Genomic DNA, 72,089 nt, shown 5'->3' with positions numbered 1-72,089 from the left:
TTGCTGAGATATTTCCATGCAAAGGTTCAAAAACAGGAAAATTGATGTTTTCTAAATCTCACCCAAACAACCCACCATTTTCTAATGTCGATATCTCAGCAACTGATGGTCCGATTTTCAATGTAAAAATTTGAAACATTCGTGAAATTTTCCGATCTTTTCGAAAAAAAAATGTTTTCAATATTTTTAAACCAAGACTAACATTTCAAAAGGGCCAAACATTCAATATTACGCTCTTTTAAAATGTTAGTCTTGCACCGGAAAAAAAATCATGGTAATATTACATCTGGGAAGGTGTACATCTTTTATGTCAGAAAAAAGGTGTAATTTTACCACTTTTCTGGTGTAATGTCACTTTTTCAGTCTAAATTGAGGTAACATTACATCATAAAAGAGGTAATATTCAACCTTCCAAAATTACAGCTTCCAAATTTACATTATTTTTTACTGTGTGGTTTAAAAATTATGAAATTTTTTGAATTTAGCCCATACCTAAAATTCCTTCAAAAGATACAGATTTTTGAATTTTCACATATCATTTTTTGATGGACAGCTGCCAAATTTGTATGGAAAGTTATATGGACAAACTAATGATGCAAATTGGCTTCTTTGGGCACACCGAAGGCACCAAAAAAGTTTCAGTCGGATTAAAAAATACAAAAAAAATCGAATGACCGAAATCTGAGAGAACTGATTAGAACTTAAAAACTATAATTTAATGCATCGTAGAAAAAGTATAACAAATATTTTTGTTATTTTTTAAGGTTTACAAATGACTCATAAAAGGTTTTAACGTTAAATTCATTAAAGGAAATTTTCGCCCCATTCCAGGATGCTTTCTTTACTGTTTCAACAGTCAAAATTCTGATAGAATTCAAAAATATCAAACGACAGTTACAGTAAATCGATGTCATTCAAGGATTTAAAAAAAATCTATTGTCCAGGGTGTAAATTGGTCATTTTTGTAAAGGTAAAAAAAATTCTCATTGAATTTCATGTTTTTGATAACTTTAACATCAAGTACATTCAAAATCTATGTGAATTCTGTTGGTTGATATTTTTTCGAAACACTCATTTTGCACCGATAATTTCTGTCATATCAGGAAGGATCAAGAAGGTGAAACCAGAGACTTGGGTGATACAGACATAACTTTTTTACCTCTAGATATTAATCATCCATTATTTTATCAGGAGGTTTAAAAAATCATCATAAAACGTTCCAGCAGGTCAGCAGCTTCGCTTGGTTAAACACCTCGAGAGTAGGTGTCCAAAGCTGACCCCGCTCAGGGCAAGCATCGTCACCTTTTTGTCCGCGCAAATATTGTTCAACAAAGAAAAGAGAGTAGTTACGAAGTGAAAAAAAATCCACTGAGACGGTTAGTCAAGTGTCAACCCGATGGCAGTTCTGGCCCGATGACCTCTGGACCTTATTACACAATGGGATGAATGGACAGTTTTTTTTCTGGGTGTTGTTTTTTTTTTTTTGTTACTGACTTAGATCCTTTTTGTTCTCGTTTCACCCTCGGGTGAAGGTGCCAGTGTCAATTTATTCTAAATTTCTTTCGTGACGCTCAAGAACAAACCGTTTGTGCTTTGAAGTGTGCGAACAAAAAAAACTTGTTTTGATGAAGATAACTTTCATCAAGCTTAATTGTTTTCTACATTTGAGCCACATTTGTTCACCTTCGGTGACTTTGTTGCAGATAAAATTTAATTTTCGCCTGCAAATCGAAATCGAAGCTAAACATTGAGGTCTTGCGTTCGCATTTGGTTCATATTAATAATTACCATTAAAATGCACTTCGAATCTGCATTACCTCATTCCGCGCGCACGCACACAAACAAATACGGCAGGTAATCGAACGACGGAAGTGCACACGAAAGTACACACACACACATACGCGTGCAGGGAGTGCGCCATTATTATTATCATAAACCGGATAACATCTCGTTGGCATATTCGGAACGCACAAATCGGGGTGCGGCTCTAGGAGGACACCGTAAAAAAAGTTTATTCAGATGATATTAAGTTTATTATAAGTACTAATTTAACACTAATCTTACTGTTCTCTTTTAAGTAATCAACCATTTCATTTAGACTATTTTTTTGGAGTCTTTGGACTCAAATTTCGTGTCATTGAATAAGAAAATGAAAAAAACAAAAATAAGTTCCTATGGAGAATTTCAGTTACTTAAAACTTCAAATAATCGAGGCTTCGAACAATTAAGTCATGACTGTAAATATACACAAAATAATTACTTATTTTCTGATGAAAATTTTAACATAATGATTTTTTAACTGTGCACTGCTGAAATCACGTGTTTTGCGGACACCCCACGTTTCATAAAACAAGGCCAGTCAGGAGCTTACCGAAGAGGAAATATTATCCGCGAAAATTCATTTTGACTTCCTACATGTCCTACATTGCTCATGAATGTATGCAGTGTGTGTATGTTTTTGTTTGTGTGAGTGTGAATGTGGTTAAAATCATCATTTTTCTCGGGAAAGTAGATTTGAAGACTGGGAAGTAAGTTTGTATGCATAAGTAATCTATTCAAAAGAATTTAATTATTTAGTAAATATCTTTCAAATCTAGAGATCTACAAAAACAGTTAGGTATTTCAACAATATTACTAAAAGACAAACCATTAATGTTCTAAACACCCAAAGATCTGTTCCTGGAAAACCCAACTAGCAACAAGCCACCCATTCTCTCTCGAAAAAAAAAAAACAAGCACACAAAAGAAGCACTCGGAAAACTTTCCACGGTGAACACACAAGCTTTCCCCGACTCCATTTGTGGTGGTGGTGGCAGTGCTGCTGGCTGGTGGCGTTGTCTCTTCGGGGAAAACTTGCCAACTTGCGTGCTGCAGAGATAATTAACCAAACTTTTTTAATTAATTATTTCAGAATAAATTAACAAAATCAATCTGAGCGCAAAAGTTCAAGTGTTACCAGCTAACCAGCAAGCCCTTCAGCATCGAGAGAACACAACAGCTGCTTTGGGTGGCGAAGGGGCGTTGGAGTTCCCCGGAAATCACTGCCCGCTCGGGGACGACAGTCACGTGGGAGGCTCCGCGGGGACGTGAACCGGCCCGGATTAAGGTTATGTGGCAGTTAAAGGCTCGCCGGCGATTGTCTAATTTGTCGTGATGGTTTCGGCTGGCTTTAGTTGGTTGGTGGGCAGGAACAGGCCGACCCAAAGGCGGAAATCCTTTTGCAGAATTTACAAACAACGGAATCGGAGGAAACTTAGAAGATTCCATGGTGGCAACTATTTGGAAAAAAGTAAAAAGTCAGACATTGTTCAAAAAGAATTTTTCACATTTGAACACTCCAATACTAAAACAACGTCGAGTAGTCACCATGCTGCACCAGTTGTGGGCGTCCCGCTTAAATTAATTAGGCTTGGCCTCAAAGTGCGAGGAATCTTGTCCATAGCTGTTAAATTTGCCTAATTTAATCAAAGTGGCCCTCGAGATCACCCGGGCAGTGCCAAGGGTTCCCGGTTTTGCGGCTTGGGGTTTGGTCAACACACACACACAATCAGCCGGACTGAGAATTCGATATCCGGTCCGGTTTAGTCAAAGTGGGGTTTTTGATTACTAATGGTTTGGAATGTCGGTTAATTATGCGCCAATTAGTGCGTTTCATCCTGCCCTTTGGTCAGCAGTGGTGACCGGGGGCGTTTTGCACTGATGGTTCCGTGATGGGCACGATTGCAGCCGCGGATCGGAACGCCACGTTTGAATTAACTTCGGGAGTTGAATTTCCGCGACAGCCACGTGGATGGTTTCCAGTGGATTGAATTAAATTACCTCTTGATTGATGGAATTAGTGCTCAGTTAGCCATTTTGGTGTCAGCTGTCGTTACAAATATTTCTTTGAAATATATAAATATCATGTTAGGTTTACAATGGAAATGCATTTGCAAAGGGCTTTTGTTCAAACTAAATTAAAACTTTATTGAGAGATCCTCTATGTTTATGTAAAAATATATTCAGAGCATTTCACACTCGATCATCTGAAGGTCGAAAAAACTTTACTTCGGATAGTCGAATCACGAAAAAAAAGTTTGATTTCTAAACTACTCTAAAACGATTTGGAAATTTAAAATCCAAGCTGGCGGCCAAAACGGCGATGCCAAAATATTAAGAAAATACATTTGATAATTTTTAAGGCATCCAACCATTCAAATTGTAGGGACATTGGGACGCAAAACTCGAACTTGACGTTAAAAGTATGATAATCGAAAATAGGACATATTTTGTTCTTGAGTCGATTATCCGAAGTTCTATACTAACCTGCGGATAATTGAATCATTGGATAATTGAGACAATTTGGATTTGAAAAAAAATCGAGTAATTAGTTTAATTTTCTGTGTAACATTTTGCATTTTGTTTAAAATGTCGTTTTTGGAGACAGCTGCATAAAATTGCCCTGGATTAAACTGTCATACATTTTATGCAACTTGAAAGCAATTTTTATAGAAAAAAAACACCTATAAAAAAAATGGTATTGGAAAATAGGAGAAACGATAAACAAGCACAAAAGAATAAACAAAAGAAATGCGAACAAACATATTCGAATAAAGCAGAAAATAGAAAAATACCTTGAAGAATAAACAATTTTATTGAAAATTAGTTTTTTGTTTTTTTTTTGTTTGTATGTAACTTTGTAAAATATTTAATTTCAATTTTTGTAACTGTCAATACAAAAATGCTATTAAAATTTTCTTAAATCTGTATCTTGAAAATGTTTTTTTTCTGATCAATTTGGTATCTTCTGCAAAGCTGAGAAAAAAATTACACTGCTTAAAAAATTTATTCGACTTTTCATACAAAAACAAAACTAGATAAAATCGTTGTTGAAAATTCTTGCTGTTGCAAATATTTTTCAAAGTTTATGCCCCCTTCAAAATTGGTCTAAAAAATCAGGGGGCAAAAAAAATGTCCCAAAAACTTCAAAATTTCCATCAAAATAGAAGTCTAATCAACTGAAAACAATCTAAAATATGCATTTTTCTGCAGTGATAATCATATTTCGCATGATTGGGTTTGTTTAAAAATGTTTTGAATTTTTAGGAAACTCCAATGTACAGCACCGCAAAAATTTTATTATTTGCAAAAAAATAAATTTTCGTCAATCCTTAGATATTTTGAAAACTAATGATGGTAAAACAACTGGACAGGTGTATAAAGCATTTTAAAATACTTTTTTCATTAAAATGTTGAAACCATGGCTCGTAATTTCAATTATTATACTTTTTTTAGGATTATCCAAAATGTAATTTTGCTTTGATAATCGAGTCTGGACTGTATGTTTAAATAAAATGGAAAATGGATTTTCCGAAAAATTGTTAAATGTTTTGAAACTTTGTTGTCTTTAGAAGAATTGTTGCAAATGAGTGAGAGTGGGGTTGTTTTATTAAATCTTTCTTTCCAGGAATATTTGTCTCTTCTAGAAGTTTTGTTGAGCATGCCAACTAGGGTGCCCAGAATATGGAACTTTTTTTCAAAACCTCGCTCCACAAGCTGAATATTGTTCATTGACCTATTTTTGGACTCTGGGCCAAATATGAGCAAAATCGGTCATCATTTACCCATTGATACTCGGAGGTGAAGTTTGTATGGGAAAAATCGAAAAAATGTATGGAAACCCCAAGTTTCTTACGGTTTGGTTTGCACGGTGCGCTACTTCCATCCAAATATTCCCAAAAGTGAGATACTCATTGAAAATTTAATGCTCTATAACTTTGTAGAACATACCAAAGCTGTAAAACTCGATCCTGAAAAGTTATTAGCGATTTAAAAAAGTCATTTTTGTAAGAAAAACTTTTTTTTCAACAACTTTAGGCTCGGGTATCAACGGGTTAATCTCAACCAATTTCGCTCAACATTTACACAGATGCTTAAAATAAACCAGAAAACCGTTTTCCGCCTGTGGAGCAGGGGGTCATTTTTTCTGGGCACCCTAATGCCAACCCATTTTTCGGAAAATCGATTCGCCTTAATTTTGTGATCTGGATCATTTATAGGAACAATTTTGAAACTTTTCAAAACAATTTTTTTCTGGGATGGTTAAGCTTGGTCTCGCTCCTAACTCCATCTAATTTGTTGATGTTTACTTATTTTGTAACTATTGAGATCACTCGATTTCAGTTGAAAACGCTTTTTATGAGCTGTAATTGAACGTTAAAGTGCTGATATGACAACATTAGAGGCACGATGTAGTTAGAGACTGTTCCTCTTTTTAAGAAAAAAACGAATTTCAGTGGCTAAAACTTGAAAACGGTGCACGATGTCATAATATCTGTACAGTTGTTTTTAATTGAAGAACAGGTTTAAAAAAAATTGGTCGTTGCATATAACGTCGATAAGATAAGAATTCATTCTATATAGACAGATGGATTTAAGATACTTTTGCCAGCACACAAATAATTTTTATTTCAATCAAATTATTTGATCCAATACTGAGTTGTATTTTTAAATTGATCCCCTGAATCAAGATAGAAAGTCCAGTGAACGATCGATCCACCAAGATAGGTCCGAAAAAGTTATGAACCCATTCATTCGGGTTTCAGCTTTCACTCCCAAGCAGAGCTCGTTAAAGCACCCGGTGAAATGTTGTCACCAGAAAAGATGACCCTGTCCACCAACCCACAATGTCCCTTCCAGGCAATGCAAAAAAGAAAAGGTGAAAAAACCCACCCACCCAGAAAACTATTCCACTTAATTGCATTTTCTGTTACTTCCAGCCAAAGTTTGTAAACTTTCGCCATTTTCCCTTCTTTTTTTGCAACTGCAACTGATGACAGGCCACTAGCGAACGAACGAACGTTGTGGTAGGTGGCTTTCCACCACTTTTCCACTCCCCCAAAAAAGCTCGCATTCGCGGGCTCACTTGCAGGGAGCGTAGTTTTTAAGTACACGTGGGCCATCTCTCACAAACGAACACACACTCGCAGGAGCCGCGGACCGGACCGGAAGTGAAGAAGAAAGGGGGGGATTGCCTGGTGGTTAAGGTTTTTCCCGCCGAATTTATGCTACCTATTAAGATATGCAAATGCGCGCTCGGGTGACTATATCGTCAAGTTTTTGCTCCTTAAACACCCCCCCTTTGAGCACACACACACACACACTCACTAACTGTGGCCCAAAAGGGACCAACCCGGAGGGACGTCCTGGCCGGACAGGGGGCAAAATGTGAAATGTTTATGGGTGAAAAGTTTCGCGAGAGTCCGTCGCGCACTGCATTTGACTAGAAAGTTTAACGCTCCGCACCCTGTTTTGCGAGCGCTGATTTCCGGAAATTGGTCATTTGAGAAAATTGTTCGTCATGATTTACTGCACCGGAAGGGCCCTCTAATGAAAAGTACAACGAGAGTGGATAGTTAGGAGAGCACCAGGTGAAGGTCATTAGATGTTGCTTCTCAGCGGAAAACTGTTAAGGAATGGCTAAATTAGAGGTAATTTGTGCTACCTAATTTGCCACGCATAAACGTGCTAACAATATCCGTTTTGAATACATAATGTCGATCGTTAAGGCAAGAAATCGTAAGAAAAGAATTAAAAAAATGCACTGAAGTTATCAATAAAAAGGCGAAACAAGAACAACTTGCCAATTGTTTGAAATCAAGGAAAAAAGCTTAATTTCATCGACATAAATATTAGGGTGGCTTTACGATTGCGAAAAATCATCTAAAATTGTCGAATTCAATCAGTACAGCTATTTTATGGTCGTAATTAAGCGTCAACACAAACCCCTTAAATCAGGCGTACCGGGTTTTCAACAAAGCATTTTAATTTTGAATGGGAAAACCGACATTGTTATTATTATGAGTTTTTGTAATATTCATTTTTTCCCCTGTTAAAAGCCTTGTACAATAGTGTTTTAATTGAAAAAACTTGTTAAAACTTTTCGTGGAAAGTATGGTACTATTTTCGTCCTGGCAAAATACAGCATTCCAAAAACTGGTAAAAACGTGATTTTTACATTTTAGACCAGTTTTAAACACCATATATTTTTTGCTAGGAGCAAAAACGACCATACTATCTCGGGCAAAGAATTTGCAAATATCCTCAATTTAAATGCTATTGTATTAGTTTTCCAAAAGGGATTAAAATGATTAAAATTTAGGGGGTCTGATTTTGACCCGATAATGGCTGTTTTGCATTCGATATTGGGTTAATAGGGTGGCTCTACATGGTCGTTTTTTCAGAACAAAAACCTGTTTTTCATAATTTGATTTTTTAATTTTTATTTTCCACTACATTTGTCAAACTAACACAAAACGTTAGAATTGAGAAAATTCTTCAACGATTTCCCAAAGAAAGTTTAATGCTATCTTTCTCCTATCAAAAAATACAGCGTGCTCAAAACTAGTCTAAAGCGTGATTTTCGAGCAAAAACCAATTTTAGACCAGACCAGTTTAGACCAGTACCTTTTTACAGGACCAACACCACTATAAAACATATTTGTTGGTAAATTTTAAGAGATTTCTTTCAATTTTATGGTTATTGTGTTGGTTTGAAAATTTAGCTCAAAATAATAACTACCAAAAATCAATCTTCAAAAAATGTGTTTTCCATATAAATGTACATACCAAATTAAAATGAAACAAAGTTTTAATTGAGCAATGTTTTGGTTGTTTAGATGTCTTGCAAACTGAACTTTATTGTTCATAGTAATAAGAATTGCAAAATCTTAAAAAATGTATAAATTCATGTATTCAAAAATGGGGATTTTCATGAATATTTAAAAAAAATTATAAAAAATTGAGATTTTCATAAATATTTATAAAAAAGTATTTTTTATATTTTATTAAAAACTTTAAAAAGTCAGACAAAATAAAATACTTATAGAAATAAAAAAAAACGATTTGCTTACGCTTATTGGAAAGAAAAAATTGAGGAATATAGCGCTTATTTTTTCAGTTTTTTGAATTTTACAAAAAATAATATTAATAATATTTCTTAAAATCGAAATAATGCAAAAAAAAATTAAATGAGCTCAACTTGTTTTGAAATGAACTTTTGACTTTTGAACGAATGCAAAAACTCACGATTTTTTTTATAATGTTATTAGATCATTGCTAATATGTTTTCATAATTGTGTGAAAAACTCATTTGCAGCGCCGTACCTAGGGGTTGGCGCGGTTGGCGACCGCAAAGGGCGCCAGCCCTTGGGGGCGCTGAAGTCGATGATTGTACAAAATTTGTATGTCAAATATAACATCCTCATTAGATGTTTGAAACAGAAAGGGCGCCGAATTATAAAATAGAATTCCAATTAACTAGATAATTTGGTTTAAAATATAAAAAAAATATTCAGGGGCGCCAAAGCCAATTGTATTAATATTTCTACTGAAGTGTTTTTGAAAATTCATACTTTATGCTGAATTTATTTTTTCATCAAAGAAGGGGCGCTCAAGTGGCAGAAAGTTAAAAGAGTTCTAGAAGATCGAGCTTCTCAAAATAAATACAGGTTAAAATTTGGACCGTTGTATAACTAAGTAAAAGTCATACCTTCCAGACTAAAATGTCCAACTATATGTTATTTTCACGTTAATTTGTCTGTGAATCACTATCAGCCAAATTGTGAAAAAATTATGGTCATATTTTGAGCTTCTTTGAAATAGGAATTATTTTAACATGAAAACATATGCCTTCTTTTGAAATTTTAACATTCTCGAGTTAAAAAAATAGCATTTGAAATATTTTCAGCTCGATTTCCCCTTTTATAATCAACTTCGTGCATTGAAATTTGCATACTCTTTTTCAAAATACTAGAGTTTTGAAATTGGAAAACTGCTGTAAATTTTCACCAATAAGACCAACATTATTTGTTCAAGAAAAAAAAATTTACAGAGCACATCACTTTTTCACTTTTAGCTTAACTAGTGTTGTTTACTTTTCGGCTAAAAAGCTTTGGCAATAAAAAAACTAAAAAAAAAATCAGCTAAAAACCAAAAATCTTTTTTTTTATCAGGGTTTGAAATTTGTATAGTTTTGCGCAAAAAATTTTTGTCTGGAATATAAAATTTAATTTTACGAATTAAAAATAAACAAATAAATACTGATGAAAATGAAAATCAATGCAAAACATAATTTAAAAAAAATTAAATTATGAAATATATTCTCAAATATCGTATGGGCAAATCACTCAAAATGAATAAAAATTTCTTATCTTTATATTTTTTAAAACATTTTTTTCCAACAAAAAAAAAATCGTCAATACTTAGAAATTTTCGACACTTATGATTCTTTTTTCGTTGTAATTAACAAAATGAAACTCAAAGCCAAATCAGCTAATTATTTTACGAATCCGGGAAAGTTCTTTGCTTATACAATCAAATTAATACTAGATCAGATCAATTATGCAGGCTCAAAAGTATAAAATTAGCTAACAAGTTATAGCAAAATTTATTATGATTGAACATTTAATTCTAAGCATTTATCTGAAAAATAAACTTAAAAAAAAACAAAAACCTGCTATCATTATCGATTTTAGGCTGGTAAAAATATTTTTAAAAGTTTTTGTCACCCCCCCCCCCCCCCTTCAAAGTTGGCCCGAAAAATCAGGGGGCAAAAATTTTTTTTTACAATAAACTTCAAAATTTCACTGAAAATTCAAGTGCAACCAGCTGAAATCAAATTAAAATACATTCTCCTGCGTTTAAAATCATTTTTAGCATGTTTGGGTTTATTAAAAAATCTTCAGATTTGTTGAAAATTTTCGATGCAAAATCTTTTTTTTGATACATTTTTTGTTTTTGTCAGATCTTAGATTTTTTGAAAACTAATGATTGCAAAACAACTGAACTAGTGTAAAATGCATTCTAAAAGACCCTTTTGCCTTCCTCACTGAGGTAAGGCTATAATCCTGCTCGAAAAATGAACTTTTGAAAAACGTTTCGTAGACCTATATTCATGTATACCTATCGACTCAGAATCGAAAACTGAACAAATGTCTGTGTGTGTGTGTGTGTATGTGTGTGCGTATTCCCCTTGGTACTCAAAATTCTTGCCAAGTTTTCTCGGCACTGGCTGATCCGATTTGAGTCAAACAAGTTGCATTCGATTCGTTTTGGTGCCCCATACTGCACTATTGAATTGTTTGAAGATCCGATAAGTAGTTCAAAAGTTACATATAAAAAAGTGTCAGAGTTGCGAATCGGGTGCTGGAATTTTGATGCCGGATCTCACTTATCTATATGAAAACTATGTCCGGATTCATCACCCGAACCATCGTTTGTTAGGTTATCGAAAGACCTTTCCAATGAGTCCAAAACATTGAAGATCTGGCAGCCCTGTCTCGAGATATGACCACTTAAGTGATATTTATGTACATTTTTGAAGCCGGATCTCACTTAAATGTATGTAAACTATGTTCGGATCCATTATCCGACCCATCGTTGGATAGGTTATCAAAAGACCTTTCAAATGAGTACAAAACATTGAAGATCTGGCAACCCTTTCTCAAATTATGACCACTTAAGTGATAATTATGATCTTTTTTGAAGCCGGATCTCACTTAAATGTATGTAAACTATGTCCGGATCCATTATCCTACCCATCGTAGTTTAGGTAATCGAAAGACCTTTTCAATGAGTCCAAAACATTGAAGATCTGGCAATCCTATCTCAAAATATGACCACTTAATTGATATTTATATACTTTTCTTATGCCGGATCTCAATTAAATGTATGTAAACTATGTCCGCATCCACCATCCGACCCATCGTTAGTTATGTAATCAAAAGACCTTTCCAACGAGTCAAAAACATTGAAGATTTGGCAACCCTGTCTCGAGATATGATTACTTAAGTGATATTTATGTACTTTTTTGATGCCGGATCTCACTTAAATGTATGTAAACGATGTCCGGATTCATCATCCGACCCATCGTTGGTTAGGTAATCGAAAGACCATTCTAATGAATCCAAAACATTGAAGATCTGGCAACCCTGTCTCGAGATATGACAATTTAAGTGATATTTATGTACTTTTTATAACCCACCGGCAGTCGCGTAAGTGTACTTTATACACGGTTTGTAAGGGCACTTGTAAGAAAGGTGAAAACACGCGACTTCCCGAAGGTTGCCTAAGCTATGCCCGGATCCATCATCCGACCCATCTTTGGTTAGGTAATGAGTCTTTCCAATGAGTCCATAACATGGAAGGTCTGGCAACCCTGTCTTAAATTAGGACTGCTTAAGTGATATTTGTGTTTTTTTTAAAGAAATAGATGGAATTTGAGTCCAATCACCAAATGTTGGTAAAAAGTGAGGAAGGCTCCAACCACATAGGTTGATTAAGTTAGTTTTTTCATTTAAATGTGAAGACTATGGCTTGTTATTAAAATTTTTATATTTTTTTATTTTTTTGCCCCCCCCCCCCTTGACCACGGCCAGGGCCGAGGGACAAAAACTTTTTTAAATATTTGCATCGGCCTTATGAGATATGAGAAAATATTCAGTCAACTTAACTCCTATTATAAATTTTCAATTCAACCTATCTCATAATATTTGAAAAATAAAACATAAAATAACTGTGTATCTGAATTAAACCATATTAAGGTCTCCAATTGCAATTATAAAATCAAAACTCATATTGAAGCAATCATTGAAATTAATATCAATTTATCGAAATGCTTTTAAATTTGGGAGGGGCGCCAAATTGATGCTTCGCCAAGGGCGCCGTGGACCCAAGGTACGGCTCTGCTCATTTGTTTTTTTAACATGCATTAAATATTTGAAAGAAATTTTAGTTCAAAAATGTGAAAACTTGGTGTGGTCAGTCACAAGTTACAGCCATTTTCAGGTTATGCAAATGCAATTTTAAAACTCAAATGTGTTTTTTTTTTCTATAACAACTACAGCTTTTGCGCGTTAAGACAATCAGAAAACGAACTAATGATGCAAAAGGCCTCTTTTGTAATAAAGTTGAGGATCACAAAGGTTACGCCAAACAAATCTAGATTACTTTTTCAAAACAACCAATGCGCCATGGGTTTCCTATGTAAATAGGACCTTTTGAAAAAGTAAGTGAGAAACAATACAAAAAATGCAAATTCTAGAATTAATTTCACTAGACTAACCTAGTAAGAGGTTGTTCGTAGTCTACTATAATTTGAGTCTAACTTTATATCATGAGTAAGTCACGTATGCAAACTCTTTCAAATTTAAAAAAATAAATAAAATACAAGTAATTTGTTTTTAATTTTTTCGCAAAATTCTCGCTTCACCAACTGTTTAAATAGTCAACCAACTCAAAGAACGAAAAATGTTTCCATGACCCACTTTACTCAAACAGTGACGAAAACTACTCTCATTTCATCAAGTTGGGTCGCAGAGTGCACACACTTTGCTGCAGGAGTTTCAATTATAAATTGCATTTTAAATTTCTTCTTCCAGAAAGCAACTCTGAGAACCCGCCACCGTTCCCACCCGAGCAGTTTGTCTCTGGGAAACACAAATACCTCAAAACTAAAGACAATCCGTCAACGGGTTGGGGGAGGAAAAAGCACATTTCTCGAGTGAAAATTTATTCAGCAAGTTTGCGGTTGTTTGCACCGCAGACTTTGGAACATCTTGCTGCAGAATCGAGGCCAGAAACGATACTTTGTGGTCACTTGTTTGCTCGTTCACGACAAAGAATCACTGCAGCACCTTTAGGGGGGCCAAAGGGAAAAAATCATTAGAAGAATATGAATTCAATTAACTTCTTGTTATAAATTAGCTATTTCCCCCATGGGACCACTTGCCAGCCTGCCGGCGTTCGAGATTTTTCCGGTGGATTTTCGCAGCACCTTTATTGCTGTTCATAAATTATATTCCGTGCGAGGGGGCTTCGGCTAATAGGCAAGCGCAAACACCGGTGACCGCAAATATACTGCGAGAGGGACCTGAAGAACCTGTTCCGGAAGGGGAATATCCCAAAGGAGGGGACAGACGGGAGGAAAAAAGGGACCCGACCATATGAGTATGTCGTCGCTACTTCATCGGCTGAGGGCGCACCCAATAGAATAAAACATTCAAGGAACAATGGAACCGTAAAAGTGTGGTAATTTGATATTCTTCTTAAAAATTATAAAATAAAAGAAAAATTACCTGATAAAACACAAAATACATTTTAAGAGTCAATATAAAAGTCATTCAAAAAGTCGAATACACTCCTTGGCACAACTTTCACCATAAACTACAGAAAGCGTCCGCAAGTTTCGCAATTTATTAATGAGGCACGTGTTGGCAATATCACAACCAGACGGACCACCGAGCAATCGGTCCCGACCCATAACTCATCCCGCGGAATTACAGATTCCAGGCTCGAAACCACTCCGGCGTCGACGACGACGACCTGGGTCCGGGAAAAATGGAAAATAATAATCTCCGCGAGCGTGGCAACCAACCATCCATTCTTGTGAAATTTAATCTTCTTCTGGGCCACAATATCCCGTCTCCGGGCCTGTAGGCACACGGAGGCTGGCCAAGCTGGAAAATCCGTTCCGCAAAAGCTTCTTTTGGGCTTTCTTTTTTTTCGCATTCTGCACACAGGATAATCACGATGTTTTGTTATCTCGGTCCAATTTGTATCAGATTTCAATAATCTTGAAAACAGAAATCGCTAAGCTTTTGACCTTTTGATGGTAGCCAAGCTAGCAAAAAGAGAAATTGATTTTATGTGACTCTGGACCGAACAGATTAACTATATACTGTGGAACTGATGGGAGGAAGGAAAAATGTTCCAGTTGCAATGGATTCCGAAGATTTTTCCGCATGCCTTAAATTATAAAGGGCAGATTCCTGAAGCTAAAAATTACTTTCCATTCCAATCAGATTGATTCTTGACTTTTTTCGATGTCTTTTGAACTGAACGTGAATAACTGTTGGGTAAATTCTACGAAATGTTGAATTATTACACTCATTTAAAAGGCATGTAGTCATGTATTGATACAAATAAGAATGATGTTCAAAATAAAGAAAATCATTTAAAAGTCATCAAATTTCTAATTTGATTCTAATTAATCTGTAAAGTTCTGTACTATTGCATTGGGATTAAAATTAGATGATACCCGAGCAGACGGAAATAACTTGAGAATAACATTTTTTGATATTTGAAATGCTAGCCCCATAACATTTTATATTATTTATAACAAAATTTGTTATTCGTCGTTATGATTTTTTTGTTATTGGATTGATATTGTAATAACAGACTCATAACACTTTTGGTTATTCTTCGAACAATTTTTTGTTATAATTTTTTGTTATTTTAACAACTAATCCGATCATCTCAATAACAGTTGGAATTATTATTCCATAACAAAAAATGTTATTCCAAAGTTGTTTTGGCTTTCAACCAAAATCTGACCAATAACAAATTTTGTTATGATAACATAAACTGTTATCAAACTCTTATGCAAAAATTTATTTTTCAGGAAGATTCCATAACATTTTCTGTTATTTTAACAGTATTTGTTATTGAAATGGCATGCATTTTGCTATTACCGTCTGCACGGGTAAAAACATGAAAAACTCTAGATTAACAATTCAACTTTAAAACTAAAACAGTGTCAAAAAGTAATACTTTTTGAAACTAGTACTGAAAACTTTTAGTTTTCATTTTCATCACTATGTAATAAAAGCAAGAGAAAGTATTTTTATAATGAAATTGTAAAAAGTTTTTTCTATAACACAATGACAATTTTACAATTTTCTTTAAGAGATAGAACTCCTGGCCACCGTCAGTGCCGCAACATCCGCCACTTTCACACAGTGCCATGTTATCCCTGACTAAGCACCATAAAATGTGACAGCCCTAATGCGATGTGATGGAAGTAGAAACATTTAATGAAAATTCTTTTAAATTCCTTCGGTTTGGCGCACAGGAGAGAATCCCTAGCTCTACTTTATCATCGTTGAGAAAATATCCACTTCTTTGTTTTAACCTTTCCTTTTTTGAAATCAACACTTCATGGGAAAAACAAACCGAAAAAAGGTACGGTCAACTTCGCAACTAACAACCATCGCACGATGTATCTTAACAGTTGGTGTCCGTCATCTGCGTGCGTTATCCGGGCAACGATTCCGACCGAGGCCAGCATCTTCGGGGAAAGGAGGTGTGATGAGAAGCAAAAATCCTGCCCCGAGGAGGGAGAGGTAAACTGGTCCCCGGTCAGTTCCCCTAATGAATGGCAAACTTCTTGAGTTGACCCTTAATTAAATGGAATTTGCTGCATAAATATTCCCCCGTAGTATCGGTCGTCATCGCCGGCTGGCGTCGTCGGTTAGTATCGTCTTTGCTCTGTGCGGAGTAGGGTAAGCAACCTCGGCCGAAACAGGACACCGGACTCTGGGCGCCGTTTGTCCGGTGAGTGATAGTGGTCAAATAGCGCACTCTGTATGGTGCGTTCATCAAACAAAACAAAGTGTTTGTGGCGCCTGCAATGATCTTTTGTGGCATCTCCAGGAATTGGGTTATTTATGGCATGCAGCATTTGTTTCGATAAGAAGGATCAAGTTTACTTCCTGGACTTGGTAAGATGCCTGTTTACTTTAGAGTTGCATGAACAAAAACGATTCCAACCTTGACCAACATAAAGTATTTTCAATTATTTAATGAACAAAGTTTGAACATATCATTACTAATAAATTTACAAAAAAAAAATCTAAGGTGTTTTACCCATCCTTATATGGTAACAAATTTGTAGATTTTTTTTAGACGTCCTTTATGGTATGGCTAACGAGATAAGACCTTTTTTGGCCCAAAATGCACGTGCGATAAGATAGCAATAACCTAATACATAACAGAATATAAAAAAAAATCTTTCATGAATTTCGTGAAATATTTCGTTCAATTCAAGCATAACAATTCATTGCAAGTTATTTTATCCAATATCCAAGATCACATATTTTATCCTAACTTTCATTCAACACCGTGATGCTTACGAACGTCACGTATGTTTCCACGCGTGATGTCAGTTTTTTGTTCAAAAGAAATCATTCATGATTGAAACTTTTCAGAGCGCAACGAGGAAATATTTCAAAACTTTTCAACTTTATCCGTTTGAAACACTTTTGTCAGAGTAATATCAGGGTCGTTATGATAATCTCATCAATTTCAATAAGTTTTTATAAAGTTTCATAATGCCGCAGTGCTGATAATGGTTTGTGTCTAGACTAAAACCGACTTATCCGTATTTAAGGGTGAGTAATGAATTTAAGGTTGGAGAAATTCAACAAACCATTCTTGTTTTCCTTTCTTCATTTTTTGGTGAGTGGTTGATGAAATGTTTCATCAGTCAACTTTGAGAAAAAAAAAAAACAAATGCAATAAAAAAATCTGAAAAATTGATGAATTCGGTAAAATACTAAATGTTTGACTATACATTTTTGGTGAGTGGTTGATGAAATGTTTCATCAGTCAACTTTGAGAAAAAAAAAACAAATGCAATAAAAAAATCTGAAAAATTGATGAATTCGGTAAAATACTAAATGTATAGTCAAATTCAAGACAAAGTTAATCCTCAAAGTTAAAGAAATTTTTCAAAACATATACAGATCACTTAAATAAAGTCAATCCAACAATCCCACAATCTTTTTAAAATCAATTTATTGTTTTTGTTCGATCATAAAATAAATTGAATTACCGTCATCTGGGGCGAAACGGGACACATGGTGCTAATTGGGACAGCTGTTTTAGTCTTGTTACTGTACAATATTTGGATATTTTTAATAGTTTCGGATAGATCAAACACAGAACATCTGAAATAGTGCATCGTTTTTCTAAATTTTAAGCTTTTAAGTACTCTAAACTGCTGTCCCTATTCAGACTGTAGTCCCGATTCGCCCCAGATGACGATACCAAGTAATACGAATTTTTAAATTAGGTTAAATAAGTAAAGAATTAAAAGAGCAACCTTGCTTGGTCCAAGGCATATAGATTTGATAAGGTAAGGCGAATTTCCAGCTGTCAAAAAATATTTAGCCCGCAAAACTGGATTTTATCTGCATATTTTTAGAAAATTGAAAATTTGACCATCTTCTGAGCAAATTTCACCGGATTTTATTCTGAAGGGTTGTTTGCAACCTTAATATTGTTTCCAATTAAAAAAAAATCAGTTTTGGAGTTCGTTCATAAAATGATAGCTTTTTGTTTACTTCAAATTTACACCGAATTTTCGGTGTTTATTTGAAGAATCTTGAAATTATTTATGAGGAATTATGATTTTTCTTCAAATAATGAGTGGTCACGTGGAGGGAATCCACATCAAATAAAAAGTATAGAAAGAACATAATAATATCGAAATGATGAATTCTTCAAAACTGGTTAACAAAAAACCCCAAAATGTTATATATTTTTCAGAATTACATTTATTTCCTCGTTATCTATGGGAGATTCTAAACTTGACTTGTGTTCTACCTGAAAGGTGCCGTAAGGTGATGCATTTACTTTTCCGAACAAATTAATGATTTAAATTTATCAATAAATATGCTTAAAACCTATTTACAGTAAATATTTCAATAAATACTCGGAATGTTTTTTTTTCACGGTGCACAACTGCAACTACCATGACCCTTCTAATATTATGTACACGACATGATAGTACGAGCCGTGGTTCACAATTTCAGTGCGAGTTTAACTACATACTAAGCTGATTTAGGGTTACCTTAAAACCGTTCGAGATGCTTGTACAAATTTACAGGATGATTTTTTGTGTGTTTATTTTTCATTGTTTTATTATGTTAATTCTTAAAAACTAACAAGTTGTGACTTTAAAAATTAGAATTAAAACGATTTTAGCTAACATTTAAATTTTATTTTGTACACACATACGCCGACGCCACGTTGACTTAGTTGGATTCCTCGCTGTCAGGTCACGTGACATTGATCTCCTCGTCAGAGTCATCCGAATTCGACTCATACTCGTCGTAGTACAAATTGTCCGACGAGCAACTGTTTGACCGTTGACTGCCACCGGTGAAGATCGTCGCGCCTGGCCCTCCTCCCGCACCGTTGAGCAGCATCTCACGATCACGATCCACATTTGCATAAAAGCTGTTGATCAGCTGGGGCCTCGGGTGCTGCTGGGGCTGGCCGTTGGGGCCGCTGATGTCATCGAACTCGTACTTAAAGTCCATGCCCGGTGCGCCGGGTTTGGCCAGCTCGAACTTGGCCGGCTTGAAGTTGATCAAGGCGGATGTTTTCGAGGGAAGTCCACCTCCGCCCATCAGGGGTGATTTGGAGGACTGGGGGGAGGCTGGCCCAGGGGGTGATTGTTGCTGTGGGTCGGAAATTGTTGGAGGGGGTGGTGTCGAGGGGGGTGACATGGACTGTTGCCGATCGGTGCGAGCATCCGACAGGTCTGGGTTTGGGTTGTTCTTGTTGGGAAGGGTCTGATCGCGGGAGCCTCCGTTGGCGAGCAGTTCACGCTCCTTCGAGTTGCGCCACTTCATGCGACGGTTTTGAAACCATATTTTGACCTGTGGGAAGAAGGGAAAAAATGTAATTTTAGTGTATATTATTTGAGTGAAAAACCTTGAGAAACCCCTCTTAAAATTGAACAAATCATCGTCTTTGCAGATTGTTGCCATAATTTAAAGCAAACTTGCCGGCAATGATTCGTTACAACCAACGCCGACGACGACGGCAGTAAATGGGATCCTGTCAACGCCAGACAGGACACACACCCCGTCAGGAATGGAAAAGGAAAGGGAGAGGTCACACGCGCGCTTGACAAATATGTGGGAAATGCCGGTCGAGATTTATGCTTTCTATGCTGCTGCTGTTGGGTGTGCGTATGTTTTTGAGGAGGTATAATTATTGGTGTCACGTTGGGATTGAAATTTATCACCAGCAATTGGAAACTGAAAGTCATGCCGGTAACAGTTATTACTTTCAGACAATTAGTTACGCAAATTCCACCACACATCCCAAATTTGTAACGATTTCTCGTGATGCGTGAAGTGACAAATGATGCTTTGACAAATTCATTTCTTTGTGGTTGCAGAGTGCATCAATCACGCAAGAATGGCTGAGATTTTCCCACCAAACGACGTTCCACTCGAGTTGAACCCACTCGATGTAATCGCTACATAATCCAATCAACCAAGATCTCCAGCCACTTCTCAAAGAACCATTCAGCAAATCCCCCGGCGATCATTAATTTACATTCACAAATAAACAAACAAGAACCCAACACAAAAAGAAGGTCACCCTCGCTTTTCCGGAGCCCTTTCCGGCGCGCCTAATAGAGTGGGTGGCGGGCAGGATTTCCTCACTGCTTCCTGGGCCCGGAGGGCGTTAAACCGCAACCAAACGACGGCGGCGCGCCCTTCCCAGAAGCCACGTAAACCAACCAAGTAAATATTTGAAATTTTTCAAGCCACCCTTCTCGGGCATTATGCTTTAAAAGAATGCGCTGTTGCTGTTACGGAAGGTTAGAATTGAATTGACACCCAGGGATCGCCGCAGGGAGTCGTTCTGGCCGCTGTGGCCGGATCGGTCCCACGGGGAGAAGGGCCTGGTTTGTGTACTGGATTTGGGCTGCGTGCAAATAATGAGTGGTCACGTGGAGGGAATAAAGCTTAGCGGAGATTTTGTTTTGATTGCTGGAAGAAGTTGTCACGTGTTTTGGGAAATGATTTTAAGGATCTACTTATACTAATTGTTTGAATACTTTAGGTTTGGAAGTTAGTTGTTATAAAGTTATTTTTTCAAATTCAAAATGAATTTTAAATTCATTTGGAACGAAAACTTTGTCTTTAAGTCATTTCAACTTTCCCAGTACAGGCACTGTGTTGCGAAAATAAAAAAACGAAAACAGTTTAATGGGTCGAAAGAGATTTTTGGTGCTCAAATTTTTAAAGAAATACTTACAAAAATATAAAAATCCTTTTTCCATAAATAAATTGAATTCAGATTCATTCAACTTAAGAAAAATATCTCACGTTTGGAAAATGATCTACAAATTATATCCCTTGTCACCAGTCAAACTTTTAACATTTTGTATATTCGTCCTTTTTGTCTGCTTTAACACATATTCCTGAATTATATCGTTTCATTACTGAAAACAATAAAAGCAACGATGTTGATTAAAAAATTGCTGATTCGTGATTTATTTGAAGTGCAAGTATTCTCTGAGACTATTTACAATGTATTTTTTTGTTGCATTGGTGAAAATGTTTTCAGTATGACTTAAGAGGCCATTTTCATAATTTGTTCGTCTATAAAAATCACCATACAATGTTGACAGCTATCTATACAAATTTGCTATCAAAAGGACTTAATATCCATATCTTGAAAAAGTTTTTTTTCTAATTAATTTTGTGCATTCGCAGTCAGTTCGATGAAAGCATATAGTTTTAGAGTTAGATTACGCACTTTTTATTAGAGTTAGATTACGCACTTTTTCTGTCAATAATAATTATAATATTGTGACTCAAAAAATATAATTTTCCGAAGGTCTTTTCTTCAATGTTTGAACCATCTGTTACCTGTTACCTGTTGGGGAAAATATTTATTTTGCCCTTTGCATTTTGATCATCTTGTCTGCTACGAAAAACTTTACTTCTCTTATTTATTTTTTTTTTCTTCACTTATTATTTAAATTTTTATTTTATCTTAGTTTAAGATCTATTCAGCAGGTCAGGTCCCGCCCGTGTGGATCAATCGGACCGCGCACTGGACTCACAATCCAGAGGTCGACGGTTCGAATCCCGCGGCGGGCGCTCTAAAATTCTTTGTGTTAATATGGGTATTCGGCGCCGTCGCTCCGTGCCATACTTTCATACACTTAGGAGCCCAGGGCGGCGAAGTCCTTGTAGTTTAAAAGGAGGACACTAGTGGTTGGTACTAGCAATGGTGGCCGACAGCTATAAAGTCAACTTCGTTCGTTCTATTCAGCAAACTCCAATCACTGTCGGTTGCCAATTTGCAGTTTTTCATATTTTTTCCAGTCATTTTTTGGTGCTTTATACATTGTTTGAAATAAACATAGACCATAAGCTTTCAAGTTGCAACAAAGGATATTAAAAAAATACTGCAAACTAATGTTTACGTAAAACTAGATGATATTAATTTAAAACTATCAAAAATTTAACCACAGAAAATCTTTGTTTTTATCCAAACCATTAGCAAAGTTACATAAAACAAGATAAATCAACCCTAAAATTGAAAAAAAAAATCTTTCCAATGCTTTTTTATGAAAATATAAAATTTTCTTAACATTTTTGATGAATTTCTCGATCGAATTCCTATAATTGGGATTGGGCTTTAGAGGGTTTAGCAAATTTAGGGGTTCGTGATCGTAAACAGCATGGCCTTCAAATTCAAAGCCCTACAGGAAATTTCATATAAATAACTTTTTTTTTCGAGATTGTCAATCTTACTTATTTTTTGCTGAAGCGCCACGATAAAAAAAAACTATTTTCATTATGAATACTTTTTGATAGCATTTTTGTTTGAATAGCAGCCAAAGCTTATGAAGCTTTGTATGAACGAACAAGTAATGCAAAATTGCCTTGTTTGTCATAGTTAAATTACTGACAAATTCCAGGCAAATCAGATATTTCCATAAATTTGCTCACTATTGGGACAAATACTCATCGGTAAACAAATAAGATTTTATTGCAAATCATTAGAAAAACAATCAGTTCTCAACCCTTAAATTGGTCGTTTTGTGGCACCTTAAATTAGTCACGTACGCACTTTTTCAGCATTGATAAACGAGTATGCTGATCATTGACGCAAATATTATGGTAAATCCCACGTAAAGTATTCCTCTCCACGGATGATTAATAGCCTGTCCCATTTTGAGGTCATGTCGAGGAATTTCAGGTGCTCACTTCTTAAATGATAGATTATGATGTTAGGAACAATGTTTTCTTAGACAAGAAAAAATAATAAAATACTTTCTCGCACCCCCTAGTCGATTTACTGAAAAAAGTCACTTTTTTGAACAAATTTTCTAAAATCGCTTGGAATCAATACAAAAACTGTTTCGATCAGGTGTGTATTATCTTCAAACGATAGGTTTTTGTCCATAGATTAAGATGCACTATCAATATTGGACCAAAATTTAAGTTTTTGGACTCTCCCAGGCGGATTTGTGTCGAAAAAATCGCATTTTTTCGAAACTTTTTTCAGAAATGTTCATTTAATTTAGGGTAGCCTATTTTTCCCAGTGAAACCAATATATGCAGCTTATAGGAAATTTCATGGCGAACATTTTTCCCTCTGAGAAAATTCAATTTCGACACTCCAGAGCCGAGATATTTGAGTTTTAGTGAGGAAAAAAGTGCCAATTTTCAAAATTTCTCAGAATTCAGAAGCAATGCCTACTAATTACACGATGTAGCAAGCATATGTCTCAAAGGTCAGGGTATGCTTTTTTATAGTAATTTTGGCCACTGAATCTGAATCTAAAATCAAATTTCGTGTAAACAGTGATGTTTTGGAGCTACACCCTTTTGGAATGTTATTTGCGTGTTTAAGAGGCAGTTTTTGTAAATATTGCTCGATTTGTTCTAGAGGTCGTATCGAGGTGCTCCGATTTGGATGAAACTTTCAGCGTTTGTTTGTCTATACATGAGATGAACTCATGCCAAATATGAGCCCTCTACGACAAAGGGAAGTAGGGTAAAACGGGCATTGAAGTTTGAGGTCCAAAAAACATAAAAAAAACTTAGAATTGCTCGCATTTTAGTAAAACTTCATCAATTCCAACTCTCTTAGATGCATTCGAAAGGTCTTTTGAAGCACTTCAAAATGAGCCATAGACATCCAGGATTGGTTTAACATTTTCTCATAGCTTTTGCAAATTACTGTTAAAAATGTTTTTTTTTAAACCTCAATATCTTTTTGCAACAGCCAGCAACACCCATACTCTTTTAGTTCAAAAGTTGAAAATTTCATGGACTATAAGCCTACGGTAATAACTTTTTGGCCAATCGCAGTTTTTCTCATAGTTTTTCGATTTTTCTATAACAAACATTTTACAACGTTAGTTATTGTCCTGTAGGCATCCATAGCGGCACTTTTTAGTCTCACTTTTGTCATATTCGAAATCCTCGGAAAATTCAAACTTCAATGCCCGTTTTACCCCACTTCCCTTTGTCGTAGAGGGCTCATATTTGGCATGAGTTCATCTCATGTATAGACAAACAAACGCTGAAAGTTTCATCCAAATCGGAGCACCTCGATACGACTTCTAGAACAAATCGAGCAATATTTACAAAAACTGCCTCTTAAACACGCAAATAACATTCCAAAAGGGTGTAGCTCCAAAACATCACTGTTTACACGAAATTTGATTTTAGATTCAGATTCAGTGGCCAAAATTACTATAAAAAAGCATACCCTGACCTTTGAGACATATGCTTGCTACATCGTGTAATTAGTAGGCATTGCTTCTGAATTCTGAGAAATTTTGAAAATTGGCACTTTTTTCCTCACTAAAACTCAAATATCTCGGCTCTGGAGTGTCGAAATTGAATTTTCTCAGAGGGAAAAATGTTCGCCATGAAATTTCCTATAAGCTGCATATATTGGTTTCACTGGGAAAAATAGGCTACCCTAAATTAAATAAACATTTCTGAAAAAAGTTTCGAAAAAATGCGATTTTTTCGACACAAATCCGCCTGGGAGAGTCCAAAAACTTAAATTTTGGTCCAATATTGATAGTGCATCTTAATCTATGGACAAAAACCTATCGTTTGAAGATAATACACACCTGATCGAAACAGTTTTTGTATTGATTCCAAGCGATTTTAGAAAATTTGTTCAAAAAAGTGACTTTTTTCAGTAAATCGACTAGGGGGTGCGAGAAAGTATTTTATTATTTTTTCTTGTCTAAGAAAACATTGTTCCTAACATCATAATCTATCATTTAAGAAGTGAGCACCTGAAATTCCTCGACATGACCTCAAAATGGGACAGGCTAATGATTAATTCCATTAGATTTGACGACATTTCTACCTTTTGAGCACTTTGTTAAGCGTCTCGAAATTTCTAGCTGTAAAATATTCATAAAGTTTTGATGACGCTGACGACTTCCTGCTTCTCCCCAAGCAGCTGTGAACCAAACGCAATGCCGCATTAAGGAACTCAATTTTGGCTAATATTTTTGGGAGATGAATTCATCAATGTTCTCTTTTTTTTCACACATTTGCGTCACGGCGTTCCCACACGCGTAAATTACTGTTGGTTGTCAAACACTGAACGGTTATTGGAATTTTGTTCAAATAACATTTGACTGTGCCATCTTGATTGTAGTTCAAATCATAAACAGACATATCAAAAATTCACAGTAATTGATTTGCCAGATTTTACCCCTAAACGGTTACCAAAAAACAAGCCACCAGGAACACGACAAGGAAGCACAACCTTCGAAATAATGTTTGCAAAGTTCATTACCGTTTTCGCTGGTTTTCGCCTCTCGTGTGGACAAAACAAACTTCATGCTCGCTGCAAGTCCGAAGGTCGGCTTTCGCGCGCCAAAAGTGCTTCCACGTTCTTCGATTAGAGCAACTGTTTGCCTTTTAAACCATTCAAATGGACTTTCAGATGACGGGATTCGCAACGGTGTCGTATTTCAGACTCTTGTGCTGAGTGATTTGTTGTAACTGTTTCCGCGTTCAAAAGTCTGCACTGTTTGACCAGGGTTCGGTTTCATTCACTTAGTTGCAAAGTGATTCAATATGGGATATATGGGAAACATATGATCTTTCCGGCTGGCTGATGGTGAGGGTGACTTTGCCGATTCATCTATTATGAAGCGAGGGGAGAAGAATATCTGGCATTTATTGATTTTTAATTCACAGAAAACAAATCAGGAACAAATTTTGCTAAGCATAAAAGTAATATTTGTCACTGAGAAAACAGTTTCGTAATTCCGAATAACACTCCTCTGTTTGTTTCTTTGCTTTTGTTTTTACGTCCGTGTGTTTGGTCAACTTAATAACCAAAACAGTATCAAAAAGTATTACTTTTTGCTACAATTGCTGACAACTAGAACTTTTCAGCACGTTTTTTTTTTTTTTTGAGAGTTTAAATATTTTTTTCAAAAAACCCTTTGCCAATTTACAACAAAATGAAAACTGGTGGACCAGTGCATGGTTAGGAAGGAGGAATGTAATATATAAACAAATAAATGACAAATTTCAAGCCCATGTTTTTAAAAACATTGGGAAAGAATATCGCTAAATGCTTTGAAAATTATTGCAGTTTTGCTCCTGTAATAAATTACAAAATATCAATTAATTTCCATTTTTTTTCTTAATTTTTAATATACTATTAGATCTGCTGTCCCACTTTTCAAAAATTGAAAAAAAAAACCTTGAAATGCTTTTTTCAAAAATGTTTGAATGTTGAAATGTTATAAACGTTATAAGTTGTATAATCGACTGAAAAAATATTACAGTCCAGACTCGATTATCCGAAGCCTCGGTTATCCGAAGTCTCGATAATCCGAAGGTTTTATGGGACTTCAGATAATCAAATCACGACCAAAATTTTTTGTTATCGTACATGTTATTTTCTTACTTTTAACATCAAATTCGAATTACGCGACCCAATTTTGGTTAAATTTGAATTGAAATTTTAATTACAAAATACCGTTATCCGGGGTGACTTTGATAGGATTTCAATTTGTTTTTGGAATATTTTCCAATAGGTAAGGTTCGCGTGGGGTAGGCCACACAAAGTCCATGCACTATTTTGGAAAAAAAGTTTTTTCAATAGTGTTTAGAAAAACAGTTACGTTAAAAACTCTTAGTTTAAATTCCGGGGTGACTTTGATAGCCATAGTTTTTCTTGTTAAAATTATATTTAGCATGTTCAAACTTTATTTGTACGTTAAATATACCATCACTAATGTATCTGATATAGTTAAAAAAAAAATAATGTTTAAGCTATTTAACAAAATACATATAAATTTAAGGTATTTTTTTTTCAATTTTCGGAATTTTGCCTGATATTTGTTAAAACTAGTTTTGTTTATAAAATTATCGATTTATATTGCATTTTATACTTAATTCGAAGCACGAATCACAAGTTTTCACATTTTACATAACATTTGTTTAATTGAAATTGCCTATAAATTTGGAGATTTTTTTTATTCATATTTTTTGTGTTTCAAAAACACATATTATTTATTATTTACAAACTTATTTAACCTAGTGGAAAATTGGCCAAAGAATCCGAAAATGCAATCCGTTTCCCGATTCAAAATCATGTTCATTGAGAAAATCATAACAGTTTGAGAAGCTTAAAATAATGACTTTCATCAAAATTTTCTTAACTATAGTTAACTAACTTTTTGAACTTTTCAAAATTTTATGAAAAGTTCTTCTTGAAGTACTTTGAACACTTCTCTACCACGGTCAGTATGATTCTAAACCAACGATTTTCAACGGGGGTACCGGGCCTACTTGATTTACATGGCAGGGGGTACCAGCCTAGAAGAAGGTTGAGAATCGCTGTTCCTTAACCATTCCCTACGTACTCCGTACTCTTCTTTTTGCGGAAAAATCGCAAACCTATCAAAGTGACACCGGCTATCAAAGTCACCCCGTTTTACGGTACATTTTTTCATTATTTCATAACCGCTATTTTGGCCGCCATCTTGGATTTAAAGATTCTAAATCACTTTAGCGTAGTTTAGGGGTCATATTTCGAGACTGGACTGTAATAATACTTTGTATAACGTTCATTATGTATGTTTTGTCCAGTAGGCCAAAATATTAAAAGCAGCGGAATGAAATAGAAGAACATAATAAAAGATATAATAACAGTAAATATCTTCTCAAAATTTATGTGTAAAAGTATTCGTCCAATTTTATTTTCATTAGAAAGTGAAGTTATTAAATCTTAACCTCAGTAAAAGTACTTCAACATCCAGATGATTTCCAGCAGCTCCAGCAAAAACAATTCGCAATAACTCCGCGAGCAACAATCAGTACCGCCAGACATAAGTGCATAATCAATTAGCAATGACGTGGAAGGAAAAGCGGAAAAAGCTATTAAGTGCACACAAAGCGAGTAATGGAATCGGTGCCACTGCTTCTGGCCACCATCGCTTGGGTTCCGGCTTACTGCTGGTGCTGCTGCTGCTGTTCTGTGCTACCTAAATCCACCCACGATCGAAACAACAATGGACCTGCGGGATTGAAAAAGTAAGGAGTACCCGACAGCACAAAAAAATCTCGCCATTGACGACCTTCTGACGGCCGGAGTTGAAATTGGACCTCCGGAGGCCGCCAGGCAGCCTCGGAACATCACTCATCATCGAGGTGAACCAAACCAGCAGCACCAGTCGAAAGGGACGCGAAACAATCAAGATTGTACAACATGACAAATAAAGAAACGATTGCAGATGCTTGAGGGAGGGGGGCACGGAAAAGTCCGGAGGAAAAACGACGGATCTGCCGTTGACATTTTTTCGACTTTGATGTTTTCTCGCTCTTTCGGTACTCGATGGCACGAGAAAGAGAGGGAGAAGGTTTGAAATTGATTTAATCTGATGTTATCGGGGGAACGTAATGAATATTTTCCGCTTTTCCGGAAGTTTTTCTCCGACTTGGCTGAGTTTTATGTGCACATAGGTTGGGATTATGTACCCCAATGATGCTCATGAGCCGTGAAATCACCAGAGCTCCTTTCTTCTCCTCTTTGGGCGGCGAACAGAAAGTTTTTCTTGCGGGTTTTTATTCGAATAAATTTATGGATTCGCCGGTGCCGGTTTGGGATTAATCTTCAATTAACTTATCATCCAATCTTTCAAGCTGAAGGAGGGGGATGATGGACGTCATACTTTCATTATATTGGATCGCCATTAGGTTGACGTTTGGGTGGGGAGAAAACATTAACGAACCCTGATTTTGAGGGTGAGATTTGTACTTTTATACTTCCGATTCCACTTGACGATCATTAGGAAGGATGGAAATTGAAAAGTCCATGGGCTGCGTTGAAAAGTATGAATTTAAATCTTTAATTTGCTTTACTTTCAGATGTACAGTAATTCAGATCAATGCCCCAAGAACTTTCCGAGCTCTGGTGCGTAGACACGATGGTCCTTCAGTAGCCTGTCCCCTCACGGCAACACCAGCCGACTGCAAGCAAGGCAGATCATCGTCTGTTTGTGAGTAATTGCATTTAGAAGGTGACAATGGCAGCAGAAGTGTTTGTGTGTGTGTGCCGGCAATTTTCCATGGCCTGGAACCGTTTCCCCTCAATGTTTCAGTTCAGATTCCAGCTAGTGTCGTTGTTGTTGGTGTTTGCCCTCCGGCAAGGAATGTAAGGCCGGCGCCGGCAATTTTGCGAAAGAGTTGACACTGGGCGCTGTCGTCGTTGCTCTGTTTGGTGCCACTTTTAATGACCTTTCGGGTGCGTTTGAAAAGTGTGAGACCGACAAGAATACCAGAGAGAGAAAAGATGAAATATATTGGACCAGGTCCTGCCAGTGCGAAATCCTCAACTCATTCCGTGCCGGGAACATCGCAAAAAGTTAGTGTGGAAATGTTGTTCTATTCCCAAATGGATAACGAGCGTGGGAGTGACTTTTGCTTCGTGTCTGGCGATGAGGTTGAAAATTTCATAAAACAGGATTAAGTTGTTATCTCACCGACAGATATCCGAAACAGATTTCCAAGCGAGCAGAAGAGCACAACTAGGAACGAACGATAAAGCGGCAGATACACTGATGTGGACGGACATGGAATACATATGTTCGCTGCACGTTTATCATTTCAATCATGAGTTTACCCCGGGGGAAGATTAGTTCCGTACTGGCTGGCTGAATCTGCAGTTTGGGATTGTGAAGTTCAACATTTCGTTTAGATTTGTGATCGTTGGAGGAAGAGAGAAAGCAATAGTTTAATCTGAAAATCATTCTGTTGACTGAAAAATTAAATTAAATCTTTTTTTTTAAATTTCCAAATGATTCATCAAAAACATTAATTGACCTGATAAAATGAAGAATCAAAAAAATAAAAACAAATATATCTTTTGATACATTCGATTTATGTTGGTATATTGTGGTAATTATAATCTGTACGATCAAATCATTACAAATGTTAGGGAATTATTACCTTCAATCATTTTTTTTTTTCAAAGCATTTCAAATCAAGCCGGTAGTTATTAAAAAAATTACAAAAAATCAATTGAACGACACTTGGAAAAATTTTGCTTGGCCTATATCTTTTGATACATTCGATTTAGTTATTGAATATTTTACATTTAAGTCAATTGAACGACACTTGGAAAAAATTTGCTCAGCCAGTTATTTGCCAAATACTATCACAATCAGAACTACAATAATTTTAAAAATTAAAAAAAAATACAAAAAATTATCTTGAAGTAGCAACAACATTCAAACAATGTATTTATCAAAAATGGTGACGAGTGGAACGAAAATGTCTGTATTTTTTCAATTGGGTTTTGTGATAAAGTTTCACGAGAATATTCATTTCATAATGATTAACGTCAATGGATCATTTCAACCTATTCGTACATGTTTATCATTTGGTTTAAGCACTGAAACATGTTTTGCTAATTGGAAACAAATGCATTAAAAAATCTTGGATATACTACTTTATAAATGAATGAAATTTAAAATAATTGACTAGCGTCTTCAAAGTTTTTATTTTTGTGTGTTTTTTGTAAAGGGTTAAACTTTGAGGAAGCCTTTCCTATGATCATAAAACCAAAAAACTTTTGTTCGCCCCATAAAATAGTTTAAATCCTGTATTTTATCAAGTAAAACTCAGATTGATTTGGTGTCTTCGACATTGTTGTTAACGAAAAAATATTTTTTATCGATATTTGAATTAACTTTTTTAAATCAATGTTGCAAAATTCGTTTTTTCTTTAATTTTTGACATGTTTCAAGGAAAAAAAACTCGGATCTCTTGAGCCATAAAAAAAATACGATTTTTTTATTAAACAAATGCTTGCAAAAATTGACATCCTGATTAAAAATTGTGTTAAACATTACTCTTGAATGTAAAATCAAATTTAAGACCGAAAATTTCTTCTCATAATTTTTTATGAAGAGCGCCATTTTCAAAGTACATAAAGATTCATTTTGACTAAAAAATATTTTTCAACTTTAAAAAGTAGTGTCCACAATACGGTGCCTAGAATATGAAACTTAAAAAAACTCGCCCAACAAGCCCCACAATTTTGTTCCTTTAATCTTAATTAATCTTAGGACTCTGGGCCAAATTTGAGCAAAATCGGTCAAAATTTACTCACTGATACTCGGGCATAAAGTTTGTATTGGAAAAAAACTAAAAAAATGAATGAACAACCAAATTTTCAAATCACGATAAAAAGTTTTTCATTAAAACAGGCCACTTACTAATAATTTGGTTGCGTATTTAATTTAAATTCAATAGACAAATAAGCCCCCAAACATGGAATCATCATCACTACTGTCATCATCAATCAGCACTATCATCATCTAAACATTCTTTCCCTATAAAATTCTCCAGTGCGCATGCGCATTTTTGTTCCCACTAGAGTGGGAGGAAACTCCCTCTCTCTCTTTCTCACAGTAAGTTTCCCTCCACATTTTCCCATTTTCCTTCACCATTCCAAGAAAGAGCGCATATTTTCTTTCTCTTTCAACGACTGAGCAATGCATCTGAGCAGAAAAAAAATAGAAGAAAACTCTCCTTTCACGGGTGGATCATGGCGGCCAATTTATTCAAACGATTTGAATTGGAGAGATGAACTGAGATTGCGGTTTTTTCGCTTCTCCACCGAGAACAGTGAGCAGTTTTTCTCGTTGTCCCTGGCGGTGATAAATAAAATCTGCCAGAAGAGGGCAAAACATAGTTCGGCCAGCTGTTGGGAAATGCTGATTCCACTGACGATGATGATGATCGTTTTGCTCTTGTTGTAAACAGGGCGGAGCAAAATTCTTTTGTGCTACTCGACTTTTTTTTCCAACCGTCAAAACCGTAGTTAACTGAGTGTGGTTTTGGCCATTTCTCAATGTTAGGTACAGGTTCTCTATGTTCTGCTGTTTGGCCCAACAAGCTCAAAGTATGCTGATAACTGCTATAAAATTCATTCCCCTGCACTATTTTCCCAGCGGAGCTGAAAGTTTACATGTCGTCGGTCGGCGATTATATTTAGATATTTTATGTACGACACTTTTCACAGCAAAATTCAATTAGATGACAAAACAAGAAATCCCCCCACGAGGCCAGTGTAAACAGATGAATAAATCATTAGCAGAAAGCGGTGCGATCCTTGTGGAACAACTACAATAGTGCGGGGAAAGTGTGGTACCAACCTGGGAATCCTTGAGGCCGAGCCGCTCCGCCAGCTTCTTCCGGTCGGGTTTGCTGATGTACTTCTGGAGCTGAAACCGTTTTTCCAGCCCTTTTCGCTGAGAGTCTGTGAATTATAGTGAGATAGAAATGTAAATTATTTTGTTTTAGTTTTGGTTTTAGAAAATCCCTTACACATAAAGATCAATCAAGCATAACAACAAATCAATTTAAAATCTTTGGTTGAAAATAAATAGAACCAAAAATGTTTATTTTGCAGAAAAAACGATGCATAACAAAACCATAGCTAAGAACTTTCTACGATTAAAAAAAACTATAACTTTTACGCTCAAGTTCATATCATTGATGAAAATTTGATTGACTTTTGTAGCGTAATTTTTTCATCTCTTTCAGAACTTGATTTTGCATGTGTTATTTATATATTGTAAGAATAATAAAAGCCAAAACATCACATAATTACAGAGCTGTATATAAATGTTAAAGAGTTTATAAAAATTTCTGAAAATATGGTAAAGTTTACTGTCCATCATTTCAAAAAAACGGATTTAACCTAATTTTGGGAAATCAAGACTTGAGTTCGAATCATCTGTTAAAACTTAAATTTCATTAAATTAGTGTCTATCTTGTTTTGATTACTGACGCAAAAAAAGTGAATAACATTGTTATGGGAAAATAATGCATTGACCAAGATTTGTTGCAAAAATCAAAAATGTTTTTTTTTTCTCGGAATAAATCATTCAATTTCAATTGTGGGCTGTTTAATGACCTCTCCCTTAAATGCCAATCATTTTAAAATTAGTCCAAACTTCTCTTTTAGACAGGCTGACATAGGGCTTAAAAACAATAAAAGAATCTCAAACCCAAAAACATGGTCGATTCGATATCATATTTTTTTTAATTCTAGCGGTTTTCAAGCTTGCACGGGTCATTTGTGGAAAACTACTGTTCACCCTCTACAGCCAAATTTTTTTTCGTTTTTTTTTTTATTTTTCCCGTGTTCAGGAGATCATTTTGAGCAACTTTTGTCCAACGAAAAACTTTACTTATCTTGTTTTACGTTTTTCTTGTTTCATTTTTAGTTTATATATTTGCATTCATCTTAATTAAGTTGTTGATTTTATGTTTGTTTCTGATATTATGTGGCTAATATTACCACCTCATATCATTACCTTTTATCTATTGATTTTTTTTGTTTGCTGTAAAGCCACTTATTCATTTTCTTCATGTGTTTCACATTTTTTTGTATAATTTTATCATGTTTACTCTAGAATGAATCCATTATCATATAAATTGTTTAAAAATGCTTAGAGGCATAGTTTGGGATAATTTAAAAATTACTGCATTCAAAAATACATATAATAATGAAAATGTTAGTGAAAAACATAGCAAAAGTTGACCCCAGAAGAAATGATTTTAATTTTAAACATTGGCAAAGTCACATAAAATAAGTCACATTTCCAACCCTAAAATTTTCTTAAATTTTGAGAGTTCTTCTTTTTCATGTTCTTAGAGATCAAAAATTGGTTGAAAAAATAGTTTTGCCGAATTTTTAGAAAAAAAAAATGATTTTTTCATCAAAATAAAAGTATTTCGAGCCAAAATAAAGATTTTGCAGCATTTTTCAAACATTAAATAAATTTACTTTGAAAATTGTCCTACTGTAAATACTTTTAAGTGTACAGTTTTTAATTATTATTTGTTTTTCAATAACACGTTAAACTAGTAACCTTCAATATAATTCGAGCTGTTCTTTTTGTATTCATATTCATAGTTGCCTAGCTTTTGAAACTTTTACAAACTACTTGAAAACTTCTTCTTGTAGTAGGGGAAATATACCCATTTTAATCACACTAAGCCGTTAGACCAATTCTCATCACTTTTGCCGTTTCTGCTATTAAATTAAATTGGATTGTAAATAAATTTTGTACTGATGTTGTTTCTCTGAAAATTCTTCAACTAAATATACGGGGCATGAACGATCTGGCCAAGTTTGATGGTGTACGGGAGATGCTGCAGCAGTATGGAGAACGTATCGATGTGTTGGTGCTTGGTGAAACCTTCTTGAAGGCAGATCGAACTTGTATTTACAATTTGGATGGATACATCGCAACTTTTTCCTGTCGTAATGAATCGAGCGGAGGTTTGGCTGTGTTCGTGCGGAACGATATTGATATGGATGTACTCGAGAACCGAACAGCTGACGGATTTCATCACATACACTGCCAGCTACGTTCCTTAAACAAACGTATAGACTGCCATGCTGTGTACAGGCCACCGTCATTTGGTGCTACTCGGTTCCTTGACGAGATGGATCAAATCTTGTCGAAAACTAAAAATGGTCACGATTGTATCATAGTCGGTGACATGAACATTCCCGTTAACAAACCCTCGATCAATATTGTGCAGCAGTATTCTCACCTGTTATCATCGTACGGCATGGTGGTTACGAACACTTTTGTAACGAGACCCGCGAGTGGTAATATTCTGGACCATGTGATATGTGATGAGAAACTATCGCACTCGGTTACCAATGAAACAATTCCCTCTGACTTGAGTGACCATTGTGTGGTCCTTTCTACATTCAGAAGGGCTGAACCGATCCTGAAAAGAACTCTGGAAAAGCAGATCATTGATCACCGTCGTCTCAACCAACTGTTCTTCGATCGCATTACAACGTTGCCGCAAACCTTAACAGCTGATCAGAAGCTTTCTCACGTAATTAACTGCTACAATACCCTACTGCCCCAATGTACGAGAACTGTCAAAGCCCAGGTCAATATCAAAGGGCACTGTCCATGGATGACGCTCCACTTATGGAAGCTTATCCAAATAAAAGATAACACGTTGAAGCGGAAGAGGCGTAATCCGAATGATGCCCACCTGTCCGAACTGCTGGCGCATGTCTCCAAGAAACTTCAGAAGGAGAAGGCTGAATGCAAGCGGAACTACTACAGTAATCAGCTTTCCTCCGGTGATCAGAAGGCGTCGTGGAAGGTCATCAACGAAGCTATGGGGAAGAACAGCTCTCGCGCTTACCCAACCGAACTGCTGATCAACGGCAACAAGACAACGGATTCGAACCAGATAGCTCAACACTTCAACGATTTCTTCAGCAACGTGGGACCCAACCTTGCAGCAACTATCAACAGCGATCGTGAAGTCCACAAATTCGGAACCCTGTCTGCTTTACCTGAGGGAAACTCCCTGTTCCTGAGACCAGCATCAATCAACGAGACAATCGCCCTCATCAATGCATTGAATCCAAAAAAATCCCCCGGCCCAGATGGAATTCCCGCTTCCTTCTTGAAAGCAAACTTCGTTTTCTTCGCGCACCTGCTGACTGACGTATTCAACGAAATAGTTGAAACTGGAGTCTACCCTGCTGTCTTGAAAGTGGCCCGTGTTACACCTGTGCATAAGTCGGGTGACAAAAAGGAAGCAAACAACTATCGTCCGATATCCTGCCTCTCCATCCTGGACAAAGTCATTGAAAAATTGATTGTTTCGCGACTTGTAGACTTCATCACTCAGCACAAACTCCTTTACGCCCACCAATACGGTTTCAGGCAGGGTCTGAGCACACTATCTGCCTCGTGTAACCTAGTAGATGACATCTACGACTCGCTGGACAAAAGAGAACTCGTTGGAGCATTGTTCATCGACTTAAAGAAGGCGTTTGATACGATCGACCATAGACTCTTACTGGAAAAACTGGAAACCTACGGCATACGAGGTGTAGCCAAGGCAGTTATTGAGAGTTATTTGTCTGACCGACTCCAGTTTGTATCGCTCGGACAAGTACGCAGTACGCTCAGCCCTGTTATAACTGGCGTCCCGCAAGGAAGCAACCTTGGACCGATTCTGTTTTTGCTCTTCATTAACGACATCGGGAAGCTGAAACTCAAGGGGACAACACGCCTGTTTGCCGACGACACCTCGGTCTTTTACCACGGAAAAGACTGTGCTCTGATTCAACGCCAGATTACCCAGGACTTGGAACTCCTTGACGACTATTTCCAAACAAACCTGCTCTCCATGAACCTGTCCAAGACAAAGTACATGTTGATTCGATCACCCCGGAAGCAGCTCCCAGCTCGCCAGCCTATAGTCTTCAACGGTCAACAGATTGAAGAAGTTAACCAGTACCCGTTCCTTGGTCTTACCCTTGATGACACGATGAGCTGGTTAGCACACATCGACCTGTTGAAAAAGAAACTAGCTCCAATCTGCGGAATACTTTGGAAGCTGTCATCGTTCCTGCCTACTAGTTGCCTCAAAAAGTTATACTTCTCCCTTGTCCACTCCCGCTTGAACTACCTTGTCACGACCTGGGGACTTGCTTATGCTGTACACCTCCATGACCTGCAAGTGATACAGAACAGGTGTATCAAAGCCGTCTTTCGCAAGCCGTACCTGTACCCAACTAGCCTCTTGTATTCCAACCCGACCGACTCACTCCTTCCTCTTCGAGCCCTCCAAAAACTCCAAATGCTGACCCACGTCCGAAAATGTCACCTGAGCACTACCACCGCTTCAACGTTTCCAATAAGAGAGCAAACCTCAGAAAATGATCGAGCTACAAGACAACTAGGTGATTTCATCTTGCCCCTACCGAGAACCGAGTTCGGTATGAAAAGGGTCGCTTATGTTGGGTGCAAGCTGCATAACGAGTTGCCGACGGTTTGTAAAAATGCGAGTCAGGGTGCTTTTAAGCTGTCGTTACGGAACCACATCAAGTCAAAAATAATAGACTACCTTGTCTAAACACCCGCCACTAAAGAGTTTTCTTCTCTACTTTCCGGTCGCCACCGCCCGCCGCCCACCACCGTCGTCCACCGCCCACCACCCGCCACCCGCCGCCCGCCGCCCTCCACCCGCCGTCCACCGCCCACCGCCCGCCGCCCACCGCCCCCCCGCCGCCAACTGCTACCCGCCACCAACCGCCCACTACCAGCAACTGCGGCTTACAACCCGCACCCAGTGCTTATATGATTTAGAATTTAGCTTTTTTTAATTTATGTAATAGTTTGCACAGCCTTTAAAGAGAAACTGTTCTCACTGGCATACGTGCATAGGCATTAAAAAAAAAAAAAAAAAAAAAAAAAAAAAAAAAAAAAAAAAAAAAAAAAAAAAAAAAAAAAAAAAAAAAAAAAAAAATTAACATTTTCAGATGTTTCAACAATGGAGAGTTGCTTGCTCACTTTTATTTGAGCTATTTATTGCTTTGGAAAAGTCAAAAACACTTTATATAAGCTGTAATTCATGATCAAAATGCTGATAGGCCGATAATAGAAATAGGCTGAGAAAGGGTATAGTTCCCCTACTTAAAACGCTTCTCTGCCATGATTGGTATGATTCGTTTAATTCGTTTTTTCCATTTAGCAAGTCTTCAACCTATCAATTTTACCCCGCAAGAATTTACTATATTTCGTAGCAAAATTTTAAAATCAGGATATGTAACATAGGATTCGTCTTTGCTTCAAATTTCCCATATTTCATCCAAGGTAGGGGCCATCAATAAACCACTTGGACACATTGGGGGGGGGGGGGGGGGGGGAAGGGGTTGGCGACTGTCCACGCTGGTTTATGGATGGTCCCTTAGTAGAGTTTCGATAAATCGTGGCACCCGTAAATGAACTTTGTGTTGTCAGAAAAATGCGTAACAAGTTTGACAGCTCGCTTTGCTGTCAAATATTGAAATAACTTGTTGAAACATTTATAGGCGATTCTACATGTAGTTAACCATTTAGAACATGTTTTTTTCAAAAATAAGTTCAGTCAAGCAAATCATACCTGAAAACACCGCCCGTCGCATCATCCCCCGTCGGGGTTTCCCTCGCGTCGAGTGCGCCCACGGAAAGCCTTGTCCCGGCGGCAGCGGAAACACTTGGGGACCTCCTGCAGAGTTAGAAGAGAGTGCGGTCAATGATATGAATACTAGCTCTTTCTCCCTTTCTCGTTCAAAGGGAAGATATATCTTACCCGGCAGATAAGGATTCCGACAGTGGGCCAGCAGCGAGTGCAGATGGGGATGGTTGAGGCCATGCTGGAGGAACGGCATCGGCCGACTTGGGAGTGGTTTCGCAATGATTTTATTATCTCGGGGTTGCTGCTGCTGCTGCTGCTGTTGTGGTTGTTGGGCTGCTGACTGCTGCTGCTGAAGACGAGTCCCATCATCTTGTAAGTCGGGACTGTTGGGCAAACTGCCAGCTTCACTAGTCGTATTACTACAGCTATTATTGCCGTTGCAATTACTACCATTGCTGCTGTTGCTGCTGCCGTTGTTGTTGTTGTTGTTTGCAGCAGGACTTGCACCGTTCATTTGCACTAGGTGATGGGGATGATGGGGTGACTGGGACTGTTGGGGGTGATGTTGTTGATGGGGGTGGTGAAGCTGGGGGTGATGACTCGTGAGAAACGCATGATTTGCTAGGTGATTTTGCTGGATTAGATTTTGTTGAATATAAGGCCAAAGATGTTGAGGTTGGATAAATTCTGTAATGGAAAAAGAAAAAAAAATCGTACAATCAGATATCAATAGCAATGCACAACTTTTCCAAAAAAATATGCTATTCAACATATTCGATCAATAAAAAAACGAATCCGAACGTGACCGGTTCTGCCCATTTTTGGCAGCGGTCACTCCCATAACGGGCACACTTCCCAAAAGAATAGAACGATGTGTTTAATGTCATTTTATTGACTGACTGACGCCCCGTCAGAGGGCCAACAATTTATGCATCGCCCGCCTTTTTTCGTTTTGTTCTTTTATCACTTTTCAATAGACTGTCGGGACCATTTAATGGATGGATGGCCAATAAAAGGGCATCAAAAAAAACGACAACTCCCGATAATCGCCTCGACATACCGCACAGACAATCCCCGGGCCCGGCCCAGCCCAGAATTAGGATAAAAAATCGCTGCCCAAGATCGTAAAATAAAACTTGATGCATTGTCGACTAAATACCAGTTGTTCAATGGGTGCATCGACAAAACAACGACGAGAACAAAAAAAAAACGGCAGAACCTAATCACTCTCAATAAAGCATAAAACATAAAATAACAATAAGCATCGATGGTCCTGCAGCATGCGCTTTTTTGCGTCAGGGTTAGGGTGTCAGAACATATTGGAAACAGTTAATTTCCCTTCCTTCGGGAGGGATTGCACATTTCCAGACCTTCAATCTCCACCTTGTGTGCACACAGACAATAATTTAAACATGATTATAAATTGATGTTTTTACAGCCTGGCTGGCCCTCGGATCTAAAACCCGTCGCTGAGGAGAAGTGGATTGTTTTTCCAATCCCGTTGCCCCGGAGGATTTGTGTCAATCCGGTACACTGTTTTGGGTTGTTGTTCCTTTCAACCCAATGTTGTTACATTCATTTTTTAGACTCTTCAAGAGCCAACTTATCAAAACTGCACAGCACCCCTCCGCTGGGTAAAGCTACTGTAACATTGCTCACGGAACCGGTACCAGAAGCCCAACCGCAAAACACAGCCAACGCTGGAAACGCCTTTTATTTTTGTTTGGGATTAGGAGATTTAATAAACTGTTTTATCGAGCGTTGCAGACGGTTCTTGAAGAGACGATCTTTGGAGGACATTAGCGCTTGAAATTAGCTGTTTTTTTAGACTGCAGGGTAGAGCCGTTGATGGGGCTCCCGTTTTGGTTCGGGCGGTTACTTTTTAGCAGCTGGGCAATTGTTCACGCTGATGATGCAACTGGATGATCATCCGAGATTCATTATGAGATTTTTAAATTTAAAAGTCAAGTGATGCAAGACAACCATCCATTGCATTTTTGAAGTGCTAATTAAAATTTGTTTAGTTTTTTTTTTTTTCTCAACTTGTTTTGGTTTTCCCAAAATCATTTGCAAAATTTGTAAACAAAAAGTTAGACCATTTCACAATAATGTTTGAACGTTTTATAATTTATTTTTTTGTTTGTATAAAACATTGACCATCCATACTTTTCTATAAAATTTCCATGTAATACTCTTGAGTTTAAGTTAGGCTATACAACCTGTTGTTGAGATTGCGGACGTTCTTAGGACATAAGACAGTTGCAAGTATTTTTCATAGTTTTTGCCTTTCTTTTCGAACTGGTCCAAATAATCAGGACCTCACCAATCGGCCAAAAATTTCCAAGGGCTATATTATCGTCTAACGACAACGACAATGGTCATCGTTATCGTCATTTCGATAATTTTATCGGCGATAATCTTATCGCCGATGATTGACGATAACTCATTTTTAAAATCTTTTTAAAATCGAATTTATTCAACCATATCATATTGAATTTTCAATCCTTTCACTATGAATATATTTTTTAAAAATGCAGTAAGTTTAAAATTATAAACACTCAAAATTGTTTGCCAAATACTGCATTTCTTCGAAAGCAATCAAATTTTTAATATTTGAATTATGGATACCAAACGAGGTGAAATTTTGTACGCTTTTTCACTTTTTTATATTTTTTTAGGCCGATGCAAATATTTAAAAAAGTTTTTGTCCCTCGGCCCTGGCCGAGGTCAAGGGGGGGGGGGGGGCAAAAAAATAAAAAAATATAAAAATTTAAATAACAAGCCATAGTCTTCACATTTAAATGAAAAAAAGTGTTTTAAAATGCATTTTACACTAGTTCAGTTGTTTTGCAATCATTAGTTTTCAAAAAATCTAAGATTTGACAAAAACAAAAATTGTATCGAAAAAAAAGATTTTGCATCGAAAATTTTCAAAAAATCTTAAGATTTTTTAATAAACCCAAACATGCTAAAAATGATTTAAAACGCAGGAGAATGTATTTTAATTTGATTTCAGCTGGTTGCACTTGAATTTTCATTGAAATTTTGAAGTTTATTGTAAAAATATTTCTTTTGCCCCCTGATTTTTCGGGCCAATTTTGAAGGGGGGGTGACAAAAACTTTTAAAAATATTTGTACCAGCCTTATTACTAAAATATCCTATTTTTTCTGAATCTACTCAAAATTTCAAAATCTGCAATATGGATTGCAATAATATTGCAGTTTTATAATTTAATACCGTATTTTTTCAAATTCAAAAACACTCAAATTAATTTTGAATGCGTTTGCACTTCATTTATGTTTCATTTTTGTGAAAAAACCATTTTTTTTTCGAAATTCTGATATTTTAAACATTCTTGAAAAATAAATAATATTTCTCTAAAAAAACTATACATCAGTAAAAAAGCATTCAAAATTTTACTTCGTTTGATACACATATTGTAAATCATGAAAATTGGAGTATTTTCGAAAAATACGGTTTTTATGAAAAAATAGGTATTTTCAAAAAAAATATAAAAAAGTAAAAACGCATAACAAATTTAGCTTCGTTTGATACTCATATGGCAAATTATGAAATTTGATTACTTTCACAAAAATAAGGTATATTGTGAACACTTTTTATTATTACATTTTCAAATAATATCTTCTTAGTAGAGGTATTGAAAATTTAACATAATATGGTTGAATTAAATCAATTATAGAAAGATTTAATAAATGAGTTATCGTTGAGATTATCGCCGATAGAATTATCGAAATTACGATAACAATGACGATACATTATCGTTATCGTCATCGAGCGTTATCGATAATTTTATCGTAAACAACCTTAATCTGGAAGGGCTCAAAAAATGCAACAAAATGAACGGTGAATCATCTCAATTGGGACAATCTCAATTTTCAAACTATAAAAAAAAGTTTTCCATCCAGATATCAACTGAATTCGAACTGGAGCTTGAAGAGGACATCTGGGAACTGGATACAGATTTAAATTGGTTTTCGTGTTTAATAGAAGTATTTTCTCACAAATTCATTTCTCTATAAAAAAATAATGCAAATTTAAAAATTCCAGCGTGATACAACAAAATTTAAACCAACACCCACATCTCCTCACCGACCACGACATAATTTCACATGCATCACAACATACTTAATAAACAATTAATTTAATGCTCGCCGACCAGCAACTGCTGCGCTCAAACCAGACCCTCCGCTCTGCTGCGGCGGAAGCAAATTATGAACACATAATTACTCCCACTTTTGCAATTTTCCACCCACAGTCGATTGCATTCCAGAACGCGCGCGTGACCTGTTTCGAAAATGTGGGAAAACTCTTCCCACACTCACCACATTCTGGCAGCCGCGGATTCTTGTTTTTTTTCTCTCTCTCTCTTTTTTGGTAAATCATAATTTATAATTTAATTTTCGTCCCATTTCCACAACATTACATGGTTGCAAAGTTGCGCAAAATTTATTGCTCACATCGTAAACAATTGCGCAGTTGCGTTTGGACATGAAACGCGCGCGGTCATTTTGGCAAAACATTAAATTCGGATGTTTTCCAAACTGCGACAACTCGAAGTCGCAAAAACCGTGCTGCCAGCCTTAATTATGGTCATTTTTGCTACCGCTCTCGTGCAGCTTTGGTAACAAAACCACCATTTTGACATGTTTTATGGTGGGAAAAATAATTGCCCTGTCGAGGCGCGCACTCTGGCGCAGCTCGAGGATCATCGATATTTGTGTAAAACATTTCAGAGAGTGTGGAAAAACTATTGGCTCTTAGAGCGGGCAGCACACATAAAAATGAAACTGTTTGTATGCAAAATATGCTCGATATCGCTAAAAACGGGCTGTTTGTTTGATGATGTATGATGTGCTTGTTTTTGGGCCCACTGGAAAAACAATGTGTAATGTTTTCCACTGGAGGAGGGTGTCATGTAAAGTGGACTCATTGAAACTGATGTTGATGATGGAACACACGCGAATAATAATAATTTCAATTTTTGGGTTCGTTGAATTTGCCGCAACAACATTTGCTAAATGTCGGTCATAAATATTCATTTGTGGACACTTTTTACGGGTGCACAATTTTTGGCCACGAAAGTGGGTTTGGTCAAATTTTGCATAATATGCAAAAAGCGAGCCTATTCCGGGAAATGGAAACGTTGCGCGGGAAACCGCAGTGTGAGTGATGTTTTATTCAAAATGATTTTTTGGAGCTTTAAATAGATTGTGGGACTTTATTAATATAAGACATGAAACCAGAGAATATCCCAAAACTCCCGCCAAACTTTGCATCGCTGACGATGTGCCAGAGACATAAAATTGTCATTAATATCGATTCCAAAAGTCGTAGTCTCGTACGCTGTACGACGTCTGTATTCCCCCCAAAAAAATCTTGCTCCATTCACGCACACTTTTCCACAGCACATAAAACCATCTCAATCTGTTCTTTCTCCCCGCCTCAAGCTACCACCCACTAAAATTGAGTTAAATGGGAAAAACACTTAGCACGTAAAGTGTACCAGATTTCGTCGGCTGGAACCGTTTTTGGGAAGACCCACACGCTCTGGGTGCGTCGTCGTCGTCACGTACACACGTGGACCACGTGGTGGTATGAGAAGAGGAAGAAGAAGAATCATTTACCAAAGCATACTTCTAGGATGAGTCTGGTTGGAAGCTGTGCCACCGGGAGAGACGTTTTTTCCGACACCATCGCCATGGTTCTCAGCTCCCAACACTGGGAGGGAAATCGATTTCCACGGAGATGACGACGACGACGCCTCGCAGAATCCTCCTGTTTGGCTGGAAATAATATAATTTGCGTCAGCTGGCAGCTCACTTAGGGAACCATTCTACTTTCCCTTTTTGGATCCAACCTTCCCCTCCTCAAAACCTCCTAGAACAGAGTTTTGTATATAGCCGAAAAATACAGTCGTTTTCTTGCCCGTGGTCCCCACCTTGAGAGTGAGAACCACCGACTGATAGAGGACGGAGGTGGTCGTTAGGAAAATAAACATGTTTGCCAAAAGGACGTCGTTTGCCATTGATGACGACGTCGGACCGTGTCCTTTCTGCCGTAGTGACGACGGTGCATTCGAGGCCCTGCCGAAATTTTGGGGAAAAGATGGTAAAAACGAGCTGTTCCTCCCGACGATGGCGAGAACATCGTCCGTCGGCAAAGATTTGGCAGAAAAGGCGGGCTCAATCTGGTGTCAAGTGCAGGGCAGTACAGTGCAGTGGGAAAGATTTGGGACAGTTTAATTCAATCTTGGTAATTATTTGGTATTAACCTTTTTGCAATTATATTTTTGACAAACAGAACAGATTCATTCTATTTTAATCATCACAAAACAATTTAAAAAAAATAACTCGATTCAATCTTTTATTTACCAACATTTCCCTTAATTTTAAAGAACCGAGTATAAAATTCCAAGGAAAATAGGTAAATAATAATCCTATGAAGTTTTTCTTATAAAAAAAAACAAAAACTATTATTATCTGAATTATTACACATTTGAAAATTTAGTAAATTTCATGATAATATAACTTCTTGTCTGATGTAATTTGAACGTCATCAGGGGTGACATTGGGTCTGGGGGGTCATACAAATTTCAGCATTTTTGTATGAATCTATCTCACCCCCAGACCAAACGTCACCCCTGAAAACGGTACGTCAACTTAAATTAATTAAAATTATCCTCTAAAGATGAAAATGTACAAAAAAACTTAGGCCGTTGCAAATATATTTCAAATTTATAAATCCCTCAAATGTACACAGTAAAAAATGTTTGAAATTTGGATGATTTAAAATTTGAACACACACATTTTTTCAGACTTAAAAGATGTTTCCATTTCCAGAAGTTATATTGTGTAGCCACGCTCAACTATTCAAAAATGATTTGTCTAAAAAATGGTTAATTATTTTTGTTGCATTATTCCATCGCTACCATCTGAAATTACTTCATTCTAATAGCTTCCATAATATTAAAAAAAATGCAATTTTTATTAATATAGATCTGCGCAAACATAAAAGGGATCAATCCGTTCTTATGTTGATGATATTTACTTTTAAAAAACGCTTAAATACACAGATAATAATAACAGACTGAAAAATGTTCAGAAAAAATCGAAAATCTGGATAAAACAATAATTTTGAACAATTGTTTAACCATCTTCCAATTTGCAATCGAAAAGTACGCAGTAAATAAAATCATGGTAATATTACACCTTGGAAGGGGTACATTTTTTGTGTCAGAAAAAATGTGTTATTTTGCCTCTGAAAATGTGAAATTATGTGAAATTTTACCACTTTTCTTGTGTAATGCCATTTCTTTCGGTCTTAATTGAGGTAAAATTACTTCATAAAAAACTAATAATATTCAACCCTCTTAAATGACACCTTCTAAATTTACAGAAATATTTACTGCACAGTAAAAAATAATGTAAATTTGGAAGGCGTAATTTTGGAAGGTTGAATATTACCTCTTTAATGTTGTAATTTTACCTTAATTTAGACTGAAAATGTGGCATTAAACCAGCAAAGTTGTAAAATTACACATACACATTTTTTCTGACATAAAAGTATTTGTCCAATTTACAATGTAAAAATTGAAACCATGGGGAAATTTTCTGATGTTTTCAATGAAAATAATTTCTATTTTTTTTAGTCGAGCTTAACATCTTAAGAGGTATACAAATAGTTAATTTTCCTTATTTCATAGCTTAGACCACGAACTGTATGCAGAGGCTTGATTGGAAAAACTAACGATGCAAAAATACTTCTATTGACATAGGGTATGCATGGAAAAAAAATACATCAAAATTGAAATCGTAAAGAAATACACAATCGAAACCCCTAATTCTGCAAAAAATCGTACGTATATCAATTGAATCATTTATAGTGTAAAGAGATATTTTGAGTCACATCGGGAAATTTTATAAAATGAAACTAGATATTAAAAATCATCTGAAATAATTATCTTAAAACAATTAACAATTAACTCAATTAAAAATCATTCATTTGATAATCACTGCAAATAATAAAACGTACATAAAACTAATCATTTCTTATTCCGTTTTAGAAGAATTCAGTGTTCAGTCTGCAGTGTAAAACTCCCTCAAAACGTTCAACGCTCGATAAAGAGTGTTTATAATTTTATGCATATGCTCCAGCGCCGGTAGACGGCCGTCCAATCGAACGTTCTCATCTCAATTTTTCATGAGCGTTCGTTTGGCCAGCGCCAGAGAGAGCGTGGGTGGTATTTGCATACATGTGTAACACATTTCCGTCCCCTTGTTTGTGGGAGGGGTAGGTGCAAAGAACGGGAAACATGACTTCTTTCGACGCTACGTGTACTGCGACGGATATGGAGCCTTCTCCTGGACTTTCTTTTCCGTGTGTTTGTGTTCTGTTCACCGAGGGAGGCTTTGTAGGAAGGTCCTAATGGTGGAACACCCGAAATATTCGTGTTCCGTTCCGTTCAGCCTGCCCGCCCTGGTTGCCACTGACAGACGACGTCCATAATCATAAACGAGCTCACTTTTCTCGAATGAAACTCGAATGCCGATGACGACGACGCCCCGACGAGAAAACCATAACGGCGTCATTTTCGACGTTGGTTTTTCCGGGCCCTTGTACGACGCCATCTGTGCCAAGGCAGCTGAAGGGACCTCTTGGGGGAGGGAAGAGGAAAAGAAATCAAAGCGATATAAATTGGATTTCCTTTCCGTCCCTCCCTGTTTAGCTTCTTCACCCCAAAGAAACCACCCACTTTTTTGGTCTTTGAAACGAAGTCGGATCGATTACCGGAACGTTCTTTTCCTGTGGCGAGGGCTCATGGTGGAAGTCATTCCTGCCGGTTATCGATTCCACAGACTTTTCCAAGGAGGAAGTTTTTCCTTTTCGGAGCAAGTGATTTTTTTCACGAGCTTCTAATATCCCCATTTGCCGTGGCTAAGTGTCGAATAAATTATCCGATAGGCACATAATCAATTGGCAGCTCAAGTGGGCACTTAAACGTTTTACGAGGGGGAGTTGTTTGAGGTTTTCCGATCGGTTTAACTTTCTGGACAGCCCCCAGGACTATAAATTTGTGAAATTTATGCAGTTGTCGTGTGTATTATTTCTTAATCTTACCAAAAGCAGTGCCGTTTTGATTAAGAGATTTCTCACGCTAACTTTTCAAATAATTTTGCACACCTCAACACTTCACCGCGATAATTAATACCTGTCTTGACACCCTAAATTAAACGTCTTGAATAAATTTCGCACGTCTTATCTCGATGAAGGGATGAAAACTTTTCCCACACACACACAACGTGACACTGCCACCCACGTCGCATGGAAGCATCACTCAAGAAAGATGGGATCCCCCACCGTAACCATATTCCGGACTGGAGCTCAAAACATCCGGGTAAAATTATTATCTTTTGTAATCCAATCATCAACAATGGGAGCCAGATGACTTTGGCTTGCTCTCCTCCCTTTTGTCTTAAATAAGGGCGAGAAGAGTTGTGCTTGTGTAAGTGCTAATGAAATAATCCTTTTCACATGCCAGCCATGGAAACATATGGCTCATAAGCCCTTTCCATGAGAAATTTAGTTTGTATGATGAGATTTCGCTTCCATATTGTGCACCGATGATGACTAGCTTCTCTACTAATGATTTCATGAGGGTTTTCAGGAAATAACGTTTCTCGTTCTAGTTTTGTTAAAGCGTAGTTTGTGATAAGCTTTCCATTGTACTTGCACGACAAATTATAAATTTTGGATTTAAAATTAAGGAAAAATAAAACAATTTTTAGAATTTCTTCGAAGATTCAAGAAAACTTAATTTTAACTTATTTTTTTTTTGCCTCATTGATTTTACAATACAAACTAGTGATCTATTCATACAAAAGTGTAATTTCGGCAATGTTGTAGGTTTAGATTATGACTTTAAGAAAGACAAGCAGACAAGTAAAACAAGTACTATCTTGACTTAATTATGTTTTTTTTTTGTAAAAAAAGCAAACTTTTGACATTTAATGCTTAACGAACGTTTATATTTCGGAAAAGTAATGAGTTTTTTTTTTCTAAAAGTGATGTTGAATTTTTGCAATCGAAAAAAAACTGTGGCATTTTGATTAGATGCACTATTGTCAAGTTATAACCATATTTTGGTCTGATTTGTCCATTCCATTTTTTTCAAATTTGTTTTCCAAAAACAACTCTCAAAATTTTTAACATCAGCAAATTTTTAAAAGTACTCTGTTTTGTAACAATTTTGAGTATTTTCACAAAAAAAAAATTAATTTTACTAAACTTTTTCAATGTATGAAAAACTTCCGATTATTTTGTATTCAAATAGTAAAAAACTAAAAATTAAAAATAAGTGCATACGTAGTTTTGGTAAAATTGAAAACAATTTAAAAAAAACAAACAGTCCAGACTCTATTATCCGAAGGTTTTTGCAAAATTTCATTTCGGATAATCGAATCATATTTTTTTTCGCTTTCTTATTTTTGATTGTCCAGTTTAAGTATGACCCCCAAACTACTCTAAAGTGGTATTTTTTAATCCAGGATGACGGCCAAAATGGCGTTGATGAATGATTTAAAAATGCATTTTCAACCGTTAAAATTTCACTAAAATGGAGTCACAGAACTCGATTTTTTGTTAAAAATTATAAAATACAAAAAGAAAAAAACATTGTTCATGTATTGTGTAAATTTAAAGTATTTTCAACAGTTTTCATTACTTATTATCAGTCTTACAAAATGTATGAAAAAATCCTATCATATGATAACCATAATGCAATAACGAAAATATTAAGTTTTTTTTCGGTAATACGAAGTTATGTGAAAGTTTTTGTTTACAATCATGATTATTTGTCAAACTAATGAGAACTTGAAAATCGAAGAGTTTTTTTAAGTGTTTTGATATTTTGTCTAGTTGCGAATATTCATAATGACTAGAATCTTAAGAAACACCTATATTAAGCTCAAGAAACAATGTACAGGTATTTTCAATTATACAGGAAAAATACGTATTTTTATGAATATTGTCATGTAATTTTAATGGCAATGGACACACAGTGAACATTTGTTGATTTTTTAAAAAACATGATTTCAAAAAACCCAGCATTTATTTTGAAATTAATACATAAGTCAAATCCAGAAAAGAATGAAAAAATAATAATATCATTTCAACAGAATGGATCATTGAATAGTTTTGAGGCAATTACCATTCATTGAATTCCATTACCATTAATTGAATTATTCCAGTTTGCCCACCAGTTAAAAAAAAATCATCCATTCACATGCCAATGGAGTGTTGACTGAATTACAAATAATTAACCAACAGCTCAATCAGCACGATAATTGCCGACCAGCAAACCACCCACCCCAACATCCAACCCCCCACACATCCAACTCCCACGTGTCACTGCTGCTGATGCAAACAAGGAGGACGCTCCTCACAGCCCCTTCCTCTTCCCCGAACGAGCAATCTCGTTCCGGCGATCGTACACGATGTTCATTTGTTCGCATTAAATGAGGTGTTAATTGCATATAAATTATTTCTGTACCGACCAACCACCGTCGAAATGCATTATGGGCCGTGTTTTGCAGCATCACCCATCGGATAAACGGACGTCGGTCCTTTGGCGGTCATCGTCACCGCCCGCCGCCGTCGTGGACAACGATGTGCAGACGTCAGAGTTGGTACAATTTACTACAATTCTGCCACTGTAGAGACCTCTACAGTGAGCCCATTGTTTTGCAGCGTCTACTGGTTTCAGTCAGGGCCAGTTCGGAAGACCGCAGGTTTACTGTACGCAAAACAGAACCAACGTGGCAATTCTGTGTGGTGTTCCGATAAAATCGGATCATAATAATAATAACTCATGGAGTCCAAGTGCCGGGCCCGGTCTCATCATCTGCAGCCGCAAGAGGAGACCCTCTGGCAGCGATGATACGATTATCTCGATAACTCAATCCAGAGGCTCAAGCCACCGTTGTTGGTTCGGTTTGGATGGTTAGTCGGTTGGCCGGTGGATGAGCCCATCTGCATAATCTGAAGGTTTGACCAAAGTGCACCCACGAACAACAACACACTGTTTAGTATGTAGAACGAGCGGTGTACGTTGGTAGCATGCACTGATGTACACTTTTCGGTCAGTAGCTTCTGCATCATCTCTGGGGGTCTTCTGCTGGGGGGTCTCGAGGTCTGGTTGATGTGGATGGAAGGTATGTTGAATGGCTTCCGGCAAACCGGAACTGGCGGTTTGTTAAAACAACCGTTTCATTGCCGTTTTTCTCATGTTTAACGACGGAGTACTGTGAAATTTAGGCCTTTTGCTTGTCTTACTGAGGAATGGCTATAAAATCACTCGCAAAATACACTTCTTTAAAAATTCACCTGTAGACCTATCTTCATCTATACATATCAACTCAGAATCAAAGAAGTCCCAAATAAAAAAGTTTTACTCAAACAAGATTTAAACAGATACAGAAAGCGTTGATTTGCACATAACCTCAACATTTTGACCTCTAGCGGAAATATTGGGTTACTACTTTTACAAAGTTTGTTTTTATTAGATTTTTTTTTTGCTTGGCGCAATTGAATACAAACTGGAAGCTTTGAAACTTTGTGTGGAAGGCATCAATAACTGAGATGGTTTAAATAATGTTTTTAATTGGAAATTATTTTATAACAAACCAGCTCCCAAAGGACAATTCTAAATAGCATTAAGAACAAAGGTAATAATAAAAAGACTTTTTTTTACGTTTTGGATGTTTTTGAAATCGTCTTAAGTCAGGAGTATTCGAAAGCACCCAAAAAGACAAAAAAAAAATTATTGGACCATTTAAAAAATACATAATTCTCTACCAGACATGAAAAAACATGGTGAAAAAAATTACTTTACAAATAAACTTCATTTGTATCCATTTAAAAAAGAAAGAGAACAATTTATCAAACATGACTATCAAAGTATCATTAAAATTTCGAAAATAAAATCAAATTACAAAAACACTTGAAAAAATCTATAGTATTCGTTCTTTCATGGAGAAAATAGAGTTCCCAAATCGCAAATAACAAAAACACTTGAAAAAATCTATAGTATTCGTTCTTTCACGGAGAAAATAGAGTTCCCAAAATCGCAAACAAGCGATCACGAATTTGGGAACCCCGAAAACTCACCATGTAATTTGAACACTTTTTTCGTGGTGCCCATTTTCATGAACACTTGTTCACAATTTTCAAAACTCTTTTTTCTCCGTGTTGCAAGGCAATTTAAGGTCGGATTTGTTAAAAAGAACTGAATTATTAACTAAACTTCAATAACTCTCAAATAAACCAGATCTAGATATAAATTGAGTTTTAGTGTTAAAAATAAAAACATTTCAAAACAATCTCTAAAAAACAATACTACATTGTAAACAATAATGACGGTCAAAATGAATTATTATAATAAATGGTCGCATCTAAGCTTCAAACCCAGACTAGACAAAATTTATTATTATTTAACCATGGATCAACTACTGTCCGCTGGAAACGAACTGTGAAAGGCAGCGAAGCTAATTTCTAATTTTTTAACAATTGAATTAAAAATCCATCTGAAACTAGTTTTGGTCGTATATTGTGGTAATAAAAATAAGCATTATCTTTGTGTTAAATTATTTACATTTATGAATAATTTAAGAAATAATTTAATCCTATTAGCTCGCCTAGAATTCAAAATTTATCAAGAGATATTAGAGATTTACTTGGTTACGAACATATGAAATATTAATTGATTAATAAAATGATTAAACAATGAAAACAAAAGAAATAAATTATTTTTCATCACTGATTGTGACTAGAAGTTTGACAAGATTTAAATAATTTGTAGTAAAATAGTTTATTTGTTTTTCAAATAACAGTTAAATTTATAATTTTATCAATGGTTTCACTAATCAGAATTAATTTTCACAGATGAACCCCAACTTACCGTTCCTAACTTTCACACACTCTTTCCTATCACCGAGAATGGCCGACACACTGAACTTGAGCACCGGTTTGGCCACCTCCTTCAGGATAGTCTGCTTCGAAGCAATAAATTCACTATAACCACACTTTTCACACCGGAACTCGTAACAGTCACCACTTTCCCCCGGGGAGCAGTTCCTTCCGCCACCATGGTCCTTTTCCGTCTCCCGCACCCTGTGCACCGCCGGGTTCGGTTCCGACTGGTAGTGACCACACTTGCCACAGCAGTAATCCAGCATTCCGTTTTCGTCCCGTTCCGAACCGGTGTGGCCATTGTAGGACCTCAGAACCGTCGCCGGACCAAGCTCATCGTCCGAAAAGGACGAATTGTTCACATTAAGACAACTGTTGAAACTTTTTGGTGAATCACACAAACTGCCCGAATCTTTGACGTGTTCCTCGAACTCACTGTCTTCCGATCCGGATACCGAAGCCACGGAAGAATCTCCGCCGGCACTGACCCTGCTGAGCGAGCTGCGACGTCGGTGACCACGGTTTACCACCACCACGTCCTTCTCCTGCAGGATGCTGTCGACCATGAACGCGGTGGACATCCTGAACTACGCACACTAGAACTTAATATCTCGACAAACACTCGTAACCATTACGGACCACACACCCCGACTCAGATTAACTATCGCACTTTCAATCGAAATCTAAGAACGATAATCATAAATGTTTTCCCCGTAAAAAAAATCGCACTCTATTGCCAGCATAGAAATTAGGTTCGTTCTAGTCCCGGGGATCGCTGGTCTCACACTGGTTGCATTCGTCCTACTGGCAAGGGTCGAAAGTCGAGCAGCCGGTCGAGGAAAAATCCTTCCCAAAACAGGGAGGATTCGATGGCAGCACATACACGATGACGACGACGACGACGCAGTGTGCAAGGATAAACAGCTTCTGACCTGTTTGGGCAGAATCGTACGGCGCGTTTGTGTGCGGCATGGTTTGGCACCCTTGCTTGTTCGCAGCGCAACAACCCCGAGCGAGGGGTGCACACAGCTCTCAAACCCTCCTCCCGATGAGGACGGGGCGATGATGATGATGCTGGTGATGATTTGCTGCTCAGATTTTGGTACACACTGATGATGGTAAAGGCAGTTCTAGGTTTAGGATTAGATTTATTCATATCTATCGCGGAGAATTGGCAGTGTTACTGACTACCCGAGCAGACGGTAATAACTTTGGAATAACATTTTTTGATATTTGAAAATACTAGGCCAATAACATTTTATGTTATTTATAACAAGTTTTGTTATTCGCCGTTATGATTTTTTTGTTATTGGAATGTTATTGTAATAACAGACTTATAACATTTTTAGTTATTCTTCGAACAAATCTTTGTTATTAATTTTTGTTATTTTAACAACTAATCCGATCATCCCAATAACATTTGGAGTTATTCTTCCATATCAAAAAATGTTATTCCCAAGTTGTGTTTGCTTTCAATCAATATCAGACCAATAACAAATTTTGTTATGATAACATAAACTGTTATTCAACTCTTATGCAAAAATGAATTTTTCAAGAAGAATCCATAACACTTTTTGTTATTTTAACAGAATTTGTTATTGAAATGGCATGAATTTTGTTATTACCGTCTGCCCGGGTATGATAAAGGTTTATCATTAGGAAATTTCTCATTTTTAGATATGTTTTTTAGATGATAAAAATGTCATCTTTTGAGCTTTGGCACAAGTTAGTTAAAATTCATTTGGAAATGTTTACAATTTTTCGATACAATAATTGTTTTTGAAAAATGTTCCAAAACACTCTTTTGACCATTTCAAATGTTAAGGCTGATTTGAAAAAAAGTATTAGAAAGATTGTAAAATTGATTGATTGTTACCTATTTAAAATACATTGCTAAACGTTCATTTTTTTAATTTTTACCAGAGGACTTGAAACCCTCTAAAAAAATAGTTGGACCACAGATTGGCAAAAGATATGAAACTTTTGAGAAAATATTGTTTTCATAAATTCATTGATTTTTGCTTATTTTTGTTAGTAGAGAGGTGGGCAAAATCGCTCTTTTTGAGAGCCGCTCATTTTCACTCGCTCATTAAAAAAAGGCGCTCTTTTGAACGACTCATTGGTTTTTTTTTTATCTTTAATATTGATAAATGGGCTACTTTAAAGTTTTATTTTACATTTATGTTTTTCTAAGGTTTTTATGTTTTTAATGATTTTTTATTACCTCTTTGAAAAAAAAAACCCAGAACATTCGCTTGCAAACCATAGGTTTTAGCAGCCTCTATCTGGAGTTTCAGAAAGAACTGCGCCTTTTTTGGAAACCATAGTTCGTTCGCTCTTTTCAGCGGCTCGCTGTTTGCCCACCTCTGGGTAGTAGCATTACTGTCATAATATAAAGTATTTTGTGATACTTTATGGATCAAAATGTTGCAGGTTGGGCTTTAAATGTGCAAATGAATACAGTCCAGACTAAATTTTCCGAAGCCTACATTATCTGAAGTCCGATTTTCAAAGGTTTCTGATGAATCAAAGATAAAATATAAGCAGAGTTTTTTCAGAAGTAAAACAAAAATGTTTTGGAGTAATGTCAGGATTATTCAAAAATATTCAAAAAGCAAACATGAAAATTTAAATTAAAAAATCTCCAGATATGTTTTTGTATTTCTCTTCTCCCTTTTAACATCTAATTTTAGACAAATTGGAGGGGATTATTCCTGTTACATTAGCAAATCCAATTTTTCATATTCTCAACACCTTGCACAATGGAAAAAGTGCCAAAAAAATTACCGCAACATGATTTTGCGCAAACCATTAAATTTTTACACCAAAAGCTTCGTTTTTGCACCAGGAACTATAATCTGATAAAAAACGCACTGCGCCACCGGTCCAGAGTACAGGCCACCGCATGATCTGGATTTATGAAAAAAGTTTCAGATTTATCCAATTGTGAACTGATAAGCTTTCTTCAACCATGAATAGTCAGGCAAAACAATCCTAGATTAATATTAAATACCAAAGGACCCATCGGAATCGGTTCAACCGGTATCCGGTAGCCACATCTGGAACCGCATTAGGAAACAGTGTAAACCAGTCATGTGACATCAAACTTCTTGATCTTGGATGGGGACATGAGTTATACCCTTATCTTTTAAAACATGATCTTGATCTTCGGATTTGGCCACCGGAGAACCCGGGAACCGGTCAAGGAGGCAAAAATACATCCTTAAAATACTCACCATTCAAAATCATGAAGTTTGATACGCCGCACGACTAGTTTATGCTGTTTCTCACTTCAGTTTCGGATGAGGCCACCGGAGATCGTTGGAACCTGAAATCATGTTGGGGTAATTTTTAGGCTCTTTTCCCACTGTGCCTTGGATGTCATCTTCAGTTTAAAATTTCTAATTCATCTTAGATCATTTTTGGGGTAATATTTTAGCTCAATGACCCTTATCAGGACAACAACAAAAATATATTCGCGATTCAACTATCCGAAGATTCGATTATCCGAAGTGAAATTTTCCCGAGCAGTCTAGACTGTACAAAAAAAAACTAACGATAGCTTGAAACCACCAAATGTTTTGTTTGTGTAAATTGTACTTTGTGTGTGTTATTAATTTTTGTTTGCCAAAAATATCAACCAATTAGAGAGGGCTTTTGGATACATCTGTATGATAGATTTAACAACGCTTTTCCTAAACAATTCTTGGTCTCAGCCATAGTCTAAGAGAATAAGGCATAAATTTTAACATGTAAGGTATCCAAAATTTTCATTTATTTTTAATTCTTTGAAAGGTAACAAAAATATTGATCGTGACCTGCCTGTACAAGAACCTCTCGAATTTACCAGCTATCTCAAGACTTTTTACATAACCTTAAGATTTATCCAAAATGAACAAAAAATCTCTGGCACATGACCAAGGAAACATTTAAAAAAAAAAACTGCCATCAATGTAGTACGTAATGGTCACAAACTTTAAACGCCGTTTTTACTAAATAATGTAATATTAAAAAAATCCAGCTGGCATCACTGAATCAGAATAAATCACTTTTGCGGTTGCAAACATATTCCCTCACTAAGGACCAAATAAAATCATCAAAAGATCATCACAATCATCACATCCTTACGATACCCAACCCCCTTTGCTGTATAGAGTGTAAATCCTGCTGAGAAAATCCCAAAGGAAACTGGTCAACCACCGCCAAAGAGCGAGAGTCAACGGTTGCGACTTCTCTCCCTCTCCCCGCTCTCACCAGCGAAAGGACGAAAATGGGCGGAGCTTCCACATCGAATCCCTTCGCCATCATCCTTTCCGTTTCCTCCTCCTCCTCTCAATCGTTCGTCCTACTCACTTATGTTTTCGCTCGCGTATCGTTTTAAGGATTTCATTTTTATTCTCCAACTTACACAATCGCGCACCCCATTCATATGTATCAGCCGAGCACGTGTTTAGAGGATCAAATTGAGAGGCAATCTCGAGAAAAAAAAAGTCCTTTTCGCAGTCGACTCCAATAAATAAGGAGCTCTCGGGGAGCCTCACGAGAGTGTGTGGGAAACCTGATAATGATGGCAATATAAGGGATGCACACAAACACGTCGAAGCCAAGCATATTTCCATATATTTCTCCAATAAAAATTTATCCTTTTTTCCTTCGTGGCTGTCGTGCTGTGATGGTGGTGGAGTGTTTTTGTTTGGTTGCCTACGGATTTTTTTTCCTCTCTGTCGTCTCAAGCATCACAGGAATTTTCCAATCGAGACAGGGTTTTGCATAATCTCATTTAACTTTTCCTCGGTGCGATTATATTATTTGCGCTCTCTCTCTCGCTTTCTCATACTCTTTTTCGTGCCACCAACGACTTCTCTGGAAGTATCCAACGTAAACGGTTTCGGGATGCTGGAGTGGGGCAGCATCATTTCGCTTGTTATCTGCAAATATGTTTGTTATGTTGTTTTATTAATATTGTTATGGCCAGTGCTTGGTTTGGCTTCTATTGACTGGATGTGGGCTGGTGCTTGGAATGACTGGCTTTTTGGGGCTTTGGAGAGATTTAGCGGTGAATATATTGCTTTATTTCTGATTTATTGCCGAGGAAACAGATGATTCTTATTGCAGTTTGAACACAAGTTTAGATTAATTTGATGTGCCTACACAATTCAAAATGAAATAAAATTTCAAAATTTGTGATGGATTTTTGCATCAAGGAAACAAAAAGAAAACAAATAAACCAACAAAGCAACAACTTTAAATAATGAACAACTTATTCTCATTCTTTTAGACAGAATTCATTCTATATTGGAAATATACACTTATCTGCTAACAATCAAAATCACAAATTTATCACCGAATTTTCATGAAAATATAAATATTCCAATTTTATTTTTGAAGTTGTAAAAACTAAAAAATACCATATAATAACTGTATTCAATGCAATTAAATAGATATTTGTACATTATTCAAAGGTAATGATTAAAAAAAGTGGCAGCAGCTAAAAAATATGATTTTTTTGTATCAAGTTGCATTTAGCATTTTTTGCAATTCCGTCGTGAAACTGCTTACTTTTCCTGTCATTCTTGAACGACGAAATAGCCTACTTTTCTGTACCAAAAATAACAGAATCGAATAGCAACACTTTTCAAAATAAATGCTGAAAAGTTCTGCTTTTCAGCACTCAAATGGGTGCTGAAAAGTTGAACTTTTCAGCACTTGTTTCGAAAAGTAACACTTTTCAACATTTTTTGATTTAAACGATTTATTGACAAAATACATGAAAATTTGACATAAAATTTCACTCAGCGTGTGTTTTTTGGAATTGCATAAAATGTTGTATGGAACTCGTTGCAAAACTTGATTTTTTTCAGCACTCTTCGTATTTATCCAACTCGGTGAACCTCGTCGGATAAATGTACGACTCGTGCTGAAAAAATCCTCTTTTTGCAACATGTTGCATAAACTACTATTTTCCAATCAAATTTACATCTCCAATACTAACTAACTAACTCCTAACTAACGTGAAATTTTCCGAGGATTCCGAATATGACAAAATGCTATAGGAGCCTACAGGGCAAAAACTAACGTTGTAAAAAGTTTGTTATAGAAAAATCGAAAAACTATGAGAAAAACTGCGATTGGCCAAAAAGTTATTACCGTAGGCTTATAGTCCATGATATTCCTTAACTTTTGACCTATGGGAGTATGAGTGTTGGAGGCTGTTGCAAAAAGATATTAAGGTTTTAAAAAAATAAATTTTTAACTGTAATTTGCAAAAGCTATGAGAAAAAGTTAAACCAATCCTGGATGTCTATGGCTCATTTTGAAGTGCTTCAAGAGACCAATTTTAAGATTTTTTAGGTTTTTTGGACCTCAAACTTCAATGCCCGTTTTACCCCACTTCCCATTGTCGTAGAGGGCTCATATTTGGCATGAGTTCATCTCATGTATAGACAAACAAACGCTGAAAGTTTCATCCAAATCGGAGCACCTCGATACGACCTCTAGAACAAACCGAGCAATATTTACAAATACTGCCTCTTAATTGCAATCGCAATTAGAATAATGTAACAATTATTTAAAAAAATATACCGCCTAACCTACAAACTTCTTTGAAATATATTTTGTTAAAAGCGAAGATTGAAATTAACAGTTTATCAAACTTTTATTTAAATATTGTTTTAATAATCTATATATATTTATATATATATATATATATATATATATATATATATATATATATATATATATATATATATATATATATATATATATATATATATATATATATATATATATATATATATATATATATATATATATATATATATATATATATATATTATATATATATACAGGGTGTTTGGTTCATGGATGCGGATACTTGCTGGTCCCCTAGAGGACCCCGAAACATGAAAAAAAGTCTTCTACGGCATGGTCGAATTCTCATCCTAAACCGAGTTAAGTAGAATTTACTGTTTTGAGGAGTTTCTACACTAAAATCGATTTATCTCATGATTGTGATCTTGAAAAGCTTCGCTTCTGATTTCATTCGAAAGCTGAGTAAATTTCACGATAAAAAATGATTTTTGAAATTTTTTAAACTTTACTTAAGTCTGCCTACAGAGCCTTTACATTTTTTTCTTGCCCTGGTGTTGTTAGTTTTTTGCATTTATTTTGCGTAAATGGAAGGTAAATGGTTTGTTTTATGTATCAAAACGATGCTCCTCGATCCCCTCTACAAATCTCTCTAAATAACCATTTCCCGATTTCTTTTCCTAAAGCCGCTATTTTAATTTTATTGGTGAAAAAAATCGAAGCCAGAAAACCAGACATGGTATCTTAATAAATCAAACCGACGCCTGTCAGAGCATCGCGCAAAGCATACTTGATCGACGCGCGCGCGGCCGCATGTTTACTGGAAGGAGGGTGACAGTAAGAAAACAAACCACGTGTGCGTGCCCATTGCATTGTGGAAAAAAGATCGTTTCAGAATTGTTTTATTATCGGAGGTATTTTGTCTTGCGTTCTTTAGCCAAACAGGTAAAAACAAAGGTTAAGGGACGGCTATTTAAGGGAAAGAAGGTGTTAGTTATTAAAATGAGTTAAGATGCAATAAGTGCGGCATAGGGTCTCGTTGAAGGATTTCCACTGTTGTTCAGTGTGCGGATCGCTTGATCCACACAGGCGGTACAACAATAAATAATTAAGCTGATTAAATCAAACATTTAAAACAAGCCCATTGACAATGCAAATAAATGTTCAGTTAGCAGGAAGTAGATACTTTGCTTTTTTAGAGTTGTACTTTTTTTACATTACAAAAAGGATAAGTTGGATTGTTTAAATCCAAGATGTATCTAACTTATTTCTTGCGTACATAGGACAATTGCATACATTTCCATCAAGCACCAAATGTCGGCATATCAACACCCTTTTGTTTATTTAAAACGTTGATACTGTCTTCGGCGAACATTTTTCAGACGAATCAGAAGCTGAAGATCGTCATCAATAATGGGAGAATCAAATTTGACTTGGACTTTAGGAATAGCAATATTCCTAGCATCCAAAATTGCATTAGTTAAAGATTCCAAGGCTGAATCAATATCAGCTTTGGTTTCTAAAACAAAATCATGATTTAAATTATTCTCAATATGATGCTGATACCTGTCCCAATTAGCTTTGTGGTAATTAAACACAGAACTATTGGGTCTGGTAACTGCTTCATGAGAAATTGAAAAAGTTACTGGAAGGTGATCAGAATCAAAATCAGCATGAGTCACTAAAGGACCACAATACTGACTTTGATTTGTCAAAACCAAATCAATTGTTGATGGATTTCTAACAGAAGAAAAGCAAGTTGGCCCATTCGGATATAAAACCGAATAAAGACCAGAAGTGCAATCTCTGAATAGAACTTTACCATTGGAATTTACTTTTGAATTATTCCAAGATTGGTGTTTGGCATTAAAATCACCGATGATAAAAAATCGAGATCTATGCCGAGTAAGTTTATTCAAATCCCCTTTGAAATAATTTTTATTTTCCCCAGTGCATTGGAATGGCAAATATGCAGCTGCAATCATAATTTTCCCAAAAGAAGTTTCAAGTTCAATGCCCAAACTTTCAATAACTTTTAACTTAAAGTCACGTAACGTGCTATAAGTCATACTACGGTGGATAACTATTGCAACTCCACCGCCATTTCGATTCATTCTGTTATTGGTTATAACTTTATAATCTGGATCACTTTTCAAATAAGTGCCAGTTTTTAAAAATGTTTCGGTTATAACAGCAACATGCACGTTATGAACTCGTAAAAATTGAAGAATTGAAGAATTGAAGAATTGAAGATTTGAAGAATTGAAGAATTGAAGAATTGAAGAATTGACACAGGCGGTACAACAATAATTAATCAAGCTGATTAAATCAAACATTTAAAACAAGCCCATTGACAATGCAAATAAATGTTCAGTTAGCAGGAAGTAGATACTTTGCTTTTTTAGAGTTGTACTTTTTTTACATTACAAAAAGGATAAGTTGGATTGTTAAAATCCAAGATGTATCTAACTTATTTCTTGCGTACATAGGACAATTGCATACATTTCCATCAAGCACCAAATGTCGGCATATCAACACCCTTTTGTTTATTTAAAACTTTTGAAAAGCGTTTTTGATGGAATAGCTCAATCAAGACCTAATTCGGAATGTGATCATAATTCGATTAAAAAAAAAAAATCGAAAATTTCAAAATAAAAGTAAATAAATTTATTTTTTAAGAATTTAAGAATTGAAGAATTGAAGAATTGATGAATTTAAGAATTGAAGAATTGAAGAATTGAAGAATTGAAGAATTGAAGAATTGAAGAATTGAAGAATTGAAGAATTGAAGAATTGAAGAATTGAAGAATTGAAGAATTGAAGAATTGAAGAATTGAAGAATTGAAGAATTGAAGAATTGAAGAATTGAAGAATTGAAGAATTGAAGAATTGAAGAATTGAAGAATTGAAGAATTGAAGAATTGAAGAATTGAAGAATTGAAGAATTGAAGAATTGAAGAATTTAAGAATTGAAGAATTGAAGAATTGAAGAATTGAAGAATTGAAGAATTGAAGAATTGAAGAATTGAAGAATTGAAGAATTGACACAGGCGGTACAACAATAATTAATCAAGCTGATTAAATCAAACATTTAAAACAAGCCCATTGACAATGCAAGTAAATGTTCAGTTAGCAGGAAGTAGATACTTTGCTTTTTTAGAGTTGTACTTTTTTTACATTACAAAAAGGATAAGTTGGATTGTTAAAATCAAAGATGTATCTAACTTATTTCTTGCGTACATAGGACAATTGCATACATTTCAATCAAGCACCAAATGTCGGCATATCAACACCCTTTTGTTTATTTAAAACTTTTGAAAAGCGTTTTTGATGGAATAGCTCAATCAAGACCTAATTCGGAATGTGATCATAATTCGATTAAAAAAAAAAATCGAAAATTTCAAAATAAAAGTAAATAAATTTATTTTTTAAGAATTTAAGAATTGAAGAATTGAAGAATTGATGAATTTAAGAATTGAAGAATTGAAGAATTGAAGAATTGAAGAATTGAAGAATTGAAGAATTGAAGAATTGAAGAATTGATGAATTTAAGAATTGAAGAATTGAAGAATTGAAGAATTGAAGAATTGAAGAATTGAAGAATTGAAGAATTGAAGAATTGAAGAATTGAAGAATTGAAGAATTGAAGAATTGAAGAATTGAAGAATTGAAGAATTGAAGAATTGAAGAATTGAAGAATTGAAGAATTGAAGAATTGAAGAATTGAAGAATTGAAGAATTGAAGAATTGAAGAATTGAAGAATTGAAGAATTGAAGAATTGAAGAATTGAAGAATTGAAGAATTGAAGAATTGAAGAATTGAAGAATTGAAGAATTGAAGAATTTAAGAATTTCAGAATTTCAGAATTTAAGAATTTAAGAATTTAAGAATTTAAGAATTTCAGAATTTAAGAATTTAAGAATTTAAGAATTTAAGAATTTAAGAATTTAAGAATTTAAGAATTTAAGAATTTAAGAATTTAAGAATTTAAGAATTTAAGAATTTAAGAATTTAAGAATTTAAGAATTTAAGAATTTAAGAATTTAAGAATTTAAGAATTTAAGAATTTAAGAATTTAAGAATTTAAGAATTTAAGAATTTAATAATTTAAGAATTTAAGAATTTAAGAATTTAAGAATTTAAGAATTTAAGAATTTAAGAATTTAAGAATTTAAGAATTTCAGAATTTAAGAATTTAAGAATTTAAGAATTTAAGAATTTAAGAATTTAAGAATTTAAGAATTTAAGAATTTAAGAATTTAAGAATTTAAGAATTTAAGAATTTAAGAATTTAAGAATTTAAGAATTTAAGAATTTAAGAATTTTAGAATTTTAGAATTTTAGAATTTTAGAATTTTAGAATTTTAGAATTTTAGAATTTTAGAATTTTAGAATTTTAGAATTTTAGAATTTTAGAATTTTAGAATTTTAGAATTTTAGAATTTTAGAATTTTAGAATTTTAGAATTTTAGAATTTTAGAATTTTAGAATTTTAGAATTTTAGAATTTTAGAATTTTAGAATTTTAGAATTTTAGAATTTTAGAATTTTAGAATTTTAGAATTTTAGAATTTTAGAATTTTAGAATTTTAGAATTTTAGAATTTTAGAATTTTAGAATTTTAGAATTTTAGAATTTTAGAATTTTAGAATTTTAGAATTTTAGAATTTTAGAATTTTAGAATTTTAGAATTTTAGAATTTTAGAATTTTAGAATTTTAGAATTTTAGAATTTTAGAATTTTAGAATTTTAGAATTTTAGAATTTTAGAATTTTAGAATTTTAGAATTTTAGAATTTTAAATTTTAGAATTTTAGAATTTTAGAATTTTAGAATTTTAGAATTTTAGAATTTTAGAATTTTAGAATTTTAGATTTTAAGAATTTAAGAATTTAAGAATTTAAGAATTTAAGAATTTAAGTTACCGTTCCACCTTTTTTGGGAGCCTTGGGCGTCCGTGTAAGTTGGACATGCGTTGGGCGTTCCAGTGTTAATCATTTAATCATTTAATCATTTAATCATTTAATCATTTAATCATTTAATCATTTAATCATTTAATCATTTAATCATTTAATCATTTAATCATTTAATCATTTAATCATTTAATCATTTAATCATTTAATCATTTTAGGTATCACGAATCCGAGGTACATTTTCAATAACTCGTGACGGAGAGGCAACTATTTTTGTAAAATCGCGATAAATTGTGCTTTTTTTTTGTAAGGTTGGGTAACGAAATATGGCATGGGTTTTTATTTTCAGTTTTTATTTTAATTATTATGATTTTTATTTTTATTATTATTATTTTTTTTTGAATAGACAAAAACATTGATTAACGAGTCAATTGATAGTTTTATTTATTTGGTGAACTTGAATTCAGTTTCATTTTAATTACATTTATGTTTCAATCTTGTTTTTTTCAGAAGCTTCATGAACTTCAAGGATAAGCCGTTCATCAATGACAAATGTATTCGATGTGGTGAAGAATATCACTAAGAAAATAATGGAATTATTAGGTGGGAAGATTTCGCTGTTGCATGTGGAGCATTGTGATATCATTTCCGTTTTTTCACTAACTGCAACTACTAAGATTGAAAAATAAATTTAAATTAAAATAAACCGGTTTCAGGTTCACCAAAAAAAAAACAATGAAGCTATCAATTGGCTTGTTGATCAAGTATTTGGTTATGTCACCTAAGTGAAATCGCAACATTATACAAATTTCCTTAGTGAGTATATCAATAATTAAAAAATCAACTTTACAATTTTAGGTTTTCAATAAATTTCAGCCCAATAACCGAAAAATGGTCAAAATTTGAACAAAGTTTGAGAAGAATTTGATCGAATACTGTGTTATCAAAATAATACCAAACTGTGGTATCCGATCATTGACAAATTTTTCAATTTTAAATTATCAAAACAATACATTAAATTGGTATGATATCAAAATTTTACTCCTGCATAATCCTCAAGACAAATTTTAAAGGGAATATCAAAATATGGTATTGATACCTGAGAAAAGTATTGTTACGCATTTCCCTTGTTATTTACCCATGCTCGGTTAGTACCAACCACTTGTGTCTTGCTTTTAACAACAAGGACTTCGTCACCCTGGGTTTCTAAGTGTTTGAGAACTCACGGAGTGACTACGCCGGATACCCATTTTTACACTTAGAATTTCAGAGCTCCCGCTGCGAGATTCGACCCAGCCACCTCTGGATTGTGAGTCCAGTGCGCGGTCCGATTGATACACACGGGCGGGCATAACGTTAGTTAAGACATAATTTGAGTCCACTTTGTGAATGTGTTAATGACAGCAGGCGTGGTTGAATGGTTACGCTCTCCGCTTTGTAAGTGGATGATCATAGGTTCAATTCCCATCTGCTCCAACTTTCTATCGGATGGGGAAGTAAAACTTCGGTCCCGGCCTTGGTTGTTGTTAGGCCGTGTGGGAATCGTCTCTCTGCTATAAAGACAAACAATCCCGAGCAGACGGAAATAACGTGGGAATAACATTTTCTGATATTTGAAAATACTAGATCAATAACATTTTATGTTATTTATAACAAGATTTGTTATTCGCCTTAATGATTTTTTTGTTATTTGAATGTTATTGTAATAACAGTCTAATAACATTTTTAGTTATTCTTCGAACAAATCTTTGTTATTCTTTTTTGTTATTTTAACAACTAATCCGATCATCCCAATAACAATTGGCAGTATTCTTCCATATCAAAAAACGTTATTCCCCAGTTGTTTTGGCTTTCAACCAATATTAGACCAATAATAAATTTTGATATGATAACATAAACTGTTATTAAACTCTTTTGCAAAAATAGATTTTGCAAGAATATTCCATAACACTTTTTGTTATTTTAACATGATTTGTTATTGAAATGGCATGAATGTTGTTATTACCGTTTGCCCGGGAACACAACAATCCAAGCCTACTCCGGTGGAATCGCTGGCGGCGGTTGGACTCGCAATGCAAAGGTCGTCTGTTCGAACATTGAGGTGAAAGGTTTCTTGTAGTAGAAAGAGGTCTGGAAGCTCTCCTCAATCAAGCCTTTGGACTCCTTGGTTCGAGCAGGAACTTGCAATAGAGACCAAAAAAGACCTGGAGGTCGTTTAAGTGGAAACCGTCATCAGGGGTGACATTGGGTCTGGATGAAGAAATTGGGTCATACAAAAATGCAGAAATTTGTATGACCCAAACTCACCCACAGACCCAATCTCTAGCAGGGGTAAATAACACAGGAATACCAAATTTTGGTATTACTTGGAATACAAATTTTTGGTATTCACACGCCCATGGAACATCAGATTTTGGTATTCCTGAGGTCTTCCACACACGTGATTCTGGTATGATTTCATGGTATTTTACCATCTATGACTGGGCAATCAAGGGCACATTTTGGTCGCTGTAATTTGCAAAAGTAATACCAAAATTTGGTATTTTCATGTCATTTTTTGTGCAACAGTTGCAATTAGTGAAAAAACGGAAATGATATCACATGCTCCACATGCAACAGCAAAATCTACTCACCTGATGATTCCATGTTGTTCTCAGTGATATTCTTCGCCACATCGAATACATTTGTCATTGATGAACGGCTTATCCTTGAAGTTCTTGAAGCTTCTGAAAAATAACAAGATTGATTAATGAATGTTTTTAAAATAAAATTGGATTCCAGTCACCAAAAATTCAATAATAAAATCGATTGACTCGTTAATCAAAGTTTTTTTTTTTTTTTTCATCTCGGCTTAAAGACATTTCAATGATTTAATTTTTGTTAAATGGTTTTTTCTTCAAAAAATTCAAAAATCATTTTTAACATTTTTGGTTTTTAAATCATTTAAGCGCACCTTTTTGAACTTTTAAAAATAGATCAAAATTTTTCCATAGTTTCTGAAGAAATTGATAAAAATCTGTAATACCAAAATAATACCAAAATGTGGTATCCTGACTTAGATTTTCTTTTCACAATTTTAAATCATTTCTTTAGGGGGTATTCCAAAAATCTTTAAAATCAAGTTTGAAATTTTCGTTTTTTTTTCGGTATTTGATTTGAGAAATCTTTTTAAAGCAAAATTAATGACCACGTCAAAATTGGTCAACCTTTTTTCGATAGTTTCAAAAGAAATTGATAAAATACGTAAATACCAAAATAATAACAAAATGTGGTTTTCGGTCATTGACAAATTCTGCAAATTTTGCAATATCAAAACAATACCTTAAATTGGTATGATACCAAATTGTGCTCTTGCATGATCCTAAGAAAAAATTTCCGGAATACCAAAATTTGGTATTGATAACAGAGAAAGGTATAATTAAGCATTTCCTTTGTTATTTACCCATGCTCGGGATGTCACCCCTGATGACAGTAGTTGTTTTTTTAGTGAATGTCTGCTCTGATATTCTTCAATGGAGTTCCCTTACAAGGAAACCGAGGAAGATTTATTTTTATTTACCAAAAGCATTTCAAATCCATCTTTTGGATAGCAAAAGATTTTAGGGAAAGAATGTTTAATTCGATAAGAATTCATTCATGTTAGTTTATCATGAATAAATTAAATAAATAAACACTTCCTTAAATAAATAAAATAAGTAAGCACTTCCTTAAATAACTAAATCAGTGTTTATTCAAGCAAAAGTTTTTTAAGGTTTCTTAAGAAGTTTTGTTATTCTAAGCGTGCATTTTTTTATTTACTTTAAAACGAATTGCAATGTTTGAAAATGATTGAAAATATCAATTCACGTTAATTAACAAAAAACTATCATAAAACGATTTTCAACATGTTAGGAAAAAAAAGGGAAGAAGCTCTTTCTATTAAATTTGCTGATTTTACATTTTAATCGAATTATGATCACATTCCGAATTAGGTCTTGATTGAGCTATTCCATCAAAAACGCTTTTCAAAAGTTTTAAATAAACAAAAGGGTGTTGATATGCCGACATTTGGTGCTTGATGGAAATGTATGCAATTGTCCTATGTACGCAAGAAATAAGTTAGATACATCTTGGATTTAAACAATCCAACTTATCCTTTTTGTAATGTAAAAAAAGTACAACTCTAAAAAAGCAAAGTATCTACTTCCTGCTAACTGAACATTTATTTGCATTGTCAATGGGCTTGTTTTAAATGTTTGATTTAATCAGCTTAATTATTTATTGTTGTACCGCCTGTGTGGATCAAGCGATCCGCACACTGAACAACAGTGGAAATCCTTCAACGAGACCCTATGCCGCACTTATTGCATCTTAACTCATTTTAATAACTAACACCTTCTTTCCCTTAAATAGCCGTCCCTTAACCTTTGTTTTTACCTGTTTGGCTAAAGAACGCAAGACAAAATACCTCCGATAATAAAACAATTCTGAAACGATCTTTTTTCCACAATGCAATGGGCACGCACACGTGGTTTGTTTTCTTACTGTCACCCTCCTTCCAGTAAACATGCGGCCGCGCGCGCGTCGATCAAGTATGCTTTGCGCGATGCTCTGACAGGCGTCGGTTTGATTTATTAAGATACCATGTCTGGTTTTCTGGCTTCGATTTTTTTCACCAATAAAATTAAAATAGCGGCTTTAGGAAAAGAAATCGGGAAATGGTTATTTAGAGAGATTTGTAGAGGGGATCGAGGAGCATCGTTTTGATACATAAAACAAACCATTTACCTGCCATTTACGCAAAATAAATGCAAAAAACTAACAACACCAGGGCAAGAAAAAAATGTAAAGGCTCTGTAGGCAGACTTAAGTAAAGTTTAAAAAATTTCAAAAATCATTTTTTATCGTGAAATTTACTCAGCTTTCGAATGAAATCAGAAGCGAAGCTTTTCAAGATCACAATCATGAGATAAATCGATTTTAGTGTAGAAACTCCTCAAAACAGTAAATTCTACTTAACTCGGTTTAGGATGAGAATTCGACCATGCCGTAGAAGACTTTTTTTCATGTTTCGGGGTCCTCTAGGGGACCAGCAAGTATCCGCATCCATGAACCAAACACCCTGTATATATATATACATACAGCAATTCCATTTGAAAAGAGCCTAAACCAAAAAAAAAGTTCTCCGATCGGGCTCAAAATTTTTCTGGGGGTTCCTTGGCCAAAATAATTAGACCCGTATTTTTTTGTTTGGCCATTAGGGTGGCCTACATCGTGCTAGGGTGGTTCAAAAAATGACAAACTGCGATAACTTTAAAATTTCAGCGATGACCTATACATGTCTGGGTACCAAAATTTTCGTAATTGAGAGACGCAACTTTTGGTACCATAACATCTATAGGTCATCGCTGAAATTTTAAAGTTATCGCAGTTTTAGTGGAAAAAGTTGATTTTTTGCCGATTTCGTCATTTTCCCGTTTTTGCGCGTGGCGCGTCGAAAAACGCAGTTTTTTTTTCAAAAAATCATATCTCGGAAACGTACGGTTCGACATCGCCAATTTTTTGATATGTTATGTGAAATTTTCCGAGGAATCCGATAAAAATATTTTCAGACATAGGCTCTTTGGTCCAGACACGGTCAAAACGCCATTTTAAGTTTTCATACGACTTTTTCAATAGTTAAGCTAGATTTTTGGAACTTTTTACTATTTTTCCCAAATAGCCAAACTCATCACCTTTCTTTTGCGTCTAAGACAGCTAAAATCGGATGAAATGGCGCGGAGATATGATTTTTAGAAAAAAGTGGTTTTTGCGAAAAATGACGAAAATTGCCATTTTTTGAACCACCCTAGCACGATGTAGGCCACCCTAATGGCCAAACAAAAAAATACGGGTCTAATTATTTTGGCCAAGGAACCCCCAGAAAAAATTTGAGCCCGATCGGAGAACTTTTTTTTTGGTTTAGGCTCTTTTGAAATGGAATTGCTGTATATATATATATATATATATATATATATATATATATATATATATATATATATATATATATATATATATATAATCAAATAATCAAATATATATATAAAGCAAATAATCAAAAAGCAAATAAAAAAAAGGCAGAACGAAGTTTGTCGGGTAAGGCTTGTTATATTATAAGCAAGATTGAACTGAATGCATTTCAATTTATCTTTTAAGTTCCAATTCAATTGATTTACCATTATACCATTTGAAACTTCCTCAATTCGACAGAATAGATCGATATCCCAAAACGAAAGCTTTTTAAAATTACTTTTTCCTCCAGGCGTGAAAATTCCATTAAAAACTAGGGTATGTATAATAAAGTGAGCATAAAGGAATGGTGCAAAGTGAAATCAAATTATGTTTCCCAAGAACCAAGCCCCCCACTCACCACCCATAATTCAACTTTTTCTCCAACCACCCCCGAAGAAAGGCCCCATATTGGGGAAAAATAAAAGGAAAAAAACTTTACGTCATTTGGCTCCGGCACGAAGAGGGAAAAACTCACCCACACACACACAAAGGGCGTCATGATTGTAAACGGTATAAACTCAATTCGCCACCACCCACTGGGGAAAAAACGGCGGCTGGCAAGTCGTCGCACCCTGATTTGTGCGGAGAAAATCCGATTGTGAAATGCGTGACTCTTGCCGGCTGAGCAGTGGAAAAAGGAAGCACGAAAAAAGATTATGTGGCGACATCTGTTTTAGACATCTTTTAATAAAATTTTCATTTTTATTGCTATTTAAGAGGGATGATAAAATATATTATTATTACAAAAGTTGAAATAATAATAACCGGTGTGGCAACGGCAAGGCCGGGCCGCGTTGACTTTGGAGAGCCGGAAATAAACGATAACAATAATAATATGACGAGGATATTCGAGGCAATGATGATGACAGCGGGACAGGACAAAATAAATACATTTGTGGAGTTGGTGGACCCGGGTGGAAGTTGGAGCTGACCCAGCAAGAAGGAAAAGTTTTTTTCTTCCTGAGATGTTCCAAGGAAGCAATAAGATGATAGTTATGAAATGCGACTGGGCACGGCAGTTCCCAGCTGGACTGGCTTGGACACTTGCCAAGTGAAGCAATTTGAGGGTGACTCCGGAGGAGCGTATTCAAAACGTCGGTTATCAAATTATTAGGAAAGTGTCCCACTCGGTAGCACGTGCTGCTGACAGATTACAGGAAATTGACCAGTGGGAAATTCAATTGCAAAAACTTTTTTTTTAAATTTTTAAACCTATGGAAAAAATATTACATTTAATTTCAATACGTTCAGAACGTACGTAAACGTTAATCTCATCGTCATTGTTGGTCAGATGTATTGATTTGCAAATTTACTTCTATTCAAGCTGAATCTTTATGATAATTTGCAAATTACAGCCCTGTCGGATAACACTTCTAACTCGGCCTGTCACCTCACAACAAAAAGCGAGTTGCACAATGGAAAACAATCAATCTTCCGCTATTTTACGCCTCATTATGAACAACTTACTTCAGAGTTCCCGGACTCACTGACATGTTATTGTGATTCTCGCGCCCGTATCAACTCACCGACACTGCACTTCTGGCAGGGAAAACCATTACCAATCCGGCGCCCCCTTTTTGCGCTGCCTGTGCTCTGCGACAGTTGGTTGAGCTGCAAAATTAACTCCTGACTTGGCCTGGGCCTGAAGAGTTCCGCAACCGAACAAAACACTAATTTGACGACCGTAACATCATCAATCTAATTATTCATCATACATCATCTGCATTTCCCAGAGACCCCAGAGAATGGGAGGACGACCGTGGCCAGAAGGACCCCGGGATTCGAGTTTATGAATCGAAACGTACCGCAAAAGTTTTTCGCTTGCGCGGTAATTGAATTATACAATTGTCTTCCTCTCTCTCTCTTTCACTCTTTTTCGCATTGATGCTGTGCTGAGCAGGGAGGTTGTCCCTTTTTCTCCCCCTGAAACCATTATCCGAGCAGGCGGGTAGCTTTTCAATTAGGATCTTCCAAGCTGTCACACTTCTCCCGAGCGAGCCCCGATTCGATGCGCTTCTTCTTGCCACACAGCATCTGACGGTGACGATTGCGTGAAATATGAAATGAAATTTTTATTATCGGAACCGAAGTTGAGAAAATTAAGCGTGCATGGTTAAGGGAGGATGCAAAAAAACAAGATGCGTAATGATCTTTTGTGGTTCCAGATTCGGTGTGCGATACGCTTTGGAAGTGCCAAATTAGCAGTTGTCTGTAGTAAATCATCTATTGATGGATGTTCATTTGGACAAATGATGACAAACTTTTGTAAATCTCATTTATCTATGAAGCCATTAATCGAAATTCTGACACTTAAAAAAACTGTTGGCAAAACCCTGATATCATTTTAAAATTTGTTAATTTTTTTGTGATTTTATTTCAAACGCTCCTACAAGCTAAGCGACAAACTTTAGCCCACACTTACACTAGGTAGCCGTGTCGGGGGTGGTCCAAGGAACATTTTTCC

General features: G+C 35.5%; 1 protein-coding gene across 1 annotated transcript; it reads right to left on the bottom strand.

Moving 5' to 3' along the window:
- Positions 1–18,366: 18,366 nt before the first annotated feature.
- On the bottom strand, positions 18,367–53,033 carry LOC120425687 (myb-like protein I). The gene is made up of 5 exons (XM_039590270.2): positions 52,085–53,033; positions 38,283–38,795; positions 38,094–38,198; positions 32,303–32,406; positions 18,367–19,484 (listed from the first exon to the last, which is right to left on the bottom strand). The coding sequence occupies exons 1-5, from the start codon at positions 52,674–52,676 to the stop codon at positions 18,879–18,881; spliced, it is 1,920 nt and encodes a 639-aa protein (XP_039446204.1). The 5' UTR covers positions 52,677–53,033; the 3' UTR covers positions 18,367–18,878.
- Between the last annotated feature and the right edge of the window lie 19,056 nt (positions 53,034–72,089).

The sequence above is a fragment of the Culex pipiens genome, chromosome 3, assembly GCF_016801865.2.
Source record: "Culex pipiens pallens isolate TS chromosome 3, TS_CPP_V2, whole genome shotgun sequence".
NCBI lineage: Eukaryota > Metazoa > Arthropoda > Insecta > Diptera > Culicidae > Culex > Culex pipiens.
Note: the sequence above shows the minus strand (reverse complement) of the source record. Positions and strands in the feature narration are given on the sequence as shown.

Excerpts from the sequence above, each read along its gene's own strand:
- LOC120425687 (XM_039590270.2), bottom strand. The coding sequence starts at position 52,676 with ATGTCCACCGCGTTCATGGTCGACAGCATCCTGCAGGAGAAGGACGTG. Across the intron at positions 38,199-38,282 it reads TCGGAATCCTTATCTGCCGG|GAGGTCCCCAAGTGTTTCCG; the intron begins GTAAGATATATC and ends CTAACTCTGCAG. Across the intron at positions 19,485-32,302 it reads TCGGCCTCAAGGATTCCCAG|GTCAAAATATGGTTTCAAAA; the intron begins GTTGGTACCACA and ends TTCTTCCCACAG.